This window comes from Nicotiana sylvestris, chromosome 11 (genome assembly GCF_000393655.2).
Source record: "Nicotiana sylvestris chromosome 11, ASM39365v2, whole genome shotgun sequence".
In the NCBI taxonomy this organism is placed as follows: Eukaryota; Viridiplantae; Streptophyta; class Magnoliopsida; order Solanales; family Solanaceae; genus Nicotiana; species Nicotiana sylvestris.
In genome coordinates, this window is record NC_091067.1 from 2,910,426 (window position 1) to 2,982,514 (window position 72,089).

The 72,089-nt window shown below is 39.2% G+C and overlaps 1 protein-coding gene across 1 annotated transcript; it reads right to left on the reverse strand.

Annotated features, from left to right (window-relative positions):
- Positions 1–38,979: 38,979 nt before the first annotated feature.
- Positions 38,980–40,465, reverse strand: LOC104215465 (aspartic proteinase nepenthesin-2-like). The gene is made up of 2 exons (XM_009765278.2): positions 40,016–40,465; positions 38,980–39,900 (listed from the first exon to the last, which is right to left on the reverse strand). The coding sequence occupies exons 1-2, from the start codon at positions 40,463–40,465 to the stop codon at positions 38,980–38,982; spliced, it is 1,371 nt and encodes a 456-aa protein (XP_009763580.2).
- Between the last annotated feature and the right edge of the window lie 31,624 nt (positions 40,466–72,089).

Genomic DNA, 72,089 nt, shown 5'->3' on the forward strand with positions numbered 1-72,089 from the left:
ATAAGAATGATGTAAATTTTAATCATTTAACATGGGATTGGAGAAATGAAATTATTGCTTTTTTACAACACAAAACCGTGCCTAATGACAAAGTAAAGGCTCACGCGCTTCGCAAAAAAGTCGCTCGATATTGTTTATATCAAGGAAATCTTTATCGAAAGATGTTTGGTAAACCACTAGCAAGGTGTTTCGGACCCTCTCAAACAGAATATGTGATGAGGGAAGTGCACGAAGGACATTGTGGAAATCACGCAGGGGGAAGGTCACTGGTAAGAACATTGATTTGAGCAGGATATTATTGGCCTAAGATGGAAGAGGAGGCAAACCGTTTCGTGTCCAAATGTGATAAATGTCAAAGATACGACAATAATATGCACAGACCAGCTGAGTTACTACACCCTGTTATAGCCCCGTGGGCCTTTATAAAATGGGGAATGGATATCGTAGGTCCACTATCACAAGCAAAGGGTCAGGTAAAGTTTCTACTTGTACTCACAGATTATTTCACTAAATGGGTAGAAGTAGGAGCATTTAAACAGGTACGAGAGAAGGAAGTTAAAGACTTCATATGGCGAAATATAGTATGCCGCTTTGGAGCACCAAAGGAGATCGTTTCTGACAATGGACCACAATTCATAGGATCTTAAATCACAGAATTTCTTCAAAGTTGGCAGATTAAAAGGATAACATCTACGCCATACCATCTAGTGGGTAATGGACAAGCGGAATCCACAAACAAAGTCATTATCAACAACTTGAAGAAGAGGATACAGGATTCAAAAGGTAATTGGCCTGAGATATTACCTGGAGTACTATGGGCTTATCGTACAATGACAAAAACAAGCACTGGAGAAACACCATTTTCAATGGTTTATGGTGCGGAAGCCTTAATTCCAGTTGAAATAGGTGAACCGAGCACACGGTATGTTCAGGCAACGGAGGAATCTAATGATGAAGAGATGCGGGTCAACCTTGATTTGCTTGAAGGAAGAAGAGAAGCTGCATTGATAAGAATGGCAGCACAAAAGCAAGTAATTGAACGATATTACAATAGGAAAGCACGCCTAAGATTTTTCAAAATTGGGGACTTCGTGCTTAAAAAGGTGTTCCAATCTGCAAAGGCTGCTAATTTAGGAAAGCTAAGTCCAATGTGGGAAGGACTATACAGAGTTCGTGACATTGCGGGAAAAGGAGCATACGAGTTGGAGACAATGGACGGCAAAGTTTTACCCTCACATTGGAATGCCATCCATTTAAAGAGATATTACTTCTGAGAAAGTACCCACGGTCAGGTATCACCATGTTAAAATTTTTCTTTTGAATTATTAAAGTTTTACTAACGATTTTAGATGCTAGGCAAAAACCCTAACTCGTGCCAAATGATAAGTCACGACCTGCAAGGCAAAATGGAGTATTCTAAAATTCCCAGCCCAGGGTTACAATTAATCTGATGGAAATACACACGAGTTAGGCAGTCTTCATCTATAATCGCACCTCCGAGTCCCGTATATTTTTCTGTTTCAGGAAAAGGACCAAATTGAAAGAAATAAACAAGTGCTTGAGGCTTCATACTTCACCGCTCAAATACTTGGGGACTACATATTATACACAGATATGTGTAGAAAAACAGATACGAATATCGAACAAAAGTCGGCCACAAAAAGACAAGTGTTGAGAAAAAGTTACGAAGTCTTCAGCATTCATCATCGTGTTCAACAAACACAAGACATTCATCATAATGTTTTTCCCATGAGAACAACAGAGTCATCTCTTAAACTCATAAACGAAATCACCTCTCAAACCCTTCCTAATATATAAAGATAGGGTCATGACTATGTACTGAAACAGGTTATGAAGAAAAATCTTGTTTATTTTATATTATGTAAAAATCTGTTACAAGAAAAACAGTTACGAGAAAGTTATAGATGTATTTTAATACATGTAATAGTCAAAAAACTTGTTAAAGTTCATGAATAAAAACTTGTCAAAGTTGTTTCATACAAAACATGTGTATTCCTATTTCTTTCATCGTATTATAACACCATTATGAAGTTGAGACGTCTTCTTCATTAAGTGTCGATAAAATAAAAGGGCCCTCTTTTATAAGCCTCATGTTGATAATCCATGAGAAGAATCATAAAGCATTTTCAAAGGATAAAAATGATAAGCTATTCTATAAGTCCTAGATAAATAGGCAAGAATAGAATATACAGAAGTACCGATAAGACTTCTTAATATAAAAGACTAAGTACAAACTTAGTCAGCAAAATATTTGTTTTTCTTACAAATGCCCCATTATGATAACTGGGGACTTCATCAAAAAATCCCTTAAAGTTGCCAAGGGATAACACCACCAATTAATAAAAAAAAAACAGTAAAGTTTGAAATACATTCAACTAGTCACTGAAGGGGTTGGAACATCAGAAGTTGCAATCTCATTTTCAGGGGCAGTCACAGGCACGGTAACAACTTCTGAGGGAGTAGCAATAGGAGCGGTTTCAGCTGGGCCTGGAGTGTTAAAATCACCGAGGGAAGCAAGAGTCACGGGAGCTTCAGCTTCCATGGACTGTGTCATAGAAGTTTCACCCTCGGGAGCCGGAATTGCAACTCCAATTGCCGCAGTAGCCACTTCTTCATTTAAAATCTCTTCTGCCCCAGGAGTTCCAAGTGCAGGAGAAGGAGTATCAAATGGTTGTTGGCTTTTTTCAATAGTGTCTAAGACTTTGGCTAATTCAGATTGCAAATCAAAGTTTTCTTGAGTAGCTTCCATCAAAGCATCACAGCGAGATTTTAGAAAAGCCCAACTTACCTCTATGTTGAAGTTCTCCTCAAGAAGTCCATACTCCCTTTCCCACATAGCAAGATCGTTCTTCAATATCTGGTGTTCAGCTAAGTGGAAATCAAGGGAAGCTTCAAGGGAGGCATGGGAACTCTTCAAAGCACGTATCTCGTCAGAGGAGATCCTTAAGTCAGCCTGAGCTTGAGTCAAGCTTTGCACTAACTCCCCTGCATATTCTTCTTTCTTCTCCACAAGTGCCTTAAGCTCTCTGATTTCTTCACTGGACTTTGATAATTGTTCTGAAAATGAGCACTCCAAAATCTCCTTGTCTTTTTCAAATTGGCTTGAAGAAGCCTTGGCAATTGCTAGCTCAGAAGTCAAACCACGCTTTTGCTGCTCCAAGTGATTTCTACTTTCTTACAACTCCTCTATGGTCCCCTGAGCATTCTCAAACTGCTCCTTCCAGTTTGCTGCCTCAAGCTGGGTTTCCTTGGCTATTCTCCTAGCCTCAGAGATAGCCTTCGCAGACTCTCGATCCTTTTTCTCTAGAGTGGAGATTCTTCCCATTAACTCAGTACCAATAAGATTAGCCTACAAGGGAAAGGCATAAAATGTGAGAATATAGAGAGATATAAAAAAAAACTTGTAAGTTAAAAGAGAAGTACCGTCAAGGTAGAATGAACTATGTCATTCATCAGAGTCAAGCAACTGTGGCTCTCCATCTTCTTCTTCTTCTCAATATCTCCGATTAGAGGTTCGAGCCAAACATCAGCTCCACCAGTCTTTCTCAAAAGGCTATGATTGGCAGGAACTTCAAGAGTAACACTTCTCATAGTCGTGCCTCTGCTGCTAGAACCCGCCTCTGTATGCTGAACAGAGGGAGGGGGAACAATGGAAGGAGTAGTAGTAGAAGAGGCAAAAACAATGGGAGCTGTAAGAGTCAAAGCAGGGACAGTAGGAGCAAATATGGGAACCAAAACAGGTAAGGAAACAGGAGTCGATAAAATAGGCAAAGAAATACTCGTGGTTGTCAAACGAATAGAAGGAATAGAAGAAGAGAAGGGAGTTTCATCAAGAACTGGTCCAAACTCTCCACTCTCAAAAACACTAACAAAGAGACGTCGAATTTATTCATTAGAGCCTCTTGGAGTGGTATCCTCATCATAAAATATTTGAACAGGCTCGGAGATAGAGGCCCGAGCAGGAGTATCTTCAACTTCATCTCCATCAATGACGTGTATCCTGGCTCTTGGCCTAGCTATCAAAGAGCTATTCTCTTCTTCCTCATTCTCAGAACTTTCTTCTACAACTTTTCTTTTTGGTAGCATGGCCTGAGTCTTTTCCAAATCAAGTGAAGCGGTTGAAGATGCTCGAATGGCAACAGCTACCTCAGCTGTCATACCCCTGATACCAAATCCTGATAAAAAGAGGGATAAAGAATTAAAATAAGAAAGAATTCAATATACGGCAAAGCATAAGGAAATACATACCATGGGTCTTCACTTTCCAACCATTCAAAAGAGAAATTGATTTCCAAGTTCTCGCCTCCATAGGCGCAATATTCAAAATTGAATCTACCCAACCACGAAAGTTAGGAACGTGTTCCACATCTCCCATAGTTTCTACAAAAAGCTAAAAAGAGACGAGATTAGAAAAGAAATCAAAATTCTTAAAAAATAGATACGGTAAGAAAAAGAAAAACTTACGTGCAAAATTCCACTTCTCAGGGAAGGGAATGTTTGTTTCACCCAACAAATCCACCATACGTACAACAACGTAACGACAATACCACCCTCGATCCTTGTCATCTTCGGGGTTTACCAAAACCTTCTTGCTTCTAGCGGTCAAGGTAAAAACTCTATGGCAGAATAATTTGGGGTGGTATAGGTGAATAAGATGGGAAAAGGTAAAATTAACATTGGCTTTGCTAGACAAATACCTCAAGCAAGCCACAACTCTCCAAACAAGAGGACCTACTTGTGCTAAGCAAATTTTGAAAAAAGCGGCAAAATTCAAGTATAACTATGTCAATGGCAGGATTAAATCCCAAAGTAAAGGGATAAGTATAAACGAAAGAGAATCCAATTCTGAAAGAAGAAATTCTCTGGTTTGGGGCAGGAATCATCATACGAAGATTATCTCTCCAATTACAATCTTTTCTAACAGTGGAAATCACAAGTTCAGTTATTAAAGAAGGATAGGTGTCAGTTTTTTCTAATTTTTAACTTGTTCTTGGACAGATCTTCTATCATTCCCAAAAGATAAATCATTGGGTACGATTTCTTCAACTAAAGGTTCCTGAGTAGGTTCAGAAAATTCTTTACCTTTAGAAGAAGGGGTCTTTGAGATAGAACTCTTAATACCAAAAGAAGAAGAAGCAGAACCAGATGAACCACCATGAGTGGATCCTAGTCTCAAGCTCCGAAGCCTACCTCATCTGCCTCTCCTATGTCTTACGGGGGCATTGGGGAAGTGATCTAGAATTGAAACTTTTCTAGGGTTAGGGTTTGGAGATGACATTGTTGAAGAAGGATGAACTAAAGGGGAGAAAAAGAAAAAGTGAATAATAAACTGCTTGTTGAAGATCTATGAAGAAGAAGACAAAAGAAAGAGGGTTAAATATGTTTATAATGACAACCGTCAAACTTAGAAGTGTAATGATGGAAAGCCTATAATAAAGGCAACTATCACTTCGTGAATAGTGGGAATAAAGAAGCCTTGAAAAAAGGGCGCAAAATTGCAGAACCAATCAGAAAGTGACACGTGTGTAGAGCATTAAATAAAAGGTGACACGTATGCAAAGCATTAATTAGAAGAGACAATTGAAGCGTCAGTACTGTCATAGAATTAATTACGGCAAAAATTCCCTTTTTATGAAGATCCACTTCCCAGATATTTAATTGATAAATAAATGGAAAGTGGGGGACTATCTGTATTGGGAAAAAACTGAATTTACATTGAGGGTGACGTGGCATGACACGAGGAATGGTCAAAACATGATGATCAGTTAAGAGGCACGAGTGACAACAGATACGGGGAAAGTAAAGCCAAATAGGCACGAGAGGTAATTCGAATATACAAGCTTCGTACCTATTTAGGTCATTTAAAGCCAAGAGATCAGAAGGCATTGAAGACATGGATATGATGACGAAAAGGAGTCCAAATTCAATATTAAATATCCAATACGTTAGAGAATTGGTATTAAATAGGAATGATTGTGTAACGTCTTATTTAATGTCATTTATTGCTCATAATTGTCTCATTAAGACTAAGGTATTACTCCTTTACTTAGAATCAACTATAAAAGGAGGAGGTCTCGTCATTGTAAGGACAGAGGATATCATCAACAATACATTGGAATACAAACCTATTTACTGCTTATTTGTCATTCTCAAAAAGTATATTATTTCTTTTTCGTCTCCTGATTATCAGTAGCCCGAATTTCTATTTGTCTTTAGCTTTGACCAAAGAATCATATTTTTTGTTAAACACCACTACCAGCCACCTCTACAAACCACCGCACTAGATATTACAGCACAACCATTACCATCAGCCATCATCGTCAACCACAAACATCACCACCTCATAATAGCTAACTTTTAGTGTGTAATTCATCAAACAAACAGTTTTTACCACGACATATAAATTAATATTTTTTCAAACATTGCATTGGTACCCCATCCCCAACCTATGACCGAAGTTCCAAAGATACATTTTTCCTTTTTGGGGTCCTACTACCCCCTTCCCCCCTCGCCGAACTATTTTAAAATGAAATTATTATCTCCCTAAATGTTTAAGTGGCAAAGTGAGTATATTTCGCTCTCTTTAAGAGAGTTAGCAACAAAAATATATTGAAATTTTATTTTTAATATGCCTTTTATTAAATATATACAGGTTTTAGTTTTTCTTTTCTTTTCCGTTTCTATCTCTTTTTTAATTTCTTTTCTTCCTCCACCCGACTAGCAACATGGCTGATGCCACCATCGCGTCGCAACCCCCAAATTTCTCCGACACTATCACAACCCCCAAATTTCAAAATCAACAGTAAGTCACCAAAACACCATTGAAGCACCAAGTTGAAGATAGTGTAACTAGCTTTTTAAGAAGACAAAAATTATTTAAATAACTTAGTAATTGCATATTCATTCTAAATGATTTGAGAAATAACAAATCTACGAAATTCATAGTTGTAGAAAATATTCCTATTATCGGTCCATAAATTTGCAAGAAAAATAACTAGGTTGTGAAGGAAGTCCCTCGCCAGAAAGTTTACTGACCACCGAAATCCATTTTTTCTAGCCAAATTTTGCAGAACTTTAATCAGCAAGTCCATCATATTAACAGTAAATCCACAATTTATGATTATATTCTTCTTGCATAATGATGAGGTTGTGGCCTTTCAAGGGTGTAATCGTTTCATTTTAAAATAGTTCAGGGGGTAATAGGACCCCTGAAAAGAAAAAGTGTATAATTGGACTTCGATCATAGGTTGGGGGTACTTATGCATTTTCCCTAAAATTTTATAATAATTTTATTTGAACTTAATATTGATTAATTTTCAAATAAAGAGAAACTATATACATTCAAATGTTAAGAATTTAAATTATTTTAGTTACTCAACATTCAGGTTTAAAGACAATATCTTAATAATGAGATAATAATGAGATTTGGGCATCTTATTCTTCATAAAGACAAATGATGTCTAATAAAACAACTATACTAGTCGATGGATGCTTAAACTAATGTGAATACAGTCAAACATCTCTATAACAATCTTATTTTGTCCCCCTTTTTTGATATGTTATAGCAATTGGCTATTATACTGTTATACACCTATAATAATATTTGTTTAGATATTTAAGTTCATCAATTTGAAATTTCAAAAGATATTCAAGTTCTGCCACGATCTGGATTTTCTGCCCTCGGAAGTCGTGATGGCGCCTACTAATGAAAGCTAGGCAAGCCAACCGTTTGAACAAATTACTTTTTTCCCATTTTAAATCCTTTAACAATTATGAACCAACATTTTATAAACCGCGGAATTTAAACAAGCAGAAGAAACAAATAAAACCATTTAAATATCTCCAATATAATTTCTTAAACAAAGACTACCCAGAACTGGTGTCACAACTTAACAGACGGTCTAGGAATACTACAAACTGAAAATTAAATAGAACACTGTTTTTGAAATACATAAATGAAATAGGATGAAAGGATAGAGGGAGACGCCAGGGTCTGCAGGACTACCTTGGATCTCCGTATGGACTGAAGGCAGCCACCCCAAGCTAAGGTCCAAAAGCTGCTACACCGGTATCTGCATAGATTGCAGAGTGTAGTATCAGCACAACCGACCCCATGTGCTGGTAAGTGCCTAGGCTAACCTTGGCGAAGTAGTGACGAGGCTAGGACCAGACTACCAAATAAACATGTGCAGTTAAATCATATACAACAGAAAATAAAAGTAGGAATTTATAGTTAAGAATGGGAGGGGGAAAACATGCTGCGAGGATACATCGAATGATAACAGAAAGACAATAGGTAAATATAAGGAACACCATAACTCAATTATCAACAAGAATCAGAAATCAAACAAGTGCACGACATCACCCTTCGTGCTTTTACTCTCGTCCTCACCATAAGAATCAATATAATCTGCACGGCATCACCCTTCGTGCTTTTACTCTCGTCCTTACCATAAAATCAATATAATCAGCATGGAATTGTACATCGTGCGACACGGCATCACCCTTCGTGCTTTACACTCTTCCTCACAAAATCATACATGGCATCACCCCTCGTGCTTTAACACTCTCTCGCCAAAATAATACAAGGCATCACCCTTCGTATTTTAATACTCTTCCTTACCCAAACAACAATCGCAAGCAATAAGGCAAGGAAATAAATAAAATTACAATAAAATCCCGGCAAGGGAACAATAGGTCAACAATCAAATCCCGGCAAGTGAACAATATCAAAAGCATCAACATCCCGGCAAGGAAGATAGCATTAAAAGCAATAACATCCCGGCAAGGGAGACAATATAATAATTCTCTTCTCTTTTTTATTTTTACTTCACAACTCACTTCACAACTTGAGTCAATGCTCTATGAAGTTCAATTGCTAATTATATCTCCACAATTCATTATACAACTTGAGCCAACGCTCCTCAATGTTCAAATATCACTATTACTTCCACAAGCTTTGCTCAATAATAGAAATCATCACATAAGGCATGAACAATACAAACGGAGACTCACGGGCATACTTAATACCAACATATAGATACGCGTCACCATGCCTATACGTCGTACTCAACAAATAACACGTAGCAAATAGGACACAACTCCTAATCCTTCAAGATAAGGTTAGACCAAACACTTACCTCGATGCCACGAACACAATTCAAGTCTCAACTATCGCTTTACCTCTTAATTCCACCACCAATTCGCTCGTATCTAGCTACAAGTTACTTAACTATATCAATAAATGCTAAATGAATCCATTCCAATGCATGAAAATAGGTTTTCTAAAGTTTTTCCCAAAAAGTCAAAAATTGCCCCCGGACCCACATGGTCAAAACCCGAGGTTTGCACAAAAACCCGATTACCCATTCCCCCACGAACCCAAATATATAATTTATTTTGTAATCGAACCTCAAATCGAGGTCCAAATCCCAAAAATTTGAAAAACCTAGGTTCTACCCAAAACACCCAATTCCCCCCATGAAAACCTTTGATTTAGAGTTGAAATCATGAGAAAAGAACAAGTTAGAAATGACTTACTATCGGTTTGGAAGAGTACTTGTCTTTGAAAAATTACCAAGAGTGTTTTGGTTTTGAAAGGGTTTGAAAATGAAAGATTTTCGGCTAAGTTATGAATTTGCAGGTCGCAGATGCTGCAATTGCGACCAGGGTTTGCAATTGCGAACCCTTCAGAAGTCTGCTATCGCATTTGCGAAATTGCAATTACGAAGTCGCTTTTGCGATGGGATTGTTGCATTTGCGACGGGGGGGGGGGGGGGCATTTCTGGCCCTCTTCGCTTCTCTCACATTTGCGATGGTCTACTCGCATTTGCGAGCCAGGCTTCGCAAATGTGAAGCCTGCAGACCTGAAACTTACCAGCTAAAAACCTGCAACATCCAAGGTTAAATTTCCACTCTGTGGCCTATTCAAAACTCACCCGAGCCCTCGGGGCTCCAAACCAAGCATGCACACCAATCTAAAAACATAATACAGACTTGCAACCAAATCATGAAAATAACATGTAAAACTATGAATTAAACTTCAAAACTCATCACTTTCATCAAAAACACTTTAAAATTCATAACTCTTCGACCGAAGGTCCAAATCACGTCAAATAAACTCCATTTTCACCAAATTTCACAATTATCATTTAAATACTTTAACAAGTTTGTACCGGGCTCTGGAACCAAAATACGGGCCCGATACCAATGGTATCAAATATTAATTCTTTTCTTTATTTCATAAATAACTCTACAGAACAATTTCTTTCAAAAATTGATTTCTAAGGCTTGAGACCTCGAAATTCATTTCCGGGCATACGCCCAAGTCCCATATTTTATTGCGGACCTCCCGGGATCGTCGGAACACATATCCGAGTCCATTTGCTCAAAATGTTGACTAAAGTCAACCACAATTAAATTTTAACTCTAGAAATTTCTATTTATCATATTTTCACAAGAAAGGCTTTCTCGATATAGGTCCAGACCACACATGCATATCGAGGTATGGTAAAAAGGAGGTTTTAAGGCTTTGGAACACAAAATTTGTTTCTAGAACAAGTGATGACCTTTCGGGTTATCATATCCTCCACCTCTAAAACAATCGTTCGTCCTCGAACGGACATAAGAAGAAAGTACTTGAGTCGGGGAAAAGGTGGGGATATCGGTTCTACATATCAGACTCGGACTCCCAGGTCGATGCCTTAGCAGGCTGACCTCTCCACAGAACACGAACAGAAGGGAAACTCTTCGATCTCAACTAATGAACCTTCCGGTCTAGAATAGCTACCTGCTCTTTCTCATAGGACAAGTCATTGTCCAACTGGACAGTGCTGAAATCTAACACATGGGATGGATCACCGTGATACTTCCGAAGTATGAACACATGAAACACTAGATGCACTGTTGATAAGCTCAGTGGCAACGCAAGTATGTAAGCCACCTCTCCCACTTGATCAAGAATCTCAAACGGGCCAATGAACCTAGGGCTAAGCTTGCCTAATCTCATCACGCCCTTCATAGGCGACACCCGAAGCAATACCCGCTCACCGGCCATGAATGCCAAATCACGAACCTTACGGTTGACATAACTCTTTTTCCTAGACTGAGCTATATGAAGCCTATCCTGAATGATCATGACCTTGTCCAAGGCATCCTGTACTAGATCTGTACCCAACAACTGAGCCTCTCCTGGATCAAACCATCCAACCGGTGACCGACACCACCTACCATATAAAGCCTCATAAGGAGCCATCTGGATACTCTACTGGTAGCTGTTGTTGTAGGCAAACTCCGTTAAAGGTAAGAACTAATCCCACAAGCCTTCAAAGTCAATGACACAAGCTCGGAGAATATCCTCTTAAATCTGAATAGTTCGCTCGGATTGCCGGTCCGTCTGAGGATGAAACGCTGTGCTCAACTCAACTTGCATGCCCAACTCCCGCTGAACTACTCTCCAAAAATGTGAGGTAAACTACGTACCTCGGTCCGAAATGATAGACACGGGCACACCATGAAGACGAACAATCTTCCGGATATAGATCTCAGCTAACCTTTCGAAAGAATAGGAGACTGCCACCAGAATGAAATGTGCTGACTTGGTCAGCCTATCAACAATAACCCATACTGCATCGAACTTCCTCTGAGTCCGTGGGAGTCCAACAACGAAGTTCATAGTGATATGCTCCCACTTCTACTCAGGAATCTCAATCTTTTGGAACAAACCACCAGGCCTCTGATGCTCGTACTTAAACTGCTAACAATTCAAACACCGCGCCACATATGCAACAATGTCCTTCTTTATTCTCCTCCACCAATAATGCTGTCGCAAATCCTGATACATCTTAGCGGTGCCCGGATGAATAGAGTACCTGGAACTATGGGCTTCCTCTAAAATCAACTCCCGGATCCCATCCACATTATGCACACAAACTCAATCCTGCAGCCTCAAAACTCCATCATCTCCTAAGGTAACCTGCTTGGCATCTCCGTCCTGCACCATGTCCCTAAGAACACACGAATAAAGTTCATCATACTATCGATCTTGGATACGCTCCAATAATGAAGAACGAGCGACTGTATAAGTTAACACATGGTTGGGCTCAGAAACATCCAACCTCACGAACTGGTTGGCCAAAGCCTAAACATCCAAAACAAGCGATCTCTCACCGACCGGAATATAAGCAAGACCGCCCATACTGGCTGACTTCTTACTCATAGCATTGGCCAACACATTGGCCTTTCTCGGATGATATGAGATGGTGATATCATAGTCTTTCAATAGCTCCAACCACCTTCTCTGCCTCAAATTTAGCTCCTTTTGCTTGAACAAGTACTGCAAACTCTTGTGATCCGTGAACACCTCACATGACACACCATATAGATAATGCCTCCAAATCTTCAATGCGTGAACAATGACTGCTAACTCCAAATCATAGATTGGATAGTTCTTCTCATGAATCCTCAACTGCCGTGAAACATAGGCAATGACCCTGCCATCCTGCATCAACACCGCATCAAGTCCAATACGAGATGCATCACAATAAACTGTATATGGCCCTGAACTTGTGGGCAAAACCAACACTAGCGCCGTAGTCAAAGCTGTCTTGAGCTTCTGAAAGTTCACCTCACACTCGTGTGACCACCTGAAATGGGCACCCTTCTGGGTCTACCTGGTCATCGGGGATGCAATAGACGAAAACCCCTCCACAAACAGACGATAATAGCATTATAAACCCAAGAAACTCTGGATCTCTGTAGCTGATGCTGGTCTAGGCCAGTTCTTAACTGCCTCTATCTTTTTGGATCTACCTGAATACCCCTACTGATACAACGTGACCCAAGAATGCAACTGAACTCAACCAGAAATTAGACTTGGCATACAACTAACTATCCCTCAAAGTCTGGAGGACCACTCTCAGATGCTGCTCATGCTCCTCCCAACAGTGGGAATAGATCAAAGTATCATCAATGAAGACTATTACTAATGAATCCAAGTAAGGCCTGAACACTCAGTTCATCAAATCTATAAAAGCTGTTGGGGCATTTGTCACCCTAAATGATATCACCAAGAACTCATAATGCCCGTACCAAGTGCGGAAAGCTGTCTTAGGGACATCAGACGCCCTAATCCTCAACTGATGGTAGCCAGATCTCAAGTCAATCTTCGAAAATACCTTGACACCCTGAAGCTGATCAAACAAATCATTAATCCTCGGCAATGGATACTTATTCTTGTTTGTAACCTTGTTTAGCTGCTGGTAATCTATACACATTCTCATCGATCCGTCCTTTTTCTTAACAAACAACACCGGCACACGCCAAGGAGAGACACTAGGTCTAATGAAGCCTTTTTCAAGCAAGTCTTGCAACTGCTCCTTCAACTTTTTCAACTCAGGCGGGACCATATGATACGACAGAATATAAATGGGTTGAGTGCCCGGAGCCAAATCAATGCAGAAGTCAATATCCCCATCGGGTGACATACCCGGCAAGTCTGAAGGAAATACCTTAGGAAACTCGCGAACAAGAGGCATAGAATCAATAGAAGGAACCTCGGCACTAGAATCATGAACAAATGCCAAATAGGCCAAATACCCCTTCTCGACCATACACCAAGCCTTCATATATGATATAACACTACGGGTAGAATGACCAGGAGTCCCTCTCCACTCTAAACGAGGTAAACCCAACAAGGCCAGAGTCACAGTCTTGGGATGATAGTCCAAGATAGCATGGTAAGGTGATAACCAGTCCATTCCCAGTATGACATCAAAATCACACATGTCCAAAAGTAACAAATCTACACGAGTCTCAAGACCTCTAATCACAACTATACATGAATGATGGACACGATCTACCACAATAGAATCATCCCACCAGTGTAGACACATATACATGAGCACTCAAAGAATCACTAGGCATGACCAGATACGGTGCAAAATAAGATGACACATAGGAGTATGTAGATCCTAGATCTAATAAAACTGAAGCATCTCTACTACAAACCAGAACAATACCTGTGATAACTGCTTCAGAAGCCTCAGCCTCAGGCCTGAAGAGCATAACATCAGGGCTGGGCCCCACCACCCTGAACTACATCTATGGGACGACTGCTGTTGGCTGGCCTCCACCTCTAGCGGCCTGACCTCCACCTCTAATACCTCTACCTCCACCTCTATCACCCCTACCTCTACCTCTAGCTGGCTGAGCAGGCTGTGGAGCACTTAGTGCTTGAACCATGGCACGGGAACCTTGATGCTGAGAGCTGTTCGATGCTCGAGGGCAAAACCTAGCAATGTGACCCATATTACCACAAGTATAGCAAGCCCTCGGCTGTTGAGAGTACGGACCTTAACAACCTGGATGACCACCCTAAAAACTCTGGAGTGGCGGTGCACTGATAAGAGCTGGTGGTACACTGTAGGACTATTGATCAGAATACTGCATATGAGAACTACGGTCACCTGAAGCACCGTGAGAAACCTGAAGTGCTGACTGAAAAGGCCTAGGAGGATGGCCTCTACCATACGAATCCCTGCCTCCAGACGAGGCGCCACTGAATCTGCCTAAATGACAAGGTCTCTTGTCAGATCCCTGAACACCACCCTACGATAGAACTATCTCAACTATCCTAGCCACATTGTCCGCCTCTTAAAAAGAAATCTCACTCCCCATCTCCTTAGCTATCTGAAGTCGAATATGCTGAATGAGCCCCTTAATGGACCTCTTAACTCTCTCTCTCTCAGTGGGGAGTATAAGTAGAGCATGACGGGCCAAATCGATAAACCTGGTCTCGTACTGAGTAACAGTCATAGAACCCTGCTAGAGACGCTGAAACTGCCTCCGATAGATCTCTCTCTAAGTGACAGGAAGAAACTTCTCCAAAAACAGCTGAGAAAACTGATCCCAAGTCAAAACTGGTGACCCAACTGGTCTAGCCAAGCAATAAGTTCTCCACCAAGTCTTGGTGGATCCAAATAAGCGCAAAGTAGCGAAGTTGACCCCATTGGTCTCCAATATACCCATATTCCTGAGAACCTCATGACAACTATCTAAATAATCCTGGAGATCCTCAGAAGATGCACCGCTGAAAGTGGTAGTGAAGAGCTTGGTGAACCTGTCCAACCTCTACAAGGCATTGACAGACATAACTGCTCCATCGTCGGTCTGAGCTACCACACCCGGCTGAACTGCTCCAACTAGCTGAGCTGTTGTTAGTCTGAAATTGGGGAGCCATTTGCTTCGGAGTGCGAGTAGCAGAAGTCTGGACTCCTCCTCCAGCTTGAGAGACGTCTGGTTCTACAGGAAGCAAGCCTACCCGGGTGACACTCTCCATAAGGCCTACTAGACGGACCAGAGCATCCTAGAGTACTAGGGTAACAATGAACCCCCCGGGACCTGAGCTGGGCCTACAGGAACTGCTTGGGCTGGAACCTCACCATCAAACTCAACCTGAGGCTCTGTCGCTGGTGCTGCTGCTCTGGGCTGAGCTCTGCCCCTACCTCGGTCTCTAGCATGGTTTCGGCCTCGCCCTTTGCCCCTCATAGAAGCTGCTACTGGGGGCTCGGGCTGCTGATCAGTGGATGAGGAAGCGCATGTTCTCGCCATCTGCGAAAGAACAGAGTAGAAATTCAATTAGCATTGAGAAACCAAACCGCACGACAGGAAAGGATAGATGAGAAGTTTTTCCTAACTCTGTAGTCTCTAGGGGATAAATACAGACGTCTCCATACCGATCCCTCAGACTCTACTAAACTTGTCCGTGAATTGTAAGACCTATGTAACCTAGAGCTATGATACCAACTTGTCACGACCTGAATTTCCCGCCTTCGGGAGTCGTGATGGCGCCTACTAGTGAAAGCTAGGCAAGCCAACCGTTTGAACAAATTATTTTTTTCCCATTTTAAATCCTTTAACAATTATGAATCAACAGTTTATAAACAACGGAATTTAAACAAGCGGGAGAAACAAATATAAGTGTTTAAATATCTCCAATACAATTTCTTAAATAAAGACTACCTAGAACTGGTGTCATAACTTCACAGACGGTCTACGAATACTACAAACAAGGTCTGAAAATTAAATACAACACTGTTTCTGAAATACGTAAATGAAACAGGATGAAAGGATAGAGAGAGATGCCAGGGCCTGCGGACGCCTGCAGGACTACTTTGGATCTCCATATGGACTGAAGGCAGCCACCCCAAGCTAAGGTCCAAAAGCTGCTGCGCCGGGATCTACACATAATGCAGAGTGTAGTATCAGCACAACCGACCCCATGTGTTGGTAAGTGCCTAGCCTAACCTCGGCGAAGTAGTGACGAGGCTAGGACCAGACTACCAAATAAACCTATGTAGTTAAATCATATATAACGGAAAATAAAAGCTGAAATGTACAGTTAAGAATGGGAGCTAGAAACATGCTACGAGGATACATCGAATGATAACAAAAGGACAATAGGTAAATATAAGGAACACCATAACTCAATTATCAACAAGAATAAGAAATCAAACAAGTGCACGATATCACCCTTCATGCTTTTTATCACGACCCTAAACCCGGACCAGGTTGTGATGGCGCCTCTCGTGAAAACAAGGCCAACCGACACTTCCCATTATCCGATTATTAACAACTAAGCATTAAGAAACAGTAATAAGCACAATCGATTAAACCAAGTTTTAAGTAGTTAATAGCATAAATCGCGGAAAATAACCCAACACATCCCGATACCGGGGTATCACTATTCATGAGCATCTATAAATCCTACTACAAATCTGATAAGTCTATAAACTATTACAATTGTCTGATCAGAAATAAAAATGATGAAGAGGGAGAAAACGGGTCTACGGATGTCAATCAGCTACCTCGTGAACTCCGAATGTCCGCTGGGAGCTCTCAACTCGCACTGGTAGGATCTGCAATGCTTGAATCTGCACAAAAGGGGTGCAGGGAGTAAAGTGAGTACTCCAACTCAGTGAGTAACAAATGTAAATAAAGACTGAAAGAAAGAAATCAGGTAAGGCACAAAGCATTCTATAAGGAAGCAGTAAAACCATTTAAAAATTCAGTGAAAAAGCCTCGCGTTCGTGTAGCACAAAAATTCCGTTGACCAAAATTCTTCTTCGCGATCACGATCACCCCATCATGAACACAATGCTTTACCTAGACAGACCTTCACAAACGCGCTCCCTCGCCCGCGGATGCGATGAACAAAATATCTCAAAACCCAGCTGGACAATTCCTTCTATGCGAACGCGGAACAGACATCGCGAATGCGATGCATCGTTTCCCACTCCATCGCGAATGCGAAGGCCAAAGTCTCAGCCTTCTTAAGCTAACCCTTCATGATCGCAACTCCCCTCTCTCGAACGCGAAGAGCATTTGTCTGCAATACTGAGCAGTAGATTTCTGCAATTTTAAACTTCATGAAATGGTCTGATTGACCACCCGAGGCCCTCGGGACCTCAACCAAACACGCCAACATATCCCATAACCTCATTCAAACTTGTTCCAATCTTCGAAATGCTCAAAACAACATCGAAACACTAAATTCGCATCAGATTCAAGCCTAAGAATTCCAAAATCTTCTAAATTACGCTTTTGATCAAAAGCCCAACCAAACCACGTCCGAATGACCTAAAATTTTGCACACACATCCCAAATGACACAACGCAACTATTGCAACTCTCGAAATTTCATTCCGACCCCTAGATCAAAATCTCGCCTACCAATCGAAAATCGCCAAAATATCAACTTCGCCAATTCAAGCCTAAATCTACTCCGAACCTCTAAAACTCATCCCGATCGCGCTCCTAAGTCCCAAACCACCTCCAGAAGCTAACCGAACCATCAGAACTCACATCCGAGCCTTCTAACACATAAGTCAATGTCTGGTTGACTTTTCCAACTTAAGTTTTCTTAACAGAGACTAAGTATCTCAAACCTTACCAAAATCATTCCGGATTCGATCCGACCAACTCGATATCACATAACACGGATAAACAAAGCATAAAGAAGCAAAAATGAAGAAAACGGAGTGGTAACACATGAGACGACTGGCCGGGTCGTCACACTTTTACTCTCGTCCTCACCATAAAAATCAATATAATCTGCACGGAATCACCCTTCGTGTTTTACTCTCGTCCTCACTATATAATAAATATGATCGGCACAAAATTGTACATCGTGTGGCATGGTATCACCATTCATGCTTTACACTCTTCCTCACAAAATCATACACGGCATCACCCTTCGTGTTTTAACACTCTCTCACCAGAACAATACACGACATCACCCTTCGTGCTTTAACACTCTTCCTCACCCAAACAACAATCACAAGCAATAGGGCAAGGAAATAAATAAAATTACACTAAAATCCTGGCAAGGGAACAATAGTTCAACAATCAAATCCCGATAAGGGAACAATATCAAAAGCATCAACATCATGGCAAGGGAGATAACATTAAAAGCAACAACATCCCGGCAAGGGAGATAATATAATAATTCTCTTCTCTTTTTCACTTTTACTTCACAATTCACTTCACAAATTGAGCCAATGCTCTATAAGGTTCAATTGCCAATTATAACTCCACAATTCATTATACAACTTGAGCCAATGCTCCTCAATGTTCAAATATTACTATTACTTCCCCAAGCTTTGTTCAACAATAGAAATCATCACATAAGGCATGAACAATACAAACGGAGTCACATTGGTCATAAAATAAGTCTCATGAACATGCTTGACACCAACGTATAGATACTCATCACCATGTCTATACGTCGTACTCAACAAATAACACGTAGCAAATAGGACACAACTCCTAATACCTCAAGCTAAGGTTATACCAAATACTTACCTCGATGCCACGAACATAATTCAAGTCTCAACTATCGCTTTAGCTCTTGATTCCACCACCAATTCGCTCGTATCTAGCCACAAGTTACTTAACTATATCTATAAATGCTAAATGAATCCATTCCAATGCATGAAAATAGGTTTCTAAAGTTTTTCCCAAAAAGTTAAAAATTGCCCCTAGGCCCATATGGTCAAAACCCGAGGGTCGAACCAAAACCCGATTACGCATTCCTCCAGGAACCCAAATATATAATTTTTGTTGAAATCAGAGCTCAAATCGAGGTCCAAATTCCCAAAATTTGAAAAACCTAGGTTCTACCCAAAACACCCAATTTCCTCCATGAAAATCTTTGATTTAGAGTTGAAATCATGAGAAAAGATGTTAAAGATTAATAAAAACAAGTTATAAATGACTTACAATCAGTTTGGAAGAGTACTTGTCTTAGAAAAATCGCTTAAGAGTGTTTTGGTTTTGAAAGGGTTTGAAAAATGAAAGATTTTCGGCTAAGTTATGAAATTGCAGGTCGCAGATGTCGAAATTGTGACCAGGGTTCGTAATTCAGAAGTCTGGTACTGTCGCATTTGCGACTAATGATCGCAATTGCGAAGTCGCTTTTGCGATGGGATTGTCGCATTTGTGACGGGGGGAATTTCTGGGCCTCTTCGCATTTGCGAAGAAGTGATCACATTTGCAATCAGGCTTGCCCAGGCCTTCTCTCGCATTTGCGATGGTCTACTCGCATTTGCGATCCAGACTTCGCAAATGCGAAGCCTGCAGACTTGCAACATCCTAAATTAAATTTCCACTCCATGACCTATTCAAAACTCACCCGAGCCCTCGGGGCTCCAAACCAAGCATGCACACCAACCTAAAAACATCATACGGACTTGCTCGTACAACCAAATCATGAAGATAACATGTAAAACTATGAATTAAACCTCAAAACTCATCATTTTCATCAAGAACACTTTAAGGTTCATAACTCTTCGACCGGAGGTCCAAATCACGTCAAATAAACTCCATTTTCACCAAATTTCACAGTTATCATTTAAATACTTTAATAAGTTTGTACCGAGCTCCGAAACCAAAATATGGGCCCGATACTAATGGTTTTAAACATTAATTCTTTTCTTTATTTCATAAATAACTCAGCAAAATAATTTCTTTCAAAAATTGATTTCTAAGGCTTGGGACCTCGAAATTCATTTCCGGGCATACGCCCAAGTCCCATATTTTATTGCGGACCTCCCGGGATCGTCCGAACACAGATCCAGGTCCATTTGCTCAAAATGTTTACCAAAGTCAACCATAATCAAACTTTAACTCTAGAAGTTTTTATTTCTCATATTTTCACAAAAAAGGCTTTCCGAATATAGTTCCGAACCAAGCACGCAAATTGAGATGAGATAAAAAGGAGATTTTAAGACCTCGGCATACATAATTTGTTTCTAGAACAAGTGATGACCTTTCGGGTCATCACAAGTTCACAAGAGCTTTTGTGTCCCAACTTCCTCCGAACTTACAAATTTTTTTAATAGTGTGCCTTTAATAAAATATAGTAAATACATTACTTTTTTGGTATCATAAAATAATAATTAATACTGTAAATCGTTATTTGAGTAAGGTTGTTAGATACGTAATTTTTCAAATAGCATACTGTAATATAAATGGTTAAGTTGCTGTTATAAGTAACAGACTAGTAAAGAGGTAAAATAAGATATGACAAATTAGATCCAACGAAAACTTGCAAGTTATAGTAAAATGATGATCCTATTCCATAATAGCATATATTCCAAACTATGTCATGAGATTTTATGCTCTCAATTTAGGAACAATGACCGTGAAAATGATATAAAAAAATGTATTCATTTGGAAAAAAATAAATAGCTGTCAAAATCTGATCCTTTTCGCAATTATGGGAAAAGGAAAAAAAGGCATAAAATCTTATATTAGCTTTATTGAGAACTAATTCCTTCCTCAACTGTCTACAATTTTGACATGAAATTTATGATTGTAAGCAGAGGTAGACATATTTATTCCGCACAAAATCAAGCAATTAGAAAAATAAATTCCTACACTATGTTCTAAACCAATGGAGAACTTCCTCTATATTCACCTTTTGATGTCACTTATTTTCTCTATTCTATTTGCAGTTTTGGGCAATGAAAAATCTCCTTCACCCCTTAACTCCACTTATATTAAGCAAGCTAAAGAAAGATTTATGTCAATTGATCCGACTAAGCAAATTCGAAAAAAAACGACCACAAAAAGCGACCAAAGTTGGTCGTTTATGGCCCAAAAAGCGACCAAACACGCCTGGTAGCTATATTGATGGTCCCTTTTATGTAGCGACCAAAGTTGGTCGCTACTTTGGTCTCTAAGCTAAAAGGGCCAAATATTCTGATTTTGACTTTAGTGACCAACTTTGGTCTCTATATTAATTTAATAATATAAATTTGGCGACCAAAGTTGGTCTCTACATATGAAATACGTTGTTTTTAATTTATTATTAATCATTAGAAAGCGACCAACTTTGGTCTCTAATCCAAATATTATATTTTAAAATCTGGACAATAGAGACCAAAGTTGGTCGCTAAATTCAAGATTTTTTTTTAAAGATAAGCGACCAACATTGGTCGCTATATTTCCAGAAATTGTATTCTTTTAATAGAAATCTGGGCAGGTAGCGACCAAGGGTGGTCGCTATTTCCCAGAAAATTATTTTTTTTATAGTGAAAAGCGACCAAATAGAGACCAAAGTTGGTCGCTTTTCTTGGTATATTTTTGGCAGAAACTGCCTGTTTTGGCAGCTACACCACCTGCCAGCTTACCAAACATCCTAAACAGGCATTTTATGCCAGCAACAACAACAACAACAATTAAAAGCAACAATCAATAGAACTAACACATTAAGCTAACAAAACTAAGTTAACGCTTATTACAAGCCCATTCGAACTAAAAAGAACTAACACAATAGAACTAAGTTTTTTTGTCTAGTTCAAAGTATATAAAGTACTCAAGGAGTGTTCTTTCAGCATCCTCGTCCGAAAGCTGGATTGCCTCGCTCGATTCATTAGGTGGTTGACTGCGTATGAATTCCCCCACGTCAGTTGCATGTGAAGCGAACCTATATGAAAAATTATATATATTGAATTAGTATTTCAAAATTTATATAAAAGTAAATCAAAATACTTAATGAAAAGTAAAAAAACTTACATGTATATAGTCGAGTCTCGACCCTCCTTTCTGAATCAGTCTCTTTCTTCTTCTTTACAATACGAGTTTCATTGAATAGCTCATCTTGCTTCATTGGCATCATAAAGCTGTCTGGTGGCTTTGGTGATTATCCTCGTGGTACTATTACTCGGGATGAACTTGGATACAGAGAATAACTTGGATACAGTACCTGACAGGGTGTGTCTTTGATCAATTGTTGATCTCTATAGCTACAATGATAATGAGAAGGCAACGACATGTGTTTCAAAATAGTGATGGTGTAGGTAGGATTTTAACATTTCCTAAGTAGATAAAAGAGGTTATAGAGGAATTCTCTACTTCACTTTCCAAGAGGAAAAGAAGTTTGATTGATAGTGACAACGTTGATGAAGACGGAATGTTTTCCGTTGGTCGTGGCAGTTCCCATAAAGCGGGGATCATAAGACTATATGATGACAAAGATTATAGGAAGTTTTGTTCTAAACTTTCTTCCAAGTCTGATCCGTACAAGCTTAATGTGATATTGGTGATATTTCTTCAGATTCAGACAATGATTTGACCGACAAAAGTATGGAAATGCTCTTAAAAAGAATTAAAAGTAAAACGTTTTTCTTGGTAGAGAAGGATGCTGAAAAGATTTTACCTTTAATTCTTTTTAAGAGCATTTCCATACTTTTGTTGGTCAAATCATTGTCTGAATCCAAAGAAATATCACCAATATCACATTAAGCTTGTACGGATCAGACATGAAAGAAAATTTAGAAAAAAACTTCCTATAATCTCTGTCATCATAGAGTCTTATGATCCCCATTTTATGGGAACTGCCATGACCAACGGAACACATTCCGTCTTCATCAACCTTGTCACTCTCAATTAAACTTCTTTTCCTCATGGAAAATGAAGTACAGAATTACTCTATAAGCTCTTCTTTTATCTACTTAGGAAATACTAAATTCCTACCTACACCATCACTATTTGAAACACTTGTCATTGCCTTCTCATCATCATTGTCGCTAATGAGAAGAACAATTAAAGGCACACTTTGCCAGGTACTGTGTCTTAGTTATTCTTGGTGGAAGTTCTATTGCATGTCTAATAACGTCATCAACCTCTTCTAATAATCCTCCGGCAATTCTAAAATTCCAAAACATAAACTAAAAGTTCAATTCATATTCTAAACCTTCAATTCATATCCACAAAAGTTCAAGTCATATCCTAAAGGTTCAACTCATATCCTAAAAAGTTCAAGTCATATCGTAAAATTTCAATTTATATCGTACAAGTTCAATTCACAAGAACAAAACCTAAAAACTAAAAGTTCATCAATTCTTATCCTACGAGTTTAAACATAAACTAAAAGTTCAATTTATATCCTAAAGGTTCAATTCATATCCACAAAAGTTCAAGTCATATCCTAAAATTTCTATTTCATATCCTAAAAATTCAACTCATATCCTAAAATTTCAATTTATATCCTACAAGTTCAATTCACAAGAACAAAACCTAAAAACTAAAAGTTATATTCATATCCTACGAGTTTAAACATAAACTAAAAGTTCAAGTCATATCCTAAAGGTTCAATACATATGCTAAAGGTTCAATTTATTTCCTAAAAGTTCAACTCATATCCTAAAAGTTTCAATTCATATCCTAAAAATTCAACTCATATCCTAAAATTTCAATTTATATCCTACAAGTTCAATTCACAAGAACAAAACCTAAAAACTAAAAGTTATATTCATATCCTACGAGTTTAAACATAAACTAAAAGTTCAAGTCATATCCTAAAGGTTCAATACATATGCTAAAGGTTCAATTTATTTCCTAAAAGTTCAACTCATATCCTAAAAGTTTCAATTCATATCCTAAAAATTCAACTCATATCCTAAAATTTCAATTTATATCCTACAAGTTCAATTCACAAGAACAAAACCTAAAAACTAAAAGTTATATTCATATCCTACGAGTTTAAACATAAACTAAAAGTTCAAGTCATATCCTAAAGGTTCAATACATATGCTAAAGGTTCAATTTATTTCCTAAAAGTTCAACTCATATCCTAAAAGTTTCAATTCATATCCTAAAAATTCAACTCATATCCTAAAATTTCAATTTATATCCTACAAGTTCAATTCACAAGAACAAAACCTAAAAACTAAAAGTTATATTCATATCCTACGAGTTTAAACATAAACTAAAAGTTCAAGTCATATCCTAAAGGTTCAATACATATGCTAAAGGTTCAATTTATTTCCTAAAAGTTCAACTCATATCCTAAAAGTTTCAATTCATATCCTAAAAAGTTCAAGTCATACATAAAAGCTTCAATTTATATCCTACAAGTTCAATTCACAAGAACAAAACCTAAAAACTAAAAGTTATATTCATATCTTACGAGTTTAACTAAAAGCCGCCAAAGACCCCACACAACAGTAGATACACTGTTCTCAACAGTAGAAATAATATATAGGGACCCAGATGTGGGACCCAATTTACTATTTAAAGATTCTTTATGTTTCTTTTTTCTTTCTTTAAATAGAGGAGCTCTTCATTTGAAGAGGTAGATTGTAAAAACCCATCTCTCTCTATTGTAAAGGCTTTTAGCTTCTTAGCTTCTTCATTTTGTAAATCAGTTGAAGTAAATAAAGTTTCAAAGTTCAGTTCACCATCTTCAGGGCCTTGCATCCCGGCCTTAAAGGTATTTGTTTATTTTAATTTTTATAAGTATTTAATTACTTTGTTTCTCTCCCCAGCCTTGACTATGTCCGGCTAAACGAATTCATATATATGTTGAAGAAATAATTTCTCTTGCATATTAACCATGAAGAATCCAGACTCTTTCAAAATATAAAGGAATTTTAATATAGTTTCTTGGCTTGGTTCCAAGATTGTGGTACAGTCGACTCTGGTACTACTCTTATTGGCTTTGCCTTAGTGGCTACGTCTAGCCAGCTGTGATATTAAAGCCCGCTGAAGTTATCAAAAGGGCTATCCCTTTCACAGTTAGAACTGCTAGACACATGAGCTAAATAAGAGTATGTATCGGACCTAGACAGGCCCCTTGCTTGGGTAAAAGGATAAGATCCTTCCATACAGTCATTAAAACTATAATAAAATTCCCGTATATTTTGAATCTTTACTGGTCGTGTGGACTACCGCCAACCTTCAAAGGTACTGAAACAGCTAGATCTGGATGGCCGTGCGGACTACCGCCCGCCTACCCTGATCCTGGTGTGAAATGGTATCAGAGCCTAAGAACTTTCATGGTAAATATGTAATAGATATGAAATATTCAACATAGATATGAAGCTTTTGGAATGGATCTGGGAGAAACAAGTACTAAAAGTACTAGACTTGAAGAGGTAGTTATACCTCAAAACCTTGGTTTGTTAAATAAATGGACGATTCCTAAAGTTTCTATAAAAACCATTTATGATTATGGTTGGTTTTATAAACTTTCTTCAAAACAAATGATAAAAACGACTGAACAGTCTTTGGCGTTAAATTCTTCTGAACAGACTATTCGTTTGTTAAACAAACACGATATTGACTTATACAAACATCATTATCATTACTTGCATATTGGTATGGTTCAAATTGCGTTTAAACCTTTAACCCTTAAAGGTTACCAGAGACCTTTTTTGGCAGCTCTTAGAGATGCTAGAAATCTGAATTTCAGACAATCTCTGATGGGTTCGATTGAATCTACTGTGGCCTATGGTCCAGTATATTTTAATTCTCAACCCAATCTGCAACTATCTCTTTCTGATGTTAATATTCTTGATGCCTTGACTTTAAATGTGAAAACGCATGGTTATAATTATGCGCCTGGTTATGAACTTATATGTCTGTCTTATAGGATTTATTTTAAATTATTATCTACTTTGAATCCTAGATGTAAGTTATACGATACATCAGATCAGACCATACTGGTAGAAACCAATTTTGCAAGGTCCAAGGTCACCACTAGGAGACCTATTAGGTGGGAAGAAATTAATTTCCCAACTACTTGGACTTTAAATTCGGTTATATCCCCAAGTCAGATTACTAACGACTTGTCAAATACTGAATTTTCGCATGTTACTGAAAATCCAGATGGTAGGATTTGTATTCAATTTGATGATAAGTCTACTCTTTATAATATGCATTCATTCTCTAATCATAGACTTCTACCTGCTATTCAACATATCTCTCCTGTTGAACCAGTCTACGGTCCAGCTCGCAATCGAGCGGCTTCTTTACACACTTTTACTAGTAAAGTTAGTAATAAGCCTGTTGAAAGGGTTGAAAGGGTTAAAGTTAACCCTCAAACAAATATTGTTCAGGACAATGATAATATTTCTGATAAGGATATTCCTTCTGTATCCGAGATGGATTTCGACCTCAAAAGTACTTAATGATTCCACACCAAATTGATTTTAGCCCCGGTTCTCGGGCACGAAAATATATTCAAAAGGAATTTTTTAGTGATAAATGGAGCCAGTTTAAAACGTTGTTTTTCGATGCTTATAGCAAAGATAATTTGAATAGTATTTCTCAAAAATTTTATGAAACTTGTGCTTTGCATAATCAAATTATGTATTTTGTTCCTTGGTTTATAACATCATATTTGCCTCTTTATATAAAGGTATTAGAAAGATCTTATAAAGATGGAAGTGGTAATATTACTAAAGCCATTTATCCTCCTCAGACCCCCTTTATTTTACCTAATAATACTGGTATTACCTTCACTGCCTTTCAAAAATTTATTGATGATAATGTTGCAACTATCAGTATAGCAGAAATTAATAAATTGATTTCTCAAAACAATTATTTGGGTTTATATGTAAAAATTTTAGGAGAACATATCGATTCTCTTGATAAAAAACTTGATGATTTGACTGTTTTAATAAAGGAAATGACTATTAAGAAATGACCAACTGATGTTGCCTCCACTTCAGGAAGTAAAATAGGTTATCAAGCTATTCTTACTCATGTTCAAAGACCTCCTGAGATTCAGGATTTTAAATTTAAATCTCTTGATGACTTGACACAACTCCTTGATAAAAAGCTTTCTGGTTTGAATGTTAAACCAATTGATTTATCTCAAAATTTTGCTGATAGAATTGATACCGTTTCTGATTATAAAACTGAGACATGGTCAAAGTTTAATAAACTCAAAGGTTTAATTAAACCCAATAGTAGGTATGCTGACAAGCCTAGGATGCAAACTTACTATTATCCCCGTCCTACTCCTCAAGATGTGTTGATTGAGGAACACGACTGGAATCAGACTAATACGTCTTATAGCGGCATCAATGGCAAGTGCACGACATCAATGGCAAGTGCACGTCTTATAGCAAGGAACACGAAAATTCAACTATAAGAAAGAATAAGGAAATCAATGGCAGGTGCACGACATCACCCTTCATGCTTTTACTCTTGTCCTCGCCATAAGAATCAATATAATCGGCACGACATTACCCTTCCTGCTTTTACCTCACATAATCATGGCATGGAATTATCCTTCGTGCATTATCACTCATATCATGACACAACATTGTACATCGTGCGGCAAGGCATCACCCGTCGTGCTTTTACCTTACAATATCGACACGACATCACCCTTCGTGCATTAACACTCTCAAAATCACGCACAACATCACCCTTCGTGCTTTACACTCTTTCTCACCCAAGAAACAATCACAAAGCAATTTGAGCAAGGGAATCAATAATATCACAATAGAAACCCGGCAAAGGAACAATAGTATAACAAAAATATCCCGGCAAGGGAAACGATATCATAAGTAATAACATCCCGACAAAGGAGATAATATCAAAAGCAATAACATCCCTGCGAGGGAGACAATATCATAAACCTCTTCTCTTTTCCACAATTACTTTACAACTCAATTCTCAACTTGAGCCAACGCTGTACAATGTTCAATTACCAATAATATTTCCACAAGCCTTGTTCAAAAATAGAAATCATCATATAAAGTATCAGCAATATGAAACGGAGTCACATCAATCATAGTATAAGACTTTCGGGCACGCTTGACACCGACGTATAGATACTCGTCACCACACCTATACGTGGTACTCAACAACTAACACATAACAAATAAGACACAATTCCTAATCTCTCAAGCTAAGGTTAGACCAAACACTTAACTCAATACCATGAATACAATTCAAGCCTCAATTACCTGTCACGATCCGAATTTCCCACCCTCGGGAGTAGTGATGGCGCCTAATCGTGAAAGGTAGGCAAGGCGCGTAATATAGAATCCCTAACTCTTTTATTAGCTTTTTTAACAATTTAAACTAACATATGATTAACAACGAAATATTAACGATAAAAAGATACAAGCGGAAGACTTAATCTAGTACGTTAACCATAAACAATACAGCAGTGCCAACGTACCTCTCTACCCAGAATCCGGTGTCACAATATCACGGACTGTCTACGAGTTACTACATACAAATGTCTGAAAGGAAAGTACTTTCTGTCTCGGAAGCAAATGAAAATAGAATACATATAAGAATAGAAGAGAACGTCGGTCCTGCGGACACCTGTAGGACTACCTCGGGATCTCTGGCTGGACTGAAAGCTGCTCCGGGATCTGCACATAGTGCAGAGTATAGTATCAGCACAACCGACTCCATGTGCGGTAAGTGCCTAGCCTAACCTCGGCGAATTAGTGACGAGGCTAGAACCAGACTACCAAACAACCTGTGCAATTCAACTATATACAGCAGAATAGAGGAACAAAAATAAACTGTCAAATATGGAAGGGGTGGCATCTGCGGGGGAGATATCAATTAAGAATAGAAGACAACAGGTAATTGAAAGAAACAATACATCTCGGATATCAATAAAGAACTAAAAATCAATAAGTGCACGGCACCACCCTTCGTGCTTTTACTCCCGTCCTCACCAAAACAATCAAGTAATGAAAATGTGCACGGCATCACCCTCCGTGCTTTACTCTCGTCCTTACCAAATAATCAATATAATCGGCACGAAATGGTACATCGTGCGGCACGACATCACCCTTAGTGCTTTACACTCTTTCCTCACAAATCATATACGACATCACCCTTCGTGCTTTAACACTCTCTCACCAAAATAATACACGACATCACCCTTCGTGTTTTAACACTCTTCCTCACCCAAACAATAATCACAAATAATAGGGTAAGGGAATAAATGAAATTACAAGAAGAGTCTTGGCAAGGGAACAATATTTCAACAATCAAGTCCTGGCAAGGGAATAACATCAAAAGAAACATCAACATCCCGGCTAGAGAGATAATCATTAGAAACAACAAATTCCCGACAAGGGAGATAATATAGTGATTCTCTTCTCTTTTTCACTTTTATTTCACAACTCACTTCATAACTTTGAGCCAATGCTCTAAAAGGTTCAATTTTCACTTATACTTTCACATTTCATTGAACAACTTGAGCCAATGCTCCTCAATACTCAAATTTCACAATTACTTCCACAAACTTTGCCCAACAATAGAAATCATCATCAAAGCATGAATAATACAACGAAGCCATAATAATCACAATATAAGACTCACAGACATGCTTGACACCATCGTATAGATACTCGTCACCATGCCTATACGTTGTACTCGACAATTACCACATAGCAAATAGGACTCAACTCCTAATCCCTCAAGCTAAGGTTAGACCAAACACTTACCTTGATGCCACGAACACAATTCAAGCCTCTACTATCGCTTTACCTCTTGATTTCACCACCAATTCGCGTGTATCTAGCCACAAGTTACTTAAGTACATCAATAAATGCCAAATGATTCAATTCTAATGCATGAAAATAAGTTTTCTAAAGTTTTACCCAAAAAGTCAAAAATCGCCCCCAGGCCCACATGGTCAAAACCCGAGGTTCGAACCAAAACCCGATTACTCATTCCCCCACAAAATTCATATATATAATTTGTTTTGAAATTGGACCTCAAATCGAGGACCAAATCCCCAATTTTTGAAAAACCTAGGTTTTACCCAAAACACCCAATTTCCCCCATGAAAATCATTGATTTTTAGTTGAAATCATGTGAAAAGATGTTAATGATTGAAGAAAGCGAGTTAAAATTAACTTACAATCGATTTGGAAGAAGAAGTGTCTTTGAAAAATTGTCCAAGTGTGTTTTGGTTTTGAAAGAGTGAAAAATAAGAGTTTTTTGGCTAAGTATAAAAATTGTAGGTTGCAGATATGGGAATTGCGACCAGACCGATCTTTGCTATGTTCGCATTTGAGCACAAAATGTCGCATTTGCGAACAAAATGTCCCATTTGCGACCAAGTGGATTTTCTCGTGTTCTTCGCATTTGCGATAGACCCCTCGCAAATGCGAAATCGCATTTGCGATACAAGAGTCGCATTTGCCACTAAGGCAGTAGCTGGGGGGGGAGGATCGCATTTGCGATGGGAACCTCGCATTTGCGAGATAGTGCTGGTTTGGGATAGTTCGCATTTGCGGCATAGCCTTCGCAAATGCAATCTCGCATTTGCGAGCCGGCCTGCAATACATCAGTTCAAAATCTGCAACATCCTAAGTCAAAATTTCACTCTGTGGCCTATCCAAAACTCACCCAAGCCCTCGGGGCTCCAAACCAACCACGCACACCAACCTAAAAACATCATACGGACTTGCTTGTGCATTCAAATCGCTAAAAATAACATCAACAACTATGAATTTAGCATCAAAAGCATTAAATTTCTTAAGAACTTCAAATTTTCAATTTTTCTCAAAAACGATCCGATTCACGTCGTATCAAGTCCGTTTCTTACCAAATTTCACAGACTTATCTTAAATCACATATAAGACCTGTATCAGGCGCCGAAACCAAAATCTGGGCCCGATACCATCAAGTTTTAATCACAATTTATTTCAAAAACTCATAAACAATTTCAGAAAATAATTTTCTTTAAAAAATTATTTCTCGGGCTTGGGACATCGGAATTCAATTCTGGGCATACGCCCAAGTACCATATTTTCCTACGAACCCTCCGGGACCGTCCAATCACGGGTCCGGGTCTGTTTACCCAGAATGATTTCTGAAGTCAACTTAAACTCTTTTTAAATGCAAAATTCATCATTTTTCACAGATTTTCACAAAATGGCTTTCTGGCTAGGTAAGGTTCGCATTTGCAATGCCTAGGTCGAAATGCCCATGCCTAAGGACTTTGTAATTGCGAAGCCAGATCTCGCAATTGCAGGATCAGAGACCTGGGCAAAAATACCAGATACCAACAACTTTTCCCAAGTCCAATTTCACTCTGTGGCCTATTCAAAACTCACACGGTCCCTCGGGGCTCCAAACTAAACATGCACGCAAGTACAAAAACATCATATGGACTTGCTCGTGCAATCAAATCATCAAAATAACATCAACAACTATGAATTAAACCCCAAATTCATGAAATCACTCAAGAAAATCAAAATTCCCATTTTCTCAAATAAAGGTCTGATTTATACTAAACGAACTCCGATTCTCACCAAACTTCACAGATTCAACTTAATTATTATTTCAAACTTGTACCGATCTTCGGAACCAAGATACGGGCCCGATAACATCACGAAATTACACCAATTGACTTCTAAAAGCCTTTATATTTTCCAGAAAATATTTTTTTTTAAAATTCACTTCTCGGGCTTGGGACCTCGGAATTCGATTCCGGGCATACGCCCAAGTCCCATATTTTACTACGGACCCTACGAGACCGTCGGATCACGGGTCCAGGTCCGTTTACCAATAATGTTGACTAAAGTCAATTTTAACGAATTTTAAGAGTTAGATTCCTTATTTTACTTAGTTTTCACATAAAAGCTTTCGGGAAACGAGCCCGGATTGAACACAAATAGAGGTGAGACAAAGAGAGGCTTTAAGGCCTCAGAACATGGAATTTATTTGTAACACAAGTGATGACCCTTTTGGTTCATAACATGATCAAACGAACTGAACAACATGTGCCCCAATATTACAACAATACCTAAGGAAGTAACCCATCCTTCTAAGCAGCCGAGTGATATCCTACTCCATATCCATTACATCTCTTACAACAACAACTAATTCATCCAACGTCTCCCATATACCCATAAGGCATAACACAACCCTTATCCAAAACTTTCTTTACTCGAGTCATCCTAGATTTAAACCTCTATAAGCCATAACTGATTCGCCAGCATTCCTTAAACTGAAACTAATACGACACTTAGCCGCACAATCAACTCATCAGTAACAGACTCCACTACTTGGATCAAATACATAGGTCAAACATACAAAAACTCACAATTCCCATGCGCTATTACAACCATTATATCATAGTGAGATTAAACTAAATCCTTCATAAGCTCATGCAACACAAACCATCTAGTACTTTAAATCATCTGTAAATCTCACATTCGCCCTCGTAATAATCAAGCCGACTCTTATCAGCGATCCAAACTCAAATTGCAACACATATTTAACCAGTAAAAGATAACTTCCAACAAGCAACATAAGGCTCACAAAAACTTCAGAATACCCCCAGGAGATGGCCCACCCGCTTCGCCTCAAACTAACATCTCTTCATACCCTTCCACCGTCATAAACATCACACAATCACTTAATCTTCCTAAGTCTGAACCCATATCACGACATGAATTTTTACCTCACTCCCCAACTAAAAAACATGAGAAGATATTTCAACACACCCATAATTCGGGGCTATACATCAAATCAAGATGGAAATCGAGCACCAAATAGTTCTTTCTACCATCATACTCATCGCGTAGCCATCCAGTCATCACTTCCACTAATAAGGACACTACCAAACATATAAATCCAAAAGCACGTGCTCACGCAATCAACACCTTAGTGCTCAAGCTACAGGCAAAGCCCGGCCTCAAGTCCTCCAGACTGGCCCAACATCAACACACAGAAATCACATCTCGCCCCTCATTCTGGGAATCACAATCCATAGATGCACAATTTATACCGAGTGCTCATGCGCGCATACGAACGCGTGGAAAGAATTCAAAGTACATTTCAAGCTGAATCAATGTCGCACGATAAGAATTCAAGAATGTGAAGTTTTTCTAAAGGTTCTGTAGCCTCTGAAAGATAAGTACAAATGTTTCTGTACCGATCCGTGAGACTCTACTAAACCTGCTCATGACTCGTGAGACCTATGTACCCTAGGCTCTGATACCAATTTGTCACGACCCAAATCTACTATGTCGTGATAGCGCCTATCGTGGTACTAGGCAGGCCGACACACTAACAAACCAATCAATACTTCCAATCTTAAGATAAAATCAAAGCTATCTAAAAATAAAACTTCATAAAGTGATTAAATCAAAACAACAATGCGGAAAGGAAGTCTGACATCGGGTGTCACTAGTCATGAGCATCTACAAAGGACCGTCCGATAACACTAAGAGATAAACAAACTGGAAAAATGACTAATAACAAGCTATAGAAAGACAGGAGGGAGATAAAGTAGGGATTTGATCACCGTACAACTACCTTACTAACTCCAACAGATCCGCGACGGATGAAAACAACACTCACTAGCACATCCAGTAATCCCTGGATCTGAACACAAGATGCAGGGAGTAATGTGAGTACGCCAACTCAGTAAGTAATAAAAGTAAATAAAGACTGAGCAGTAGTGACGAGAATTAAAACACATACAGTTCATATTACGAAATCTCAGTAGAATACAACAGGCTTTTAAATCAGTATATGAATCAAATCATCTCGTCTAAAAATCCAATTTTTAGTAAAAATCATTTGAAGATGTGTAAAATCCATTTAAAACATCTTCCAGCAGTTTTCAAACAAAGTGATGAAATAGTGAGTAAAAATAATGAAAACATAGTCGGTGCCTCGAGCAAAAACTCACTCATATACAGTCCTTCGGGCAACATAAATCTTAAACGGACCCTCGGGCAATCATCACTGTCACTCATATACAGCCCCTCGGGCATACCTCACAATCACTTATAAACAACCACTCGGGCACAACATGAATCAAGAACAGCCCCTCGGGCAAAACATCATATCACTCACTCAGGGTACCCGCACTCACTAGGGTTGTACAGACTCTGGAGGGGCTCCTACAGCCCAATCGCTATAACAAGCCACCTAGTGGCATAAATCAATCAGGCCCTCGGTCTCACAAAATCATGAATCAGAATCCGCACGGACAACCCACGTGCTGCACGGACAACTCACGTGCCATAGTCTCAATATCTCACAATCAGGCACTCGGCCTTACTCAGTCATGAATCAATAACAACATGATGCGGCGCGCAGCCCGATCTCATAAATAACCTCACAAAAATAGGCCCTCAGCCTCGCTCAGTCATAAACCTCTCAAGCCACTCATGCTATCAGTAAAACAGGGTGCTCAGCCCAAAATTACATTTTTATGCATCAAAACAGAGTAATAAAGACTGAGTTATAAAATCAATAAACATAGCATGACTAAGTATAGATTTTTAAATCAAAACAGTGAGAGGATAATAAGAAAAAGGCCCCTAAGGACTAAACAACCCTAGCACAAGGCCCAAATATGGCATTCAGCCCAATTTATAGAATTCTTTCGAAATCACATAAGTATCATATAGTTTCAACCCAAACTCTTCCCGATTCTGTTGCCTTATAAAATTGTTAATTATCGACTGTTTTAAAGTTAAGTTAAGTAAATGTTGGGATTGTTTATGAAAATAAATGAGAACTCACTAGTTGACTTAGGGCTGGCTTGCCTAACAATGGAGTTGGGCGCCATCACATCCTATAATGGAATTTGGATCATGACAATGAGGCATATTTTTTATTGCAGCTAGTATCTCCTCAGTTATTACATTCTTAAAAAGTCTGCCCCAAAAGTGAGAGTTTAGTGGCGGCAATAAATTAGTCGCCACTATATGATTTAAATTTCTTTTCCCATTTTAGCTGAAAAGTTTTGTGGTCGCTAATCGCAACCAAAGTATTTAAAAAATGATAGATAAATTAAGGAAATTTTACATGATATAACTAAATTATACACTATATTTAACATAAATAAATGCACTTTAATTTAATTATTGGGTAATTCAAATCATTTTAATTTTCATTTTCATTTTACATAGCAGTTGCTGGGAAAATTCTTCACCAAGGCTGGGATTAATGTGAATGTGCATCCGCCTCTTTTGCGTTATTATTATTGTTTCATATTTTCGCTTTTGTGGCAACTAAAAAGAAAATAAATGTGCCACAAAATAGATTTTAGGTATATAAAGCATTACTTTCAGTAGTGAGTACCTGGGTTGCAATAGTAAGTCGTAACTGAAAAGTAGGCTGTTACTTGAAAAGAGTGCCGTGTATCAATACTTTTACTAGCGACCACGATTGTCGCCACGAACATTGTCCTAAAAACTTTATTTTGTGTGGTACTCTAGCAGTAACAAACATTAAAGTGTGTTATTGAAGCTAATTAGATTGTTCTTTAAAATATTACTTTTCTCTAGAAAATTAGCTAATTCAAACTATTTTTATTATTATTATTATTTTTATTTTACATATAATTTTTGTGAGTATTTTTCGGTAAAGCTTGGCCAATGTTGTGATGACCCAAAAGGTCATCACTTGTTTTAGAAATAAATTCTGCGTTTCGAGGCCTTAAAAACTTCTTTCTGTCTCACCTCGATTTGTGTGCGCAGTCCGGGTGCGTAGCCAGAAAGCCATTATGTGAAAATCTATGAAAAATGATGATTTTTGCCTTTAAAATGAATTTAAGTTGACTTCGGTCAACATTTTGGGTAAACAGAACTGGACCCGTGGTTTGACGGTCCCAGAGGATCCGTAGGAAAATATGAGACTTGGGGCGTGTGCCCGGAATCGAATTCCGAGGTCCCAAGCCCGAGAAATGAATTTTTAAAGAAAATTATTTTCTGGAATATTTATGAGTTTTTGAAAATGAAATGTGTTTGAAGTTTGATGGTATCGAGCCCGTATTCTTGTTTCGAAGCCCGGTACAGGTCTTCTATGTGATTTAAGTTGAGTTTGTGAAATTTTGTAAGAAACGGACTTGAAATGACGTGAATTGGACCTTATTTGAGAAAATTAAAAAACTTGATGTTCTTAAGTGATCTCATGATCTTGATGCTAAATTCATAGTTGTTGATGTTATTTTGGTGATTTGAATGCACGAGTAAGTCCGTATAATATTTCTAGGATGGTGTGCATATTTGGTTTGGAGCCCTGAGGGCTCGGGTGAGTTTTAGATAGGCCACGGAGTGGAATTCAACTTAGGAAATTGCAGGTTTTTCAGCCGGTATGTTCAGGTTTGCAGGCTTCGCAAATGCGAAGTTTGGCTCGCAAATACGACAAAGCATCGCAAACGCGATAATGGACCTGGGCCGCCTTAGTCGCCAATGCGACTGTTCTATCACAAAAGCGATGTCGCATTTGCGAAAGGTCCCTCGCAAATGCGAAGGTGACCAGAAATTAACTTGGTCGTAAATGCGACATTATCTTCGCAAATGCGAAAGGGTCAGTTTTCTGAGGGGTTCGCAATTGCGAACCTTGGTCGCACCTGCGATACCTGTAACCTGTAAATTCATAACTTAGACGCATTTCAATCAATTTTCAAACCCTTTCAAAACCAAAACACTCTTGGGCGATTTTTCAAAGACAGGTACTCTTCCAAATCGATTGTAAATCATTTCTAACTTGTTTTATTTGATCTTTAACATCTTTTCACATGATTTCAACTCAAAATCAATTATTTTCATGGGGTAAATTGGATGTTTTGGGTAGAACCTAGGTTTTTAAATTTTTGGGGATTTGGACCTCGATTTGAGGTCCGTTTTAATTTTTTTATATATATTTGGGTTCGTGGGGGAATGGGTAATCGGGTTTTGGTTCGAACCTCGGGTTTTGATCATGTGAGCCCAGGGGCGATTTTTGACTTTTGGAGAAAACTTTAGAAAACTTATTTTCATGCATTAGAATTGATTCATTTAGCATTTATTGATGTAATTAAGTAACTTGTGGCTAGATACGAGCGAATTGGTGGTGGAATCAAGAGGTAAAACGATAGTTAAGACTTAAATTGTGTTCGTGGCATCGAGGTAAGTGTTTGGTCTAACCTTAGCTTGAGGGATTAGGAGTTGTGTCCTATTTGCTATGTGTTATTTGTTGAATATGACGTATAGGCATGGTGACGAGTATCTAAACATTGGTGTCAAGAATGCCCGTGAGTCTTAAATTGAAATCGTTGTGTTTTTAATAAGTACTATGAATGCCTAAATTGTTGATTTTCTGTGTTGAGCAAGAATTATGATTATTCTCGTGGAAGTTGCTTATGGTTGAGTATTGATGCTAGTTGAGGTCTCTTTTGTGAAGTTAAACGTTGGAACAAGTTTGGTTATAGCCGACTCCCTTGCCGGGACGTATTTACTTATATTGTCGATTCCCTTGCCGGAATAGTGTTGTTTCCTTATTGTTCCATTGCCGGGACTTTTTTTGTGATTGGTGTTGAATTGTATATTGGGATCGGGTTGCACTCTGCAACAATATTGTATTTGGATCGGGTTGCACGCCGCAAATAATATTATATTTGGATCGGATTGCACGCCGCAACAACATTATAATTGGATCGGGTTGCACGCCACAACAATGATAAATGATATGGATCCGGTTGCACGCTGTAATAGTGTCTTTATGATTTGGATTGGGTTGCGCACCGCAACAATAAATGATAAAAGTGGTTATTGATTGGTTACAGTTTCCTTATTCTTTCTGCCACAAATTTTAAATTGTTCTTTATGCTTTTCTCCCGAGTTACTGTTGGTATATGATATTCCCCTGTAGCATGTCCCGCCTCCATCCTTAATTATATATTTCTGTTTTATTTTCCGTTGTATATAATATAACTGCAAAGGTTTATTTGGCAGTCTGGTCCTAGCCTCGTCACTACTTCGCCGGGGTTAGGCTAGGCACTTACCAGCACATGGGGTCAGTTGTATTGATACTACACTGTGCACTGTGTGCAGATCCCGGAGCAGCAGCATTTGGACCTTAGCTTGGGTGACTGCCTTCAGTCCAGTCGGAGATTCCGAGGTAGTCCTGCAGGCGTCCACAGGCCCTGGCGTCTCCCTCTATCCCTTCATCATGTTTCATTTACATATTTCAGAAACAGTGTATTATTTATTTTTCAGACCTGGTTTGTAGTAACTCTAGACTATCTGTGAAGCATGACACCAGTTCTGGGTAGATTTTGTTGAAGATGTTGTATTGGATATATATTCAAATGGTTTTATTGATTCTTCCGCTTGTTTAAAATTCCGCTGTTTATAAGCTATTGTTTCATAATTGTGAAGGATTAAAAAATGAACAAGACAATTTGTTCAAATTATTATTATTATTATTATTATTATTATTATTATTATTATTATTATTATTATTATTATTATTATTATTATTATTATTATTATTATTATTATTATTATTATTATTATTATTATTATTATTATTATTATTATTATTATTATTATTATTATTATTATTATTATTATTATTATTATTATTATTATTATTATTATTATTATTATTATTATTATTATTATTATTATTATTATTATTATTATTATTATTATTATTATTAGGTACATGTACATATAGTACTACTTTTATTGGCGACTTTAGTGCCACATAGTGTCGTCACTGAAACATTATTAGATAGAGGATTTGAAATGAAATGCATATGGATTCACAAAAAAAAAAAGAAAAAAAGAAAAGAAAGGTTAAATATGCAAACATAAAAGAAAAATACAAACTAGTAGTAGTAGATTTGGTAAATTTAGATTGCAAGACAGAGAAATTTTATAGATACTCAATTACATGCATCTATATCAAAGGACAAAGTGTTTGCCGAAGTATCAAAAGTTAATCCGACACCTTGAAGTTGATAACTTCCTAATATTGCGAAGGATCTATCCCAACCCGCAAAAGCCAGACAATATTGTCCACGCAAGTGCAGAATAACTCGTTCTTTTGCTAGTAACAACATGTTACTCGGGCTTACGCTACCAAAGTACAACTTCACAACAGGAAAGTTAAGTTCACGACCACTCGGATCCTCTTTATAGCAAGTGTCTAAAGGTCCTGCAGCTGGAGTATCAACCAAAGGAATATCTCGTACTTCTTCTCTAAATATGTAACGAAATATAGTGTAAAACTCCTGAGGAAAGTAGGAAATAACTGTTCCTGTATCCACGAAGATTCCACCGGTCAAATCTTTTTTAAAGTTCCACCATGATGGGCTCAGTTCAACTTCCCTATCATTAATGAAAACTTTATAAAGATTGACAAAGTAAAACGAAGGATACTTGATATTTAGTAATAGTTTTGCTGATGTTGCTCTTGGCCATTTGGTTGTATGGAAGTTAAGTGAAGATCCTGTTGCTGAATAAAATCCTGGGAGACACATGGACATTATATCCGCTCCAAATTGTGTTGGTAAAGAATATCCACCCATGATTTTTCTACGCCCAAGGCCAGCAATTCCAGAATATTCACCACTAAAAGTAGTTCCACTTGTTTGATCTTTGCTACATCCAAGTATAATCCTAACTGGTCTTTGGTCTAAAACAAAAGTAATCACATCATCTGCCATAAAACCTTTTGTTCTTGCTCCATCCCCGTATTTAACATAATAGGTACAACTATGATCACTAGTACACTTATAACTTAGGTCCAAATCTTCTAAACATCTTTCTCCATGTAAAAAGCAATTTTCGGAATACTTTCGACTCTGTGGAAACATATAAAGGCTGAAGTTTTTGTTTGTAATACTTATTTGGCTCACATGGTCCGCATTGCCACCAAACTACATCACTTCCGGTGTCTATTAGCAAGAAATTTCTAACTTCTTGACTACCAAGCCTAAAAGATGCAACATACTCACCATTTGCGAAGTATGTACTTGTTGATTTTGGAACCTTTTCGCGGTCAATCTTGCTCCCTTGCGCGTTGTGTTGCCTTGTCAGAGTTTCATTTTCACCAATTCGATTTTCATTTTCAATAATCGATGCCAATGAACTTGCTCTAGCATGACTTCGAGCAAGTCTATTTTCAAGTAATGAGTCGTAATCCTTGAACTTTGATTTTTTAAATACATCACGATGGTAAATAGTAAAAGTATAGGATGGCATTGGTGGATCTCGAAGCTTAGTCGGATCAATAGACATAAATCTTTCTTTAGCTTTCTTAATAGAAGTGGAGTTAAGGGGTGAAAAATATTTTTCATTGCCCAACACTACAAGCAGAATTGAGAAAATAATTGACATCAAAAGGTGAATATAGAGGAAGTTCTCCATTGGTTTAGAACTTAGTGTAGGAAATTATTTTTCTAATTGCTTGATTTTGAATATATATGTCTACCTCTGCTTACAATCATCAATTTCATGTCAAAATTGTAGACAGTTAATCAAGGAATTAGTTCTCGATAAAGCTAATATTAGATTTTTTTTTTCCTTTTTCCATAATTGCACAAAGGATCAGATTTCGACAACTATATAATTTTTTGCAAATGAATTCATTTTTTTTTTCATTTTTCACGATCATTGTTCCTAAATAGAGGGCATAAAATCTAATAACATAGTCTGGAATCTATGCTATTAAGGAACTTTATTAATGTAGTATCATCATTTTACTATAACTTGCAAGTTTTCGCTGGATCTAATTTGTCATATATAGGGCTGTTCAAAAGCGAACACTAACAGTTAACTAAACTGACCAGATAGTTTATTGGTTTATTGGTATCGGGTTATCGGGGTAATGATTGGTGAACAGATTGAGCTTTTATAATTAACAGCTTAACATTTTTATATTTACACTTTATATATATGGGATCAACAGAAGTTACAGGAGGAAAATAAATGGAAATGCCTTCAAGTTTTAGTTAAGTTTTGTAGGTGTAGGGGATTCCAATTGTATATAAGTTTTCAGTCAATCTGACCAATTTTCATGTAACGATCCGACCGGTCGTTTTGAACATTTGCACTCTGTTCAGCTATTTGAAGTCTTGAGCAGCATCGTATGATGTATTATGACCTGTGTGAACTGTCAGTTTTGGTTTTCAAGTTATTCGGTAGTGATTTGGAAGAATGAATTTCATGGTTGAAGTTTTAAGTTGGAAGAGTTAATCAAATTTTACTTTTTAGTACCTGACCTTGGATTGGAGTTTTGACAGTTCTGTTAGGTCCGGATGGTGATTTTGGACTTGGGCGTATGCCTGGATTTACATTTGGATATTTCTAGAAGGATTCCACACTAATTGGCGAAAGTTGGAAATTTACAGTGTTTGAATCAACGGAGAACCTTTTCTTCTGCATGAATCGATATTATTCCATTCCAAATCCTTCCCGATACCTCCCAAGGAAATTCTCGAATTTGGATCCCAAATTGATGGGTTTGGAAAGTTCATAAGTTTGACCAAAAATTGACTTTGAGGATAACGGATTCGGATTTTGGTTTCGAGAATAAGAATAGCTTCGTTATGTTATTTAGGAGTTGTGTGCAAAATTTGAGTTCATTTCGGGTTGATTTGATATGTTTCGGCGCGAGTTTGGAAAGTTCAAAGTTCATTCAAGTTCGAATTGAGGTGTGATTCGTTGTTTTGTTGTTGTTATGTGTAATTTGAGGTCTCGAGTAGGTCCGTATTATGTTATAGGACTTGCTGGTATATTTAGATGGGGTCCCGAGTGGTCTAGGTGAGTTTCGGATGAGGTTCGGATCGTTTGGAGCCTTGTTGAAGTTGCTGAAGTGTTTGGTTACTGATGTCTACACACCTGCACATGAGGGACCGCATGTGCGTGCTCGCGAAAGCGTGAAGCTGGTCGCAAAAGTGGTTCTACAGGCACAGAAGCACGATCGCAGATGCGACCCTAGTAATCGTAGAAGCGGCCACTGGTGGCCAAGGATGTCTCGTAGGTGCGTGACTTTGTTCCGCAGAAGCGAAGGTCGCAGGTGTGACCTACTGTCCGCAAATGTGGAAACGCTGGGTAGAATGCTTTAAGTTCGAGGGTTTGGCCATTTTTATCACATATTGAGCTATAAACTTCGGAATTGAGTGATTTGGAAGCAAATTTCATCACAAGGATTGAGGTAAGCGTTTCTATACTCGTTTTTGGATATATTTCATGAGTCTATCTTCAATTTTGGCATTTGGATTATGAATTTTAAAGAGAAAATTGGAGGTTTTTGTTTAAAATTTCATAAAGCGAATTTTTGAGTTTTGAACACCGATTTGGAGTCGGATTTGAGCGAAACTAGTATGGTTGGACTCGTAATTGAACGGGTTGTCGGAATTTTAAGTTTCGTCGGGTTCTAAGGTGTGGGACCGAGTTTGACTTTTTGATCGATTTTGGGCTTTTGATTAAGGATTCGAACTTTATTATTTGGAATTATTTCCTTAGGCTTTATTTGATGTTCTTGAGTTACTTTTGGTTAGGTTTGAGCCATTCGGAGTTCGGTACGCGTGGGATGACATTCTTGGAGTATCGTTTGGCTTTCTCGGCATTGGATTTGGCTTGTTCAAGTATGTAACACATCTAAACTTGGTGTTGAGGGTATGACCTCGATTATGTGTTATGTGATTGATGTTGAGGTAATGCGCATGCTAGCTGATGGGCGTGTGGGCGTGCATCGTAGTAACTGTGGCTTAGTCGATTCCATGAAATGGTATAGCTACCTTATCTGAACATTTCTACTATGCTCTATGTGTTAGAGCACTTGAGCTGTAATTTATGCTAGAAATCATGCTTAGGCTATATGCTCGCACTATTGGGATCCATAGAGGTCGTTCCTTGCTATTGAGTTATTTATTTAATTGCAGTTATGTACTCAGACATATTCATCGTTACATATCATATCTCAGTTTCTATTATTGTATATTGCCACATCTCATATCATTGACTTGGGCTGCTTAGTATGAGTGTTATGAGCCCGAGATATTGGAGAGATCGATGAGTGTGAGACCGAGAGCCTAATTGTGAGGTTATTCATACTATAGCATGTTAGTTTTCCGTATAGTACGTGAGTTATCCGTGCGGATCCAAATATTGATACTATAGTATGTGAGATGTCCATGCAACACATGAGTTTTTCGTGCAGCACGCGAGTTGACCGTGATGAGTATAGTGCTTGGGCTAAAGAAGCCCCTCTAGAGTCTGCACACCCCCGTGATTGCAGTTGCTAGCAGTTATTATGTTTGGGCTGGATCTGCCCTGTACAGTAGTACTAAGTGACTGAGCGTGTGGAATGATTGAGCATGATTACTGGAAAGTGTGAGATTATTGAGATTAAGTATTCTAAGAGTGTGAGTACATGCGTTCATAATTGATATACATTGCATTTGACATGCGTACTTGAACTACATGCATTGAGATGCATTTCCTTTTGCTACATGATTTTGGTGACATTCATGATTTCACATGTATATTGACATGTACACATAGAGATATATTTTAATTATGCTATCTGAAAATGAAACATCTTATTTATTGTTGAATGGATTTTAGGGAAAATTCATAGTTTTCGGGCTTACTCATATATTTGGGGTTTTCGATGAAAGATTTGGGATCTACTGTATACTTGAAAAGCATTGCCTATTTTCGTAACTGTGAATGAGCTGAGTTATTTCTTATACCAACTTTATTATATTGGTATGAGATGTTGCTGGTTATTGGAGTTGGACATTGACTCTTCTCCCGGCTCGTTACTACTTTCAACCTAAGGTTAGGTTTGTTACTTATTAAGTACATGGGGTCAGTTGTACTCATACTGCACTTCTGCACCTTGCGTGCAGATGTTGGATGTTGATGTAGCTGCGTACCGCGGGAGCTGGATCTAAAGATGTACCTGCGTTCCAGTCATAGATGCCTATTGATCTTGGTAGCTTTAGTATTTCAGGTTGGTTCATGTATATTTCAAACATATGGTGTATTTTATTTCAGACCAGCTTTGTAAACTCTATATCATAGAAGCTCATCATTTGTACTACCAGTCCTTGGGGAGTTTTATAAAAATTTAGATTTCTCATCTTTGACTGACATCGGTTTTATTATATCGTATTTTATTGTTAATTGGCTTACCTAGTAGGTTGCATTAGGTGCCATCACGACGATTTAGATTTTTGGTCGTAGCATTTTAGGCTTTCCCTTTTTTTGATATGAAACAGGATAGCTATGCAAAAAAATACTTATAATAAGTGCAATACAAATTACAAAGTGTGAGCAGATTTTATCATGTATCAACAGTTGTTAACAAGCCTGCTAAACTAAAAGGGATGGAACTTATAGTTGAGTCACTTAATCAGGTTTATTTATTTGGTATTCACAAGATTAGGATTGTTCAAAAAATTTATATTTGATTTAGCCGATAAACCGTCTGATAACTACCCGATAATCGTTAATCCGATACCCATCTGCTCATTGTCTTATTGGATAACTAGCGGATTACTACATTTATAATCCGATAATCGATAAGCCAAACTGTTAAGTGTAATTATCCGTCTGATCTGCCCGATAAGCACCTTTAGTCATATCATATCTTACCTCTATAGTAGCATGTTACTTATAATAGCGCAACGACCATTGTTATTACGTTATGCTATTTGAAAAATTACGTCTCTAATAACCTTATTCATATATAGATTTACAGTATTAATTATTATTTTATAATAACACGAAAGTAATCTATTAGTTATATTTTATTGAGGACACGATATTAATAAATTTTGTAAGTTCCGAGGAAGTGGGGACACATAAGCTCTTGTGAACTTGAATATCTTTTGAAATTTCAAATTAATGGACTTGAAGATCTAAAAAAATGCTATTATAATAACCAACTGTTATAACATGCAAAAAAAAAAAAAAAGATTATTATAAAGATGTTTAACTGTATTCATATTAGTTTAAGCATCCATCGGCTAGTACAGTGGCTTTGTTAAACACCATTTGTCTTTATGAAGAATATGATGCCCGAATCTCATTGTTATCTAATTATTAAGATATTGTTTCTAATTTTAATATTGAGTAACTAAAATAATTTACTTTCTCAACATTTGAATGTGTATAATTTCTATCTATTTGAAAATTAATTAGTATTAAGTTCAAATAAAATTATTATAGATATTAGATTTAAAAATTGTTTGAAAATATTAATTTACATGTCGTTGTAAAAACTGCTTGTTTGATGAAGTACACACAAAAAGTTAGCTGCAGTAGTAGCGGTCAAAAGTAATTGTTATGAGGTGGTGATGTTTGTGGTTGACAGTGATGGCTGATTGTAATAGTTGTGTTGTAGAAGCTAGTGCGGTGGTTTGCAGAGGTGACGAGGTGTGGTAGTTAGTGTATTAGTAATGGCCAGGGATGAAGCTACACTTTGGTAAGGATGGTAAATTGGTCATTCTTTGTAGAAAAATTACATTGCATATATAGGTAAGATGTCAGGTTTTAGCGCTACATAAAAATATTGATGTGATGACCCAGTCGGTCGTTTTGAGAGTTATAACCCCGTTTCTCCCATTTGTTGCTCATGCCAGAGTCTATCCGGGTGGGCTCAAGCGAAAGAAGGAGAAGAGAGTTAGCTTTCTGCTGAATGAGCCCAAACAGGAGCGATCAAAGCAAGTTTTGCTGGCCCAATGGCACATTTTGTGCTTAATAGTTGCTACGTGACTTGTCGGGGTAGTTGGTTCAGTTCCAGGATGTTTCGGAATGAGTTGAGAGACTTAGTGTCAAGGTTGGAAGCTTAAGTTGAAAAGGTTGACTGAATTTTGACCTATGTGTAAATGACTCCAGAATGAAGTTTTGATGGTTCCTTAGCTCCGTTAGTTGTGGACTTATGAGTATATTCAGATTGTGATTTAGAGGTCCGTGGTTGAATTAGGCTTGAAATGGTGAAAGTTAAAAATTTAGAAGTTTGATCGAAAATTGATGTTGTGGTTACCGAGCTCGGTTTGGGGTTCCGGGAGTTAGAGTAGGTCCATTGTGTCATTTATGACTTGTGTGCAAAATTTAAGGCCAATCGGACATGATTTGATAGGTTTCGGCATCAAATGTAGAAGTTAGAAGTTCAAAAGTTCACTAGGCTTTGAATTGATGCGCGATTCCTGGTTTTTGCGGTGTTTGATGTGATTTGAAGGCTCGACTAAGTTCGTATGATGTTTTGGGACTTGTTGGTATGTTTGGTTGATGTCACAGGAGCCTCGGGTGAGTTCCGGATGGTTAAGGGATCAATTTTGGACTTGGAGGTTGGATGATGTTTTCTGGTGTCTCTGATCTAGTTTCTTTATACCCGATCGCGTGGACAGGTCCGCAATCACGTAGGCTTAATTGGGCAGTAGAGGACTTTGTTTGACGCGTTCGCGAGAAGGGGGCTGCGATCGCGTAGTTGTGGGATACATTGAATCGCAAATGTGACTAAGGTCAAGTTTGCGTAGGGTATAGAAAGCAGCAGCTGGGGTCACGCATTTGTTCTTCGTGATCGCGTGAAGAGGGCCGCGATTGCGTAGGTTGAGGGAAGCAATGCTAAGCGTTCACATGAGGACTGACGCGTTCGTGTAGGCTTGAATTTTTGGGCAGCTGAGTTGTGCTTCGCGATCGCGAGGCAATTTTCGCGATCGCAATTAAGGACTTCTGAGTAGAATATTAAATCTAAAAAATGAGGGTTTGAGTTTATTTCAAAATTTGATTTTGGGAGTCGGTTGGAGGCGATCTTTGAAGAGATTTTCAAGTGAGTGATTGGGATAAATGATACTTACTTAGTTTTGGTTAAATTCCATATTTGTGTCTTTGATTTCATCATTTGATTAGTGATTTGGATTGGAAAATTGGGGGGAAACGGAGGAAAGTTCTTAGGCCGAATTTTGGGGATTTGATCGAGATTTTGGTATCGGATTTGAGTAATTCTTTAGGGCGGATTCATGGTTGAATGGGTGTTCGGATTTTGTGACTTTTTGGGAATTCAGAGACATGGTCCAGGAGGTCGGCTTTTGAGTTGACTTTTTAACTTTTGACTAAGAACTTAGTAATTTCATATGAAATTAATTCTTTTAGCTCGTGTTGATTGCATCGAATTGTTTGTGGCTAGATTCGAGGCATTCAGAGGCCATTTCTCGAGGCAATAGCTTGTCGGAGTAGAGATTTGCACAGTATGAGGTAAGTAACACTTCTAAACTTGGTTTGAGGGTATGAAACCTCGAATTTCGTGTTATGTGATTGGTGTTGAGGTGATGAGCTTGTGGGTGTGTACTATAGGAATTGTGACTTGGTCGATTCCATAGAACTGTATAGTTAATTAATCTTGTCATTATCCATATTTTCACCATGTGTTAGAGCAATTGAGCTGCTAGTCATGTTAGAAATCATGCTTAGGCTCCGTGTTGGTACTGTTGGGACCCATAGAGGTCGTATTACATGTTGAATTATTCGCTTAATTTGTCAATTTTTACTCTGTCACAGCTATTATTTTCATAATATGTCTCAGTCTCGGTTGTCCATTATTTGATACATCATATTGTCCTTGTTTGGGCTGATTATCATGATTTTGGTGAGCCCGAGAGACTGGAGAGATTAATGAATGACTGAGGCTGAGGATCTATAATGAGTGACATCATGGGATCGGGCTGCACGCCGCAACATATTTTATTGATTCATGCCAGGATTTGGCTTATTATAGCGCTTGGCCTTGATCGGCCCCTTTAGAGTCTGCACATCCATAGTGGGTGCAATGCTAGTAGTTATTTATAGTTGGGTTTAATTTGCCCTGGTTTATTCCATCTCGGCTGGATCTTAGGGGTGAGCATATATTGGGTATAACCGATAGCCCGAACCGATAAAATGTTATTGGGTTATGGATATTAGGTTATTGGGTAAATAATCGATAACGATTTAATTTTATTTGACTACTGAGTTATCGGTTCGGGTCTCGGTTTGCCAAATTTTATTAACGGTTTAACCGATAGCCCAATAAGCTTTAACAAAATTATAATTTTACCCACTAAGTATATAAAGGAACCTTATGGTTTCATTCTCTCAATTCTCTCGGCATCTTCAGACCTTATTCCTTAGAGTAAGTTTTAAACTTTTTAAAATTTCTTATCTTAATTCTTCCGTTAAGATTTGTAGTTCTATACTTTAAAGAATTAATTGTTCAGATTTTTAGTTTTTCTATTTGTTTCTTTTGTTGCACTGATTCTTTAGTATTTACGAGATTAGGAATTTATTATTTTCCTATTAGTTATGCCTGCCCGCTGTGAGAGAGTTAATAATATTAGATTGTTGAATGTCTTATTCCTTACTCCTACGAACTTATAACTTTGAAAATTGAGATCCTTCATTGGGATTTTCAAATGCAAAGAAAGTGTTCTTTTCTAAAGTTGAAATTTAATCCATCTTTTCTTATGAGCAAAAATTTAGTTCCTTTCTCTTAACAATATGATCATGATTTCTATAATAAAAACATGAAAATTTTGGATATGTTTTATTCTTATCGGGTAAACCGATAACCAAACCGATAAGGATCGATAACAGAAAAATCGATACCCGATAACTGATATCTTATCGGTTCAGTTATCAGTTTAGCATATTTATAAACTGATAATCGATATGCCGAACCGATAATATTCACAACTAAATCGAACCGACCAATGCCCACCCTTACTGGATCTGCCCTGCTCTATGTTAAGTTTATTGCAAAAACCTGAAAGCATGTCTAGATGCTTGTACTTTTATTTGTAAATTATAAATTTCTGAGATATCAATGTCATATTTGTTGTAAGTTCCGTACTGTAATACTGCATGTGGATTGTATTACTCAAACGCGTCACTACTTTCAGTCAAAAGGTTAAATTTGTTACTTATTGAGTTGGTTGTACTCACGCTATACCCTGCATCTCGTGTGCAGATCCGGGTATTTTCGATCATGGCAGTTGCTGATTCACAGAGTACATCCGGAGATCATTGAGGTAGCTGCTTGGCGTCCTCAGACCTTGACTCTCCTCTGGTATCTTTCAGTTTATTTATTCAGTTCTACTTTCTAGATAGTGTACCAGACTATGTCATTATGTAGATGCTCATGTACTCAGTGACACCCCGAGTTTTTGGAAAACTTATGTAATGAGTTATGATATTCTAAACCATTTTATGAGTTTTTTATTTATTAAAGATGTGCTAGTATATTTTAAAGTTGAAAGTGTTGGAAATGTTTGAGTTATCTGCTTGCCTAGTACCATGATAAGTTCCATCATGACAGGTTAGATTTTGGGTCGTGACAAGTTGTTATCAGAGCCTAGGTTACATAGGTCTCATAAGTCATGAGCAGGTTTAGTAGAGTCTTACAGATCGGTACATTAACGGCTGTATTTATCTTGGAGAGGTTGGCAAACCCTTACGAAACTTCACATTCTTGTATTCTTGTCGTGAATATTTGTTGATTCCGGTAAACTAAACATCTATTATTTTATTCTCTCATAGATGGTGAGGACACGTGCTACCGAACAGGATGGAAAGGCACCAGTACCACTGGTTAGGGTCACGAGAGGTCAGGGTTGCGGTAGGGGCTGCGGTAGGGGCAAGGGTGTATCTCGTATAGTAGCTAGAGAAACGCCGGCAGATCCACAAATTGCTCTAGATCAAGAGAAGGTACCAGATGTGGTTGAGCCAGTGGGAGCAGCTCAGGCACCAGCGGTGCCCATTGTGATTCCAGGCTCAGGAGGCCTTGGCTCGGATTTTGACTTTGTGAACTAGCCTTGCTCAGACGGTCTCTGTTCAGACCGTGCTAGCCACTTCCTAGGCCGGGGGAGGTACTCAACATCCCGCCGCATGTACCCCAGATCAAGTGATGCAGGTACTTCAGACACCGGGGTACTACCAACCCAATCGGTTGTAGTTGCTCAGACCCAAGTGGGTCCCGTTATGACTGATGTTGAGTAGAGGAGGTTAGAGAGATTTGGGAGGCTCCAGCCTCCATAATTCAGTGGGGATGAGTCAGAGGATGCCCAGGACTTCTTGGATAGGTGCTAGCAGACTCTCCACGCGGCGGGTATTCTGGAGACTAGTGGTATCTCGTTCACTACCTTTTAGTTTATTGGGGTTGCCTTCAGATGGTGGGAGGCCTATGAGAGGTGCAAGCCAGCCGGTGCAGCACTCCTTGCTTGGCATGAGTTCTCCATTCTTTCTTGGAGAAGTTTGCCCCACAGACCCGCAAGGAGGAGCTGCGCAGGCAGTTCGAGCAACTACGCCAGGATGGCATGTCTGTGACTCACTATGAGATTAGGTTTTGTGAGTTGGCTCACCACGTAGTTTGGTTCCACTGAGAGGGATAGGATTAGGAGGTTCATTAATGGCCTCTACTATCAATACCATTTTGTTATAACTCGGGAGAGTGTATCAATTGCCACGTTCGACGAGGTGGTTGATATAGCTCGGTGGCAAGAGATGGTTCGCAGTCAGGAGTGTGAGAGAGGGAGGCCAAAAGGCCTCTTGAATCGGGTGGTTTCAATGGTGTTCCTTCTAGGGGACAATCCTACCATAGTAGGGGTCGTCTTTAAAGGCCCGCTCAGATGACGCATTCAATTCATCGTGGTGCATTATCTAGACATGGTTCGTACAATGATAGACTAGGTCAGTCATCTCTAAATGCTCTCCCAGCTCAGAGTTCATCTCGTGCACCTTAAGTTCAGGGTTTATCTGTACTAGGTTCCTCTTGTATTATTCTGGTTCTTGCGGTCCGCCTCAGTATTTACCAAAATTTTCTGAGAGGGATGTTTCAAGTGTGGATAGTTGGGTCACGTGAAAAAGTTCTATCCCTGCCTTACGGGAGCTCCAGTTCAGTAGAAGAGTTAGGCTACAACTTCAGCACTAGTTACTTCACAACTCGCCTAGCCAGCTCGGGGTGGGGCTAAGGCAGCTAGGAGTTTCCCAAGAGGGGGAGGCCGATCAGATGGCGGTCAGGCTTGATTCTATGCTATTCATGCCAAACCATATGCCATTGCTTCAAACACGGTAATCACAAGTATTGTCTTAGTATGACACATGGATGCTTTTGTATTATTGGACCCTGGTTCCACTTATTTGTATGTATTATCATACTTTGCTCGTTATTTGGATATGCCCCATGAGTCCTTAGTTTCATCTGTTCATATATCTATGCCAGTGGGCCATGTATATCACTCGTGTGTAGTGACAATTGGGGATTGAAGACTAGAGTAGATGTCTTATTTCTTGGTACGGTTGATTTCTGTTACACCCCATATTTTTATACATGGAAGTATATCATAAATAAATTGATGGAAGCTCAGAAAATGATATGTCACATCCCGTATTTTCGTACGTTCAAGTTTCATCGTAAGTTAATCGATGTAAGTATGAGAATGAGATTATTTTGAGATTATAAGTATTATGCTATTTCAAGCAAGTGATAAGTAAATTCGTGAAGGTGAGAGGGTAAGCAAATCGATGAAAATAAATTTCGCCGAAGTTTGGCATTTTGAGATAAAATACGGTCCGAACTATAAATACCCGGTATTTATGGACTAGTATCATACAAGGTACCACATGACCATGATAATAAGGCCCCTGAAGTGTGTTAAAAGTGAGTAGTATTCTAAGTAATTTTGGATAAATCTTAAGTATGTGGGTGATTGGTTAATTATTAGTTAGTGAGAGATTAACAATTTAATCAAGAGATTAGTGGATAATTAGCTAGAATTGTGGATAAGCTTAAATGCCAAAATGTGGCAGTAAGATGGATCAATTAAATGAGTCATTATTAACAAAGAAAGGTGGTAAGCTAAAGTGTCACATACTAAACACTAAATCCTTCTACGTGTAAAGACTTAAAGAATTGGCATTTTGGCTTGTTTAGACTTTGGATATTCAAGTAGTAATCTGATAATGATTTTCCATTACAAAGGTTACAAAACAAAGAGAATTCATAACATTCACAAGAACTCCAATATTTTCCATATCAAAGATACTAACGTTGGCCATTATGATAAGTTTTCAATTTCTCATTTTCAGACACTTCAAATATGATTCTAAACCTAACATTGAGCAACGTAATTCCTACAAGTTTCAACAATTCCAACGAGAATTATTTACACATTTGCAACGTAAGATTTTGCGATTCTAAGGGAGAACGGTGCTGCCTTTTCCAAGAACATCATACTGATTTTTCCCTACTCCAGATATGTTAAGGCTAAGCTCTCCCTTAATTTTGCATGATCTCGTAATTACACAAGTTTGATAACAAGGCATAAAGAAAAATTCATGTCCCAAAATTTATGTATATTTGTCCTAGTCTTGTAAGTACAATATTCAATTGAGTGTTTCCTTCTTCCAGTCAATAGAGCAGAGAGTCCATATATACAGTATTACAGTATTTTCATTACCATCGATCTATAATCGATGGGCAAGCCCCTATTGGGCAACCTCTGATCAGATTGTAAGTTATATACCGGGCCTACTGTGACCGAGCGCCTATGAGCGAGCCTAGTTGGCCGAGATACAAAGCCTAGTATGGCCGAACGCCTATGAGCGAACCTACTATGGTAGAGCAGTTAGATATATATACTGAGCCTTATAAGTCCGGGCAGCTATTTTACTTACTCTATTGAGAGAGTTGAGTCAGTATCAATAGGTAAGCATATCTTCAGATTATTTTTGACTCCTAGTTGCTTTCAGTTATTATATTATCAGTTCTGTTTCAACTTTCAGTTTATTGCCTTATATACTCGGTACATTATTTCGTACTGACTTCCTTTTTTCTAAGGGCACTGCATTTCATGCATGCAGGTTCAGACAGACAGACGAGTAGACCTCCTTATTAGGTGTTGCCCGAGTTCATCTTGATCGGTAAGTTCCATGCCCTTCGGAGTTTTCGGGTCTAGAATTTTATGTACTTCTTGTATATATAGGTATATATGTTAAGAATAGGTCGGGGCCCTGTTCCGATCACAGTATATTCATCAGTAGAGGCTTGTAGACACATCCTGTTAGTTAGTGCATTATGTTGGGCTTGTAGGCTTTGTAGGCCTTGTATGTATATTTTGTTGGTTTGTTAGTTGTAGTAGTTATGACGGCCTTGTCGGCCCAACATTATATTGATATTTAGTGAGCCTTCACAATTGTCTTGCAATGTGGCCCATGACCAAAGTATGACATTACATGTTCAGTGTCCCTTAGTAGCAAGTTGGCACAGAGTCTGAGTCGGACGCCTCCCGAGAGGGCACATACTTACTCCCAGAGTGGTCAATAGCTCTTTTAGCAGCCCTTATGATCCTTCTGGTATTTTTTGATGGCTTGCTGGGCTTTTGGGGTCAATCTAATCATACCTCGTCCCCTACCCCGGGAGGACTCTCCTTTTCCTTGTTGTTTTCTACCACCTCCTCGTGATTGAACCATTGTTTATAAAGAACATTCAGTTGAGCCTTGTTAGTAGCAACAAAATCAGTGAAATTCATAATTGCAGGATAAAATTGCAGATAGTTAAAAATGACAAGAAGAATTACAGATCGCGGACTGCACAAAATGAAGTGCGGCCGCAAAGAAGCTACCGCGAAACGCACAAAATGCACCGCGGTCCGCACTGAGGTGGGGGATCAAACTACCCACTCTCTGATTCTAGTCACTGCGGACCGCACAAAATGTATTGCGGTCAGCATTGAGGCACCGCGGACCGCAAAAATTTCATCGCGACCGCGGTCCTCAATTATCAGCTTTTAGAAGTTTCACCACCACGATCCACACAAAATAGCATTGCGGACTGCACAGAAGCACCGCGAACCACACAAAATCCACCGCGGTCCGAGGTAAGTGGTACCCAGCAACACCAACCTAGGGTTTCAAGTTTTTCACATTTTTGGTCTAATTTTTACCTATTATTGATCACCTAGTTGTTGAATCAGTATTTTTACCCAATTAATCCTAATCTAAACAATTAATATAACCCTAAGCTAAAAATTTAAAAAAAAGGGAGAAGAATCATAGAACTAACAATTTAAAAAGAAAATAAAACACATTTAAAGGCTAGGGAAAGATTAAAAATACAAGGACTGAGATGCAATGTAGATGAATGGGACTCATCAATTGAATTTGTGTAGTTAGACGTGATGAACAATACTTTTTTAGCTTTTGAGAGCAAAGGGTCGAAAAGTTTGAAATAAGGGCCTCAAGTCCTATTTATAGAAAAAGGACCCGGGGCCCGCTACACCAACCCACCGCAGACCGCACAAAATAGCACCATGGTCCGCGGTACACAGAATCAAGAGGCACTGGGTAGACATCCACTGCGGACCGCAAGAAATGCAATGCGGCCGCAGTGGCCCACCGCAGACCGCACAAAATGCATTGTGGTGGTGGTGGAAAACTTCAGAGACTCCTCATTTTAGACCAATTAACTTTGCGGTCCTCATTGAATTTTTGCCCCCACGCTAAGGCCTTTGCGGCCGCACAAAATGCAATATTGCCGCAGTGCAAACTTCAGAGAGTGTGCATGTTTTCCAACTTGGTCCTGCACTACATCAAAACAATCCTACAACATCTCACAACCAGTTAGTCAAAAAGCAAATCATATACTACAAAGAAAAACAAAAAGAAAGACACATGGGTTTCCTCCCAAGAAGCACCTGATTTAACGTCGCGGCACGATGCAGGTTACCATCAAATCACTTTAGATGGAGTAGTGCCACCACGTGGTTGTTATCAATCTTGCCCAGGTATTGCTTGACCCTGTGGCCATTAACTCTGAAGATCTCCCCATTTTTGTTCTTCAAGTCAGGTGCACCAAACAGAGTCACAAACACCACTTCAAAAGGTCCACTCCATTTCGACTTAAGCTTTCCCGGAAATAGACGTAATCGAGAATTGAACAAGAGAACCAAATCACCCACTTTGAACTCCTTGCCACGAGCATATTTATCATGAAGGTACTTCATCTTTTCCTTGTACAAGGACGAACTGGAGTTGGCATGGAATTGGAATTCATCAAGTTCATTAAGTTGCTCCACACGAAGATTTGCTGCCATATCCCATTCAAGATTCAGCTTCCTCAAAGCCCACATGGCCTTGTGTTCTAACTCAACTGGTAGATGGCAGACTTTCCCAAACACCAACTGGTACGGGGACATACCAATCGGAGTCTTGTAAGTTGTCCTATAAGCCCATAGAGCATCATCCAACTTCTTTGACCAATTGGTCCTATTTGCATTGACCGTCTTTGACAATATACTCTTGATTTACCTGTTTGAGACTTCAACTTGGCCACTCGCCTGAGGATGATAAGGAGTAGAAACTTTGTGATTGACACCATACTTCGCAAGCAAAGTGTCAAAAGCTCTATTACAAAAATGAGACCCTCCATCACTTATGATTGCAAGAGGAGTGCTAAACCTTGTAAAAATGCTCTTCTTGAGAAACGCAACAACACTTCGGGCCTCATTGTTGGGTAAAGCCATGGCTTCAACCTACTTTGAAACATAGTCAACCGCCACAAGAATGTATGTGTTCCCACATGAGCTAACAAGCGGGCCCATAAAATCAAAGCCCTATACATAAAAAATATCAACTTCAAGAATGGTATTGAGAGGCATCTCATCTTTCTTCGAAATTCCACCCGCTCTTTGACATTCGTCGCATCTCTTCATAAGTTCACTTGCATCTTTGTACAAAGTTGACCAATAAAACCCGCAGCTAAGAACTTTTGAAGCCATCCTCTCCCCACCATGATGGCCACCATAGGGAGAGGAATGACAAGCCTCTAAGATACTCAATTGCTCCTCCTCCGGGACACACCTTCGGATCACACCATCCGTGCAAATCTTGAACAAGTACGACTTATCCCAATAGAACTCCAAACTATCCCGTTTGAGCTTCTTCCTTTGGTTAGAAGAGAGCTTACACGATTATACCAGTCACAAGGAAATTAGCAACGTCCGCAAACTATGGCATACCATTCACCGACACAGAAAGGAGTTGCTCGTCGGGAAATGAATCATTGATCTCTAGGCCATCACGAGGCCTCCCCTCCTCCTCCAAGTGGGACAAGTGGTCCGCCACTTGGTTTTCACTACCTTTCCGGTCCACGATCTCCAAATCAAAATCTTTAAGTAACAAGACTCATCGCATCAGTCTAGCTTTGGAATCCTTTTTCGTCATAAAGTACCGGAGTGCGGCATGATCGCTGTGAACTATGACCTTGGCACCCATGAGATATGGCCAAAATTTCTCCATTGCGAACACAATAGCCAAAGCTCTTTCTCAGTCACCGTGTAGTTAACTTGAGAATCATTCATTGCCTTGCTCGTGTAGTACACCGGATGAAACATTTTATTCGCTCTTTGACTCAAAATAGCCCCAACCACAACATCGCTCGCATCACACATGAGCTCAAAAGACAAGCTCTAATTGGGTGCGGTAATAATAAGAGTGGTGGTTAACTTGTGCTTGAGAAGTTCAAAGTCTTGCATACATCTCTCATTGAACACGAACATGACATCTTTTTCCATTAACTTGCATAAGGGGTTCACTACCTTCGAAAAGTCTTTGATAAATCGCCGGTAGAACCCCACATGCCCAAGAAAACTTCTCACTCCCTTGACAGAAGTAGGGGGAGGGAGCCTTGAAATCACATCAATTTTTGCTTTGTCCACCTCTATACCATGCTTTGAAATTTTATGCCCAAGAACTATACCCTCCTCAACCATGAAGTGATATTTCTCCCAATTAAGAACAAGATTGGTTTCTTTACAACGGGCCAACAATCTATCAAGTTTTTTCAAACATTCCTCAAAAGAATCACCCACAACATTAAAGTCTCCCATGAACACCTCCAAAATATCTTCCACCATATCGGTGAAAATGGCCATCATACACCACTGAAATGTAGCCGGTGCATTACACAACCAAAAAGGCATCCTAGAAAATGCAAAGGTGCCATATGGACAAGTGAAGATGGTCTTCTCCTGATCTTTCGGAGCAATTAAGATTTGATTGTACCCAGAATACCCATCAAAGAAATAGTAGAAGGCACGCCCGGCAAGTCGATCTAAAATCTGATCAAGAAAAGGCAATGGAAAGTGATCCTTGCGGGTTACTTTATTAAACTTGCGGTAGTCCATGCATACCCTCCACCCGGTGACAGTCCTTGTTGGAATCAACTCATTATGCGAATTTGTAACCATCGTCATACCACCCTTCTTCGACACACATTACACCGGCGAAGTCTAAGAGCTATCATAGATGGGGTACACAACCTCGGCATCCAACCACTTGATCACCTCCTTTTTCACAACTTCTTGCATTGCCTCGTTCAATCTCCTTTGATGTTCCAAAGAGGGCTTTGCATCATCTTCCAGAATAATCTTGTGTATATATAAGGTGGGGCTTATCCCCCGAATATCAGCTAAGGTCCATCCAATTGCCTTCTTCCGTTTTTGAAGTACCGCCAATATGGCATCAACCTGCATGTTAGTAAGACAAGAAGAAAGAATAACTGGCAAAGTTGAACTAGGGCCTAAGAATTCATACCTGATGTGTGGAGGCAACGACTTCAACTCCAACACCGAAGGTTCCTCGATTGAAGGTTTTGTTGGTGGAGTCTTCCTATTTTCAAGATCCAAAGAGAGTTTCCTAGGCTCATAAGAGTATGAGCCCATTCCATGTAAAGCATTCACACACTCATTCTGCCTTCATCGTTAGTTACATCAAGATTCAACAATACTGCCTCTAGAGGGTCCTCCACATTGATCATTACACCAGTATCATCAACTATCACTGCCGTGACAAGGTCCACAAAGGAGCACACCTTAGAACTGTTGGGCTGCTTCATTGACTTGCACACATGAAAGACCATTTTCTCATCACCCACCCGGAAGGTGAGTTCCCCTGCTTCCACACCAACTAAGGCCTTCTCAGTAGCAAGGAAAGGTCTTCCCAATATGACTGGAACCTCATAATCTACCTCGCAATCCAAGATCACAAAATTAGCTGGCAAGATAAATTTGTCCACCCGGACAAGAACATCATCAATAATACCTAATGGTCTCTTCATAGTTCTATCTGCCATTTGCAATTTCATTGAAGTCAGCCTCGGTTGCCCAATACCCAAAGTCTTGAAAATTGAGTAGGGCATCAAGTTGATACTTACCCCCAAATCACATAGAGCTTTTGCAAAGTCAGCACTCCCAATGGTGCAAGGAATGGTGAAAGCACTGGGATCTTCTAGCTTCGGGCCCATTGAGTGCACTATTGCACTAACTTGGTGGGTCATCTTGATAGTTTCGCAATCCATGGATCTTTTCTTTGTCACCAAGTCCTTCATGAATTTAGCATAACCCGACATTTGTTCTGGAGGCTCCACCAAAGAAACATTAATGGATAAGCTCTTCATCATGTCAATAAACTTCTTAAACTGATTCTCATTTTTCTACTTCGCAAGAATTTGAGGATAAGGTGGAGGTGGCCTTGGTAAAGGAGCCTTGGCTTTGGGCACAACCGTTTTTGGCATGTCTATTACGTGTTCCTTAGACGGTCTCACGTCATTTTGAGTTTCCACCTCGGCATCTTGGATGTCAATCCTCACTTCCTCGTTCACGTTCTCATCAATCATATTTTCAACCACCAAACTTCTTGCAACTCAACTTCATCACTCAAAATTTCTTTTTGTTTGGAGGCATTCACATCACTACCTCGTCTGCTTCTTATATTTACCGCCATAACATGATTGTTCCCACCCTTCGGGTTAACTAACGTATCACTTGGTAGAGCCCCCTTAGGACGAGTATTCAAGGATAATGAGATTTGGCCTAATTGAACCTCCAAGTTTCTGATTCAAGTATTGTGGGAAGCCAACTGAGCATCAGAGTCCGCATTCTTTTTGATCATCTGTTCAAACATCATTTCAATTCCCCCCATTTCATTGTTAGAAGAACTAGGACCTTGGGATGAAAATGAGGGTGGATTGTTCGGTTGGTGATACATTGAGGGCCTTTGAAAGCCTTGCCCCCGATTTCCTTGATTGCCATTATTCCAACCACCCTGATTGTTGTTGTTGCCATTACAATTATCCTAATTGTTTTGATTATTGTTCTGATTGCCCCAATTGGAATTTTGGTTGTTGTTCCCCTTAATTACTATTCCCTTGTTGTTGTTGATTGCCCCAATTGCCTTTGGGTCTCCATTGTTGTTGGTTGGAGAATTGTCCCTTTGACCTTGATAGTTGTTGACGTATTGCACCTCTTCATTCTTCCCATCATAACCATCATCTTGGAATCCACCACAATCATTGTCATATTGATCCGAACTCCCTTGGTTATGCTGACCTCTTTGTCTTCTTTTGTTCACTAGCATGTTGACACCCTCCATAACATTTACTTAGCATGGATTTTGAACCTGTTGTAACTGTTCCATTGCAACTGGTTCATTGTTGTTGTTAGATTTTGTTATAGCCTGCCCATGATCATGTAGCTCTTTGTGCAAGTGAGGGACTGTGGGGTCACCCTGTGGCACATTGGCTCTACTTTGCCAAGCGGAGGACGTGTCAGCCATTTCGTCAAGAATGTCACAAGCCTCATCATAAGACAGCTTCATGAAATTACCCCCAGTAAGTTGGTTCACTATGCACGGATTTGTTGTGTTAATGCCTTGATTGAAAGTCTGTTGGATCATTGCCTCAGTCATATCATTGTTGGGGCATTCCTTTACCATGGTTCTATATCTCTTCCAAATTGCATGTAATGGTTCGGTGGGCTCCTTCTTGAAAGATAATGATGGAATGGTTGGGAAGTCGTTTAAGCCAATCCAATGCCTTCCCTCTAAGTGAGAAAGGTAATAGCCTCAATCGAAGTGCATCCTCCGACACATTAGTTTGCTTGCTCCCCCAACAGGTATCCAGAAAACCCTTGAGATGTTTGTAAGCATTCTGATTGGCAGCGCCCGTGAAATACCCTCGCTGCTCCAGCAATGTCAGCATCACATTTGTAATTTGAAAATTGCCCGCCCGGATCCGGAGTGGGACAATTGCACTAGCATATCCTTGGTTTGGAAGCACTCGATTAGCCACTCTTCAAGGTGGCGAGGGAGGATTTGGAATATTATCATTGGCCTGGCGGCCTCTCCTTTGTCCTTGAGGCACAATAGGAACCTCATCATCAATATTATCATCTACCTCCTCTCCTGGCGGAAACTCTCCAAGAGGTGCAATGTTTGCTGCCATTTTGTACCTGAAGTTGTAACACACACAAATTAATAACACATAAGGAAAGAAGAACACTACACAAAACTATTTAGATAGATAGCCAAAATCGTTAGCTCCCCGGCAACGGCGCCAAAAAGTGATTGGAGCCAACCCTGCACCACTACAAAGTAGCGAGAGTGGTCGAAGCAGCTTTTACCCGAGATGGTCGGGATCGAATCCACAGGGAGCTAGAAGTGGGAATTGGATTCCTATCTAAACTAGAGATGCGTAATTGCTCTTAATTACTATTCCAATCATCTTTGGTCTTTTTATTACTTCTAATATTATGCTAATAAGATGCTAAATTAAGCTAATAGTAAGATACTTGAAAGGTTGTCTAAATGGTTAAAAAGGCACAAGGGAAGTGACTTTTTCCTAGATGAATACTTGACGGTTTCTCGAATCTAAGGCAAGGTTGTCATGTTGGGGATTAAGATATAACAAATGCACGACACTTCTCACTCTATACCTCTACGTAGTTTGAGTGATTTTGCTCTAATTGACTTTCTCAAGACCAATTGGGTATGATAATGTGTGCAAGCAATTTAGGTTCAAGTCGGGTATTATTATCTCTAGGTTTAATCCATCAATTAGGGCTATCAATCATTTGAATACGCCCCAATTACTTGTTAGACTAATTTTTCTAGACTCAAGCTCTCTTTCTCAAGAAGAACCCAAGTCAAATAGGCACAAATTAGTGTTTGCAACCACTAATTAAACATGGAAAACACAAATTAGTCCAAATATCAAACACCAATAGACATTCAAGCCTTAAAACTCAAGACCCATCAAATACCCACACTAGGGTTGAGCCACAACCCTAGCTAATGGCTTTAGCTACTCATAATAAAAGAAGAAAACTGATAAATAGATGAAGAAAAACCCATAAGATTTAATTACAAGCTAATACTTGAAGATTCAATGATAACACCACTGTAAAATTACTCAAAATGGTTAAGAGCATCCATTCACGTGCTTAACCCAAAGTTAGATTACAAACCATGACCTAAAAATGGGAAAATAAACTATTTATACTAGGCCGAATTTTCTAGACAAAAATACCTCTGCGGGGGTAGTGCGGTCTGCACAAAATCGAGTGCGGCCGCGGTGAGGCTTCTTGGCTTTAGATCTATGCTCTCTGAACTTGGCCACCGCGGGCCGCATTGGCTATGTTCTCAAAACTCCCAACTCTCTGAACCCCGTCTTTACGGACTGCACAAAGTCCATTGCGGCCGCAATGAGACCATTGCGGTCCGCACAAAATGCTTTGCGTCTATAATGCTTGAGTTTCCAAAATATGCACCTCTCTGAATCTCCTCACCGCGGACCGCACTAAATGGAATGCGGCCGTAGTTGATCTGTTGCACTGTGCTTGGACTTGTTCTTTGTACTTGTGCATGTTTCACTCCTTTTTGAGCTGGTTTTGACTAATTGTCACCTTTTTTACCAAACCCTGCAAACAAATACAACATGTAAGCCTTTGGGACTATTTTGTACACATTTTTAATCAAAACTCAAGTAAGAAGGAGTGTAGAATGAACCATAATACCTAGTTATTAATAGGAGAACTCAAAGAATCATGAGGTACAACTAAGTATGAAGCAAAATAGGATGACACATAGGAATATGTAGAACCCGAATAAAATAGAACAGAAGCATCTCTACTGCAATTTGAAATGGTACTTGTGATAACAACATCAGATGACTCCGACTCAGACCTGGCTGGAAAAGCATAGCATCGGGGCTAGGCCCCACCACTCTGAACTATATTTGTAGGACGACCTACTGCTAGATCGCCTCCACATCTAGCGGCCTTACCTCCAACTCTAACAGCCTGACCTCCACCTCTAGCGGTCTGACCTCTACCTCTGGCTCCCTAACCCCTACCTCTAGCTGGCTGAGCGGGTGGTGATGCAACGGGTGCCTAATCGTGGCATAAGAATTCTGTTGTGGCGTACCACCAATAATCTCAGACAGGTCCTCCTGATATGCCCAAAACCACCATACTAAAAACATCCATCCTGGTGATGTGGCTGCTAAAACTGAGACTGACCCGAACGGGCCGGATGACCAGGGTAGTAACTCTGAATAGGAGGTGCACTGATAGAATCTAGCGGTGCACTATAGGTTGGCTGCCCTGATTGAGGCACATAAGGACCGTGACTCCTTGAAGCACTATGGGATGCCTGAAGCGTTGACTGGTATGGCCTAGGAGGATGACCCCTACCAAAAGTACCCCTGCCTCCAGACAAGGCGCCACTAAAACAACCGGAATGACAAGGCCTCTTGTCAGACCCTTGGCCTCTCTCCTGTGAAAGAACATCCTCGATACGCATGGCGACATTGGCAGCCGTCTGAAAAGAAATCTCACTACTAGTCTCCTTGGCCATCTGAAACTTGATAGGATAAGCGAGTCCCTTAATAAACCTCCTCACCCTCTCTCTCGGTAGGAAGCTGAAGAATAGCATGACGGGCTAAGTCCACAAAGCGGGTCTCATACTAAGTGATAGTCATACTGCCCTACTGAAGGCGCTCAAACTACCTACGGTAGCTCTCTCTCTAAGTGATAAGAAGGAATTCTCAGGAAATATCTGAGAGAACTGGTCCCAAGTAAGAGTAGGCGACCCAACTGGTCTGGTCAACATATAATCCCTCTAAGATTTCTTGGAGAAATCCAACAACTGAAATGCAGAAAAATAGACCTCATTGGTCTCCACTATACCCATGTTCTGCAGCACCTCATGACAGCTGTCAAGATAATCCTAGGGGTCCTCTAAAGATGCACCACTGAAGTGAACTGGAAAGAGCTTAGTAAACGTATCCAATCTCCATAAAGACTCGGAAGACATAGCCAATCCATCACCGGCTTGTGCCGCAGCACCCGGCTGAACTACCCCAATTTGCTGGGCTTTTAGAGTCTGAAATTAGGGAGCCATCTGCTCCGAAGTGTGAGTAGTGGGAGTCTGTGCTCCTTTTCCAGCCTGAGAGACGGCTAGTGCCACAGGAAATGCACCGGTCTAAGCCACACTCTCCATAAGGCCCACCAAACGGACCAAAGCATCCTAAAGCACTAGGGTGGCAATGAACCCTCCCCCGGGACCTGAGCCAGTCTGACAAGCATAGTCTGGGCTGGAACCACCTCATCAAACTCTACCTGAGGCTCCACCGCTGGTGCTGCTACTCGAGCTCTAGTTTGAGATCTGCCCCTGCCTCGGCCTCTGGCACGACCTTGGCCTCGACCTCTACCCCTCGTAAGAGTTGGTGCTGAGGTCTCTGGTTGTTGTCCAGCTAAAGATGCGATGCACGTTCTCGCCATCTATGAGAGAATAGAGTATAAGAGTTCAATCAGTAATGATAGAATAATATCGCATGACAGAGAAGAATAGAAGTGAAACTATTCCTAACTCCAAAGCCTCTGGAAGATAAGTACTGACGTCTCTGCACCAATCCTCCAGACTCTATTAAGTTTGCTCGTGACTTGTGAGTCCTATGTAACCTAGTGCTCTGATACCAATTTGTCACGACCCGAAATTTCCACTGTCGGTACTGTGATGACGCCTAATATTTCACTTGCTAGGCAAGCCAACGTTAGAACATATTATCCATTTTTTTAAAATTGAATTAAATAACGAGAAATAACTGGAATAACTAAAATGATCTGAATAATAAATGATGAGGATAAGACGGGTCACCTACACTACAACCTGTACGCATTACATATTATAATGACAGAATAATAGAAATACTGAACAGAATTATATATGTCAACCTAAAAAAATAACCACGACCTCAAGAATAAACCAGCGTCGTCCAGAATTTCCAATCTCTAACCGTTCAAATACAAAGACCGGAAAACCAACACAGCTCAAGAAATGGAAACAGATTAGTTGTTGCAGCGCGCAACCCGATCCTACCAAAAAACACATAATCCTCCCTTATTCCACTATAAAAATATCAATATAAATACTATATGTTTATTATGGCGCGTAACCCGATCCCACCATATATCAATATCAGTATCATAATTCATCCTTATTTCACCATACAATCCACCCTTATTCCACCATATCAATCCACCCTTATTACACGTGTTGCGGCGTACAACCCGATCCCACCATATCAGTACCAAATACTCAAAACACAACCAAATCAATAGTTCAACCACAAAGCCTTTACGATCAATAAATACCAAACTGAACCAGAAAGGAAATTGTACGATAAAGAAATATACACGAGTAATACTACACAGCGATACCAATCCAGCAATTGACAAATAAAAAGGTGCAAGTAAATCAATTTAAGCAAGTAGTAGGGAATCATGAAACTTATAGTACAACTAACATCATTAACAGGGGATATTGATTAACAAGTAGCAGTCAAGCATGTAAAGCATTAAGAACATATAACAGTTAAGACATGAAAGGAAATAATTAAGGAAGTGCGGAAAATTGGGAAGAAAAAAAAGATAATTCAGTGGCTTATAAGCACTCGCCACCATGCTTACGCCGCTCACATGAAATTCACATAACACATAGTCTGAGGGCCCCTAATTCCCTCAAGTCAAGGTTAGACACATAACTTACCTCGCTCCGAAGACCAGCCAAATCTCAACCACAACTTTTCCTTTCAAACAAGCCCCCGGACCAACAATATCTAGCAAATTACCAACCAACGATACAAAATAAGCCTTAGGAATCACCCACGATTACAAAAGATTCAATTTAAGTCATAATTAAAAAGGTCAACAAAAGTCAACACCCGGGTTTGCTTGGTACAAACGCAAAGTTCGGACCAAAATTCGATTACCCATTCACCCCCAAGCCCGGTTATGTAATTTGTTTTTGAATCTGACCCCAATTTGAGATCTAAATCCCAATTTCTCAAAAATCCCTAATTCTCAAACCCCAAAATTTTACCATGAAAACACTAGATTTTAGGTTAAAAACTTGAAAATGTAATAAAAGATTAAAAAAAAATGAGTTAGAATCACTCAATGATTAGGGGAAGAAAGAGTCTTGGAAAAATTGCCCAAAGGGTTTTCTTGTTTTCAAAATTCGAAGAATAAGTGAAAATCTTGTTTTTCTAGCTATTTGGTCTGTAGCAGGTATCACATTTGCGATCAGGGCTTCGCAAATGCAAACCCCGCAAATGCAAACTTTTATTCGCAAATGTGAAGATTGCCTGAACCTGTTGACATCGCAAATGCAACCCAGTATTCGCAAATGCGAACTGTCAGGATCGCAAATGCAATAAAAAATATCGCAAATATGAAGGTGTAACTCCCATCCCAGTTCTCGCAAATACGATGGCCTCTTCGCAAATGTGAGGCTCCCATTTGCGAGCCAGACCTCTCAAATGCAAAGTCTGCAGGTCTTATACACCAGCAACTATGTTTCTCTAAGTGCAAAACACTATGTAGCCTATCCGAAACTAACCCAATCCCTCAAGGCTCCAAACTAAAGGTGAACACTAGTCTAAAAACATCATACAAACTTGCTCGTGCAATTAAATCGCAAAAATAACACCTAGAACTACGAATTAAACACCCAATTACATGGAATTTTCAAGAACACTTTAAAAACTCTATTTTCACAATCGGATGTCTGAATCACGTCAAACCAACTTTGTTTTCCACCAAATTTCACGGACAAGTCTTAAATATTATAATGCACTTGTACCATGCTCCGGAACATGCGGACCCAATATCAACAAGACAAAACATCAATCAATTCTTGAAAACCATTAATTTTCAAACTTTTAATTTTCAACAAAAATTCATATCTCAAGCTAGGGACCTCGGAATTTGATTCTGAGCATACGCCCAGGTCCCAAATTATGATATGAACCCACTGAGACCGTCAAAAGATGGATCCGGGTCCGTTTTCTCAAAATGTTGACCAAAGTCAACTAAATTTAACTTTTAAGGCAAAAATTCTTATTTTTATCAGTTTATAACATATGAGCCTTCCGGAAAACACCCGGACCGCGCACGCAAAATTCGGAAGGCTAAAATAGGATATTTAAGGGTTCAAAGCATACAATTTAGTTCTAAAACATGAGATGATCTTTCGGGTCATCAAAATGCAGGATTAGTTTCGCACGACGCAATCTAGACAATAGAGTTACACCGATAGAAAGGTTCGTGATGTTTCTTACATGGTTGGGGAGAAGTTGCTGCTCAAGGTTTCTCCCATGAAGGGTGTTATGAGGTTCGTGAAGAAGGGCAAGTTGAGCCCTCGATAAACTATGTCGTTTAAGGTGTTTCAGAGGATTGTAGAAGTGGCTTACAAGCTTCGTTTGCCACCTAGTTTGTCAAGTGCTCATCCAGCATTTCATGTTTCTATACTCCGGAATTATATCGGCGATCCGTCTCACATTTTGGACTTCAGCACGTTTCAGTTGGAAGGTGATTTTACTTATGATGTGGAGCCGGTAGCCATTTTGAAACGGTAGGTTCGAAAGTTGAGGTCAAAGGACATAGCTTCAATGAAGGTGCAATGGAGAGGTCAGCCAGTTGAAGAGGCTACTTGGGAGACCGGGCAGGAGATTCAAAGAAAATATCCATGCCTATTTGAGACTCCAGGTACGTTTCTAGACACGTTCGAGGACAAACATTTTTTTAAGAGAGGGAGGATGTAACGACTCGGCCGGTCATTTTGAGAGTTGTAGCCCTATTCTCACATTTTCAGCTCATTTTTTGCTTAATAGTTGCTATGGGACTTTTCGTGCTAGTTAGTTCAATTCCGAGGATGTTTTGGAATGAGTTGAGACACTTCGTCTCGAGGTTGGAAGCTTAGGTTGAAAAGGTTGATCGGATGTTAACCTATGTGTAAATGACTACGGGATGTTGTTTTGATGGTCTGGTCCAATTATCTTCGTTGCGTGATTTTAAACTTAATAGTGTATCCGGATTGTGATTTGGAGGTCCGTAGTTGAATTTGGCTTGAAATGGCGAAAGTTGAAAATTTAGAAGTTTGACTGAGAGTTGACTATTGTAATGACCCGGCCGATTGTTTTGAGCTTTTTCACTTTGCTCGCCAATTCCCAGGCATAACTTGCCCCGTGTGATGTATTATGACTTATGTAAATCGTTGGTTTTGGCTTTCAAGGTAGTCAAAACGAATTTGGAAGAACAGTTCTCAGTTTGAAGCTTGAAATTTGAAAGGTTTGACCAAGATTTGACTTGTTTGTATATGATCTCGGATCGGAATTTTTATGATTTGGTTAGCTCCGTTAGGTGATTTGGGACTTAGGAGCATGATCGGAATGCATTTTGGAAGTCCGTGGAAGGTTTAGGCTTGAATTGGCGAAATTGAGATTTTGGATTTTTCCGGTTGATAGGTGAGATTTTGATATAGGGGCCGGAATGGAATTTCGGAAGTTGCAGTTTCTCTGTTGTGTAATTTGTGACGTGTATACAAAATTTTAGGTCATTCGGACGTGGTTTGGTTGGGTTTTTTATCAAAAACGTAATTCAAAAGATTTTGAAATTCTTAGGTTTGAATTCGATGCAAATTTGATGTTTTAATGTTGTTTTGAGTGATCCGAAGGTTGTAACAAGTTTGAATGAGGTTATGGGATATGTTGGTATGTTTGATTGAGGTCTTGGAGGCCTCGGGTGAGTTTCGGGTGGTCAATCGGACCATTTCATGATGATTTGAAATTGCAGAAATTGCTGATCAGTGTTGCAGAGAAAATGGCTTTCGCGTTCGCGAGTAAGCCCTCACGTTTGGAATTTTAGCCTTTGCATTCGCAAGGCAGGCTCCGCGTTTGCGAAGGACTATGTGATTGGTCATCGCGTTTGCGTGAAGTGGATCGCATTTGCGTAAGAGGAATTGGGCAGCTGAGCTTCAGGGTGTTTATTCATCGCGTTCGCGAGAGAGGTTATGCAATCGCGAAGGGTTAGTCTGTGGAAGCATCGCGCTCGCGAGTGGCAGGACGCGATCGCGAAGAAGGCTTTTTGGTCAAAGATGGATTGTGCTTCGCGAACGTGAGGCTTGACCGCGTTCGCGAAGAAGGTTTTGATGCTGGGGAAGAATGTTTAAGTAGCCATTGTTCGCGATTTTGGGGCTAATTTTCACTATTTTGGGACAATTTTGGAGCTTTCTGAGAGGATTTAAAGAGGGATTCAAGAGATAACACCTGGAGGTAAGATTTTTGAACTCAATACTCGATCCTATGTTGATTCTTACTTGTTTAATCATGAAAAATGTGGAAATTAAAGCCTACAAATTGGGGAATTAATGCTTAGATTTGGAAAGTGTAAATTGAGAATTTGATGGGGGAATTGAGGTCTGATTTTGATGTTCTTGGTATATATAGACTCGTGAGAGAATGAGGATTCTATTGATGTAACTTTTATTGGATTCCAAAATGTGGGCCCGAAGCCGGGTTTGAGCAATTTCGGGATTGTTGATGTAAATTGGATATTTTCGAGTGAGCTTTGTTCCCTTAGCATATTTTAATAGTTATGTACTGATTGTGGCTAGATTTGGAGCATCTGGAGGTTGATCGTGAGGGCAAAGGCATAGCGGGCTAGAGTTTGGACCAGATCGAGGTAAGTAATGATTGTAAATACTGTCCTGAGGGTTTGAACAGCGGATTTTTCATCGTTGTACTACTTTGAGGTGACGCACATGCTAGATGATGAGTGTGGAGTCATGCACCATTGGGGATTGTGACCTGGTCCATCTCGTACGACTGTTAAGTCGCGTATTTGATTTGAAATCTTATGATATTCCATATTTTAGAGAGTGATATTATATTTTGGGGTGTATGCCATGATTGGGGCCTTGTGCCAACCTGTTGAGACCCTTAGGGACATTTTCACTATTTTTCCTCACTCTATTTGTTTTGAAAGCATATCCCCAGTCATGTTTTACCTGTTTATTGTTTAAATCTGGTTTTATCACTTTACTTCTTACAATGTGATAACTGTATGGGCTGAGTTCCCTGTTTTACTGATGGTCCGAGTGATCGTGAGGTTGATGACTAAGATAGACCGAGGGTCTGATTGTGAGGTTGATGACTGAGATAGACCAAGGGTCTGATTGTAAGGTTAATGACTGAGAGAGGTCGAGGGCCTAGTTGTGAGGATTATATATCTATGGATCGGGCTGCACGCCGCAGCAATATACATACATACATATATCTATATACATACATACATATATATATATATATATATATATATATATATATATATATATATATATATATATATGTATGTATATATATATATATGTATGTATGTATATATATATATATATGTATGTATGTGATTGTGAGGTTAATGACTGAGAGAGGCCAAGGGCCTGGTTGTGAGGATTATATATCTATGGATCGGGCTGCACGCCGCAGCAATATACATACATACATACATACATATATCTATATACATACATATATGTATGTATATATGTATGTATATATATATATATATGTATGTATGTATGTATATATATATATATATATATATATATATATATATATATCGGGTTGCATGCCGCAGCGATATAGCGATTGGGCTGTAGAAGCCCCTCCGGAGTGTGCACACCCCAGTGAGCGCAGTTGACTATATTTATGCATCGGGCTGCACGCCGTAGCGATATCTACATCGGGTTGTTTGCCGCAGCAGTTACTATATGGTACCTATTGCGTGTGAGTGCTAAGTGTGAGCGCTGATTTGTAAGAGTTGAGTCACGAGTGACTGAGAGGCTTGCCCGAGGGGCTATATATATATATATATATATATACATACATGTACATAAGTGATGCTTTGCCTGAGGGGCCAGTTTATAAACTTACTGTTTTTCACTCCTCTTTAAAGTGAGTTTCTATTGAACATGTTGATTTAATTACTGCTTTCACTCATCGGAGTTAGCAAGGTAGCTGCCTTGCGATCGCGGCTTTTCTTTCTCCCTCTTTATTCTTCCTTATGTATAAATTGTGACTTTTCCCGACCATATTGGTCTTGATGTAGTTAGACAGTTGTAGTAGATACTCATAACTAGTGACACCCCGATGTCAGGCTTGTAGGTTATTTCCGCACTGTTCATTTAGACTTATATTATGAAACATTTGTGTAATTAAAGGCTTAAAAGTGACTCTTAATGATTAAAGGGTTAAAAAGGGTGTTGTGTCGGCTGGCCTTGTCTTCACGAAAGGCGTTATCACGACCAGGTCTGAGTTTTGGCTCGTGACAACTGTGTGGTTTCCGAGCACGGATTGGGGTTACGGGAGTTATAGTAGGTCCGTTTGTTATTTATGACTTGTGTGAAAAATTTGGGGCCAATTGAATGTGATTTGATAGGTTTCGGCATCGACTATAGAAGTTAGAAGTTCAAAAATTCATAAGGCTTGAATCGATGCGCAATTCCTGGTTTTAGCGTTGTTTGATGTGATTTGAAGGCTAGACTAAGTTCGTATGATGTTTTCGGACTTATTGGTATGTTTGGTTAAGGTCCCGACGGCCACGGGTGAGTTTCAGATGGTTAACGAATCAATTTTGGACTTGAAGGTTGGCTGAAGTTTTCTTGTGTCTCTGATCTGGTTTCCTTATAAATGATCACTTGGACAGGTCAGCGATCGCGTAGGTTTAATTGGGTTGTGGAGGACTTTGTAGCAATCGCGTAGCTGTTGGATAAAGTGAATTGCGAACGCATGGCTAAGGTCGCATTTGCATAGGATATATGATGCAGCAGCTAAGGTTACGTATTTGTTCTTCGCGATCGTGTGAAGAGGGATGCGATCGCGTAGGTTGAGGAAATCAATGCTTCAAGTGCGTGAGGACTGAAGTGTTCACGTAGGCTTGAATTTCCAGGCAGCTGAGTTGTGCTTCGCGATCGCGAGGCAATTTCCCCGATCGCGATTAAGGACTTCTGGGCAGAATATTAAATCTCAAAAATGAGGGTTTGAGTTTATTTCACAATTTGATTTCGGGAGCTCACTCAGAGGCAATTCTTAGTGAGATTTTCAATGGAGTGATTGGGGCAAGTGATTATTACTTAGTTTTGGTTAAATTTCATGTTTATGTCTTTGAAATCATCATTTAATTAATGATTTGGGTTGGAAATTGGGGGAAAATGGAGGAAACCTCTTTGGCCGAATTTTGGGGATTTGATCGAGATCTTGGTATCGGATTTAAGTAATTTTTGTATGGATGGACTCGTAGTTGAATGGGTGTTCCGATTTTGTGACTTTTATCAGATTTCGAGACGTGGGCCTAGGGGTCGACTTTTGAGTTGACTTTTTGACTTTTGATTAAGAACTTAGTAATTTCATATGGAATTGATTCCTTTAGCTCGCGTTGATTGTATCGAATTGTTTGTGGCTAGATTCGAGGCATTCGGAAGCCGTTTCACGAGGAGGGGGCTTGTCGGAGTAGGGATTTGCACAGTTTGAGGTAAGTAACACTTCTAAATTTGGTTCTGAGGGTATGAAATCCCGAATTTTGTGTTATATGATTGGTGTTGAGGTGGCTCACATTCTTGGTGACGGGCGTGTGGGCGTGCACCATAGGAATTGTGACTTGGTTGATTCCATGGAATTGTATCGTTGATTAATAATGTCGTTATCTGTATTTTTACCATGTGTTAAAGCAATTGAGCTGCTTGTCATGTTAGAAATTTTGCTTAGGCTCCCTGATGGTACTATTGGGACGCACAGAGGACGTGTTACATGTTGAATTATTTGCTTAATTTGTCA

Bases quoted from the DNA above. Each gene is read 5' to 3' on its own strand.
- LOC104215465 (XM_009765278.2), bottom strand. From the start codon at position 40,465: ATGGAGAACTTCCTCTATATTCACCTTTTGATGTCAATTATTTTCTCA. The intron at 39,901-40,015 runs GTTAGAAATTTC...ATGTTTCCACAG, and splicing joins TTAGGCTTGGTAGTCAAGAA to AGTCGAAAGTATTCCGAAAA.